We start from the raw sequence: 72,089 nt of genomic DNA, 5'->3' as shown, positions 1-72,089 counted from the left end.
CGGTCAAAAATGCCAAAATACGCATGTCATGGTAATTAAACCGTAATTCGATCATTAAAAGAAATCCAAAAATATATCTGCATCTTTTATGCTGGTTTGTGATATGTGGGTGATAATTAGGCCAAGTAATTAAATTAATGTTGATTTTAATTTCATTTTTTTAGGAAAAAAAACAAAAAAAAAGAAAAGAGTAATGAAGTGGTTTGGGCCCAAAATGAATCAGGCCCAAAACCAGGACACAAGTCCAGTCCAAACATGAGCTGCCCAGGCACGGACCCAAAACGACGCCGCATAGGGCGTCTGATCTGAGCCGTTCAACCACACCCATCCAACGGTCCACATCCGCACCCGTAACCCGACCTGTTTAGCCGGTCCAACCCAACCCCTCACTTAAATCCAAACGACCCCGTTTTAATGCCAAACGACCTCGTCTCACCCCTCACCATCAGATCCAAGCCGTTGAGATCATCTGATCTAACGGCCCGGATCCAATCCTCTACTCCGTATATAAACCTTCCCTTATACCCCAAGCCCCCTATCCGAACCCCCCCTTCACTCATCTCTTTCACCAAGCCCTGAACCCCCGAAACCCTAGCAGCCGCCCTAGTTTCCCTTTCACCAGAACCCGGCGGCATGAACGCCGGTGACCACCTCCTGAACACCCTAGGACCACCTCACTGTCCTGAACATGGATCTGTTACTCCCTAGCCTCGAATCACCTTCCTTCGTCTCGAATCTTCATTTGAAGATTCGAGTCGAACTCTGACTTATACCAAACCTCACCATCCTCGTACAAGACACTCCCCTGACCTCCCTCGTGACCAAACCAGGCTTGGTTTGGTCCGAATCTACCCACAACTCCTAAAAAACCAGATCTGAAGATCCAAACCCTAGAACACGAATAGCCTTGGAATCCGGCCAGTCCTAACAGGGGTTTGAGGTCTAATAGACCTTAATCAAGGTGTTCTCGTTTGAGAACACCCTGATTAAAGTTTGTTCGGCCTCAAATGGTCAAAGCTGAGTCCGACTTGGGTCGATTTTGTTTGGACATTTTTCAGTAAGTTTTTATTTGCCTTTCTGTTTTATTTGAATGATAATTAAGTTGTTAGCATGCTTTGTTGTGATTGTTTGTTATTGTCTGGTATTTTTCTTAATTTCTTCCATCTCTGTCAAAGACCTTTTATTTGGTCGATTGTTTTCTGTGTATGTTTGAACGTATCCTGTGATATACATGCTCGTCAATTAGATTAATCGTCAAATAAGTTAACTCATATAGGTTCCCAGTAGTTGAACAAAAGATGTTTGAAGTCATTCGGGACCCTGTACGTGTTGTTTATATGAACGACTGGTTATTACCTGTTATATTTAGTATAGTCGACTCGATAAACATCGTCGATTAGTTTTCTACAACTAATTGATCAAATGAGCTGATAATTTCACATGACTAATTGAACCATGTCACTGTTTGAATGCCCGGCATTGTTTGAAATGGGTTTGTTTGCATTGCAAAACGACTGAAGAGATTCAGTCCAGGGCAGTTCTGAAACTGAACTTTCAGAAGTTCAAAAGGCCCTGATGCTGCAATGGGTTTAGGGCAGTAATAATCAAGGATTAGCAAGGGTAGTCTGGGGTTCGAAAAGATCAGAAAAAGCTTGGTTTAAGTGTGCTGACAAGTAGGGTATTGAATTAGGATTAAATTAATGTCAATGGGGAACAAGACATAAGAGCATGGGAATTAAAATGAATACTTAAATGAGCCCATAACTCTTGAACAAAGGGAATAAGCCAGGCGTGGGGAACAAGATGGCTGGCATCAAAAGATGCTTAGGCATAGGGTTTTATAGGTAGGGGCAGTCTGCAATTGGCAGAATCCAGGCAGCTTAGCTGCACTGGGTTGTTTGGCTTATAAATAGGCTATTTTTAGAATTTAAAGGGGCTGGACTTTTAGTCTTCAGAAAAGAGAAAACAAAGAGAAATTTTCAGATCATTTTTACAAAACATTGTCCAAAAATGCAAAAAATAACTAAGTTGGTTAAGCTGTTCTGGCCAAGTCAGTTGTTCTAAGTGGGGCTGTTATTGTTCCATTAAGAGAAGTCTGTGTATCTTCCGCTGTGATTGTTACTACATTGAGTTTCTGTGTGCTGTGGATTGAGTTTTTTAGTCTCCCTGATTGTCGAAACTGTGCTGGTTAATTGCTGAGCTTTGATGGTTATTGAATTTCTGTGGCTATAGCACAAAATATTCTGGTTCCTTTCCCGACTGGTTTTGTTTTCCTATCCTGTTTCCTGGGATTATTTGTCTGTTGCTTGACCAACGTGTGAACTTCATCTTTGTGGCTGTTTGGTTTTGCTGTGTTGTGTTGTTTTATCTGCTGCTGCTGTGCTTGCTGTGTACCACTCAGCTGATCATCTTTCTTCTTCTTTTGCTCCTCTATACCAGGTACACAACTAATACTGTCCATGTAACTTGAAAGTTGAGCATGAATACGAAAGAGAAGATTTGAAGACATCTATGTCCACATGTAGTTGTTATATAGAGTATCATGTAGTGTGTAATGGTTTACAATCTTGTTTGGGTATTGGAGTTGGTCCTTTCATATAGTGAATGCAAAAATGTAGTATGATTTAATATCATATGGTGGTTAGGTTGACAGACAAAAGGATTGGCAGTATAATAGGCTATGTCTTGGAAATTAGTTGTGTTTTTGTAATTAGCATTCTTTTTTTAATGCATGTCAAAGAATAAAACTATCTGACTCAGTTAGTTTCATTCTCTTTTGATAAACTACCTCGTTATAATTATCAAACCACACCCTTATAACAAATAGCACAAGTCCGCGCTCCTCAACCTTATGAAGGTCGAGCCCAGGTCAAAACAGACCAAGCAGACCCGCCTCGGATAAACAGTGGCCCAGGTCTGGCCCATTCCGCATGAGCTGGATTTGGGCCCATAATGTTCGATCAGCTGTCCGTATGCATGGTCACGTTTCCTTATTCTGTAAAAGCATTTCGAATCCTGCTATAAATAATCTGCAAGCATGTAATTAACTAGGACTATTTCTGTTTTCAATTAGTAGAGACAAACGCGACAAGAAACGTAGTTGCTATAGGATATCCTTTTAAAATAAGAATGAGACGAGCCTCGACAAACAAAATGTATAAAGCTGCGGGGCCCTCACAAAATGTATGGTTTAATTAGAATTCGGAAGGACTGTTTAGCGAATTTCACGGTCTTCCCAAAACAATAACGCGATAGTCTCTTTAGGCCCGTGTTTAATATTTTACTTTCTTAAGCCTGGGTGTGCATTTCATGCGACCCAAATCCAAATCTCAAAACATCAAATAAAACGCATTCCGGATTGTGGGTGCATTTCATGTGACGCAGTCCAAAGACGTGTTTTAAGCGATGTTCAAATTCTTGTAAAACAATAATAATAAAGCAGTTAAAAGTTAAAATTGGCACATTGGTTCATAATTGTATTTAAAATCAGATAAATAAGCCGAATATAATAGTTGAGCGACCGTGCTAGAACCACGGAACTCGGGAATGCCTAACACCTTCTCCCGGGTTAACAGAATTCCTTATCCGGATTTCTGGTACGCAGACTGTAATATGGAGTCATTCTTTTCCTCGATTCGGGATTAAAATTGGTGACTTGGGACACCCTAAATCTCCCAATTGGCGACTCTGAAATAAATAAACCAATCCCGTTTCGATTGTCCTTTAATTGGAAAAAACTCCCTTGTACCCTCGCGGGTGCGGAAAAAGGAGGTGTGACAGCTCTGGCGACTCTGCTGGGGAATTGGAGACCCAGAACCACTGGTTCAGGGTTAGAAATTCGAGCTTAGAATAAATTGTTATGTTCAGCTTTGTCTGATTTTGTTACATGATCTGTGCTTAATGTGCTAATTGGTTGCCTTTTACCGCTTTGATATTACGTGAGCTGTATATAAACTGTGCCGAAACCTATATCCTTTCTGAGTCTTCTAAATCATGAAGAAGGGTGTACTTCGTACGACTTCTTTTCTGTATAGTGTCAAATCCTAATTTAGAACGAGGTTCGGACAAGTTGCTAAGCCGGTGAAGCTTCTGTATTCCCGGTACGCTGCCCCCCCTCGGCTTGAGCTGTCCGCTCGGGTAAGCCAGGTCTAGAACAAACACCCAGGTTCTGAACCTAGAATAACTCAACTTTATGTCGGATCCCTAGTAGGAACGCTTATTTGCATCATGTGCATTTTTGACTTAGAGGACTCAACACAGGGGTTGGGTCCGTCTAGGAATAGCAACTTGAAACAGAAAAGGCCATCCTGATGCATCCTGCTCACTGCTTGTGCATTTATTTGCTTCAAACATGCATGATGACCGGTTTTGAATGTTGGGACAAAGTTCAGATAGAAGAGAAAATGGGTATATTTATTTTAATAGTTTGTTTTACTAAAAATAAAGGAAAAGAGAAAAGAGAAAAATAGCAAGCTGAGAATGAGGAATGAGTTTTATTTTAGTTTACTTTATTTTTTTTAAAAAATAAAAAAATAAAATAAAAATAATAATAATAAATAAATAAGCTAGTTGGTTTATTACCCGAACTACGTCGGTTTGATTCTCACTGGATGTGGGATACGTAGTCAACCCTCATCGGGTCCAACTCCCTTTTTCATTTTACCAATAATGATATACCATAAAGTATATATATATATATATACATATGTATATAAATACATATATTGTTTTCTTGATTGTTTTCAAAGATTTTTGTTTAGAGTCAAAATAAAGGTTTTGTTTTCGCCTAAAAAGTCACCTTAATAAATGTGCAGGATGAGCACAGAGCAAAATGAACCATTCTCGGCCCTCAGCGAGGTCCCTCTACAACTCCACATGTGGTGGAATGACTTGGAAACCGATAACAAAGGGATAGTAGGAAGAATATTGGGAGGTTTTGTCAATTTGTTGGGTGTTAGGCCGAGAACAGATATTCTTGAAGCTCTAATACCATTTTGGGACCCAACCCGCAATGTATTCCGCTTTGTTGACTTTGAACTTTCACCAACACTTGAGGAAGTCGCCGGATATGCGGGATTGAATGAGAGGTTAAGAGGGCAATATTTACTTTCGCCAAGGCAAGTGTCTCCGCATGCGTTTCTGGATCTACTAAGCATCAGTCGGAAGATACAACATGACGATTTATCGAGAGGATGTTGTGATCTCCATTTCTTGTATCAGCGGTACGGAGCTCCGCAGGGTTTCGAGGAACCAAACCTTGGACTGACTCATGGCGGGAACAGAAACAAATGGGAAGCAAGACGTACTTTGGCTTTCATCACAGCGTTCTTGGGAGTCGTGTTCTGTCCAAGGAAGGATAAAAAGATAGAGATAAGCCTGGTAGGGATGGCCGACGTTGCAATCAAAAGAACCAATAGTACTGTGGTTCCTTTGATTTTGTCCGAAATCTACCGAGCTCTGACTATATGCCGAGAAGGAGGCAAGTTCTTCCAAGGTTGCAATTTGTTACTTCAGCTATGGATGCAAGAACACCTCCATCACCGAGTAGGATACATGAACCACGGGTTGACCGAGAGGAATTGTATCAGCGGATTCGAGAAGCGCATAGCAGGAGCCAGATTTCCTGAAGGTGTCGAAGCATGGTTTACACGGTTAAGGTCAACAACAGCTGACCAAATTGAATGGGCATTTGGTTGGTTGATTGATACTGAGGTGATCTACATGTCGGCTGAAGAATGTCATGTTCTCTTAATGGGACTTCGCAGCATCCAGCCATATGCCCCTCATCGGGTATTACGACAGCTGGCCAGGTTTCAAGTAATCCCTACTAATGAAGATCTGAGCAAGCACGCTTTGGAGCTGAGCCCGGGAGTCATATTTCCCGAGGGGAAGATTAGAAAGCTGTGGCACGAATGTAGATTCTTGGAACCCAAGACCATGGTGCGAGAACTAGCTAAAGGTGAGGTAGACCCAAAGTACGATGCTTGGTTCGAAAGAAGGTTTCAGATTCGGCAAAGACCTGCTAAAAGAGCCCACGTCCAACACTTCATAGATGATTCACAGGAGCAATGGGGATGGTTAAAAAGGGAGGAAGGTTACCGGTTTGAAATCGGGAAACTAAAGCAACAAGTTGAAAGGCTTGTATTTGAGAACAATGTGCAAGACGCCTCGGAGCAGGCTGAAAGAAACAAGCTAGCCCAAGAAAACTAAACCCTGAAGGCCCGCCTTCGCCAAGCCAGTAAGAATAACGTTGACCGACAGAAGCGTCGCTCTGACGAAAGATTGATAGCAAGTTTGAGAAATCAGGTCGTCCAAAGCCAAGAAGAATTAGAACAATCAGAAGCTTGCATAGCAAGGATGAAGGTCAGATGGGCAAAGTACACAATGGCCCGAAAGCAGCGTCTGCAACAAGTCATAAGGGATTATGAAATGAGCATCGGGATATTAAGGAAGACGAACTCCACTCTACATGATCGGATCGTCAAACAAACACGAGATGCTCAGGCCGACAGAAGACATTGTTACGATGCAATGGCCTGCATGGAAAGACAAATGGAGTTGTTCCAGGATCGACTTGCCGACAATGCTCAGGCACTGGGATTGAAGAACCGACAAATCAGGCAATTGTTCATTGAAAGGGACAACATTCAAGGAAGAATTGACGAAATTGGGCATTACATCTACATGAAATGCTTAGCATGTGAGCGAGCACCTCGGAAGACCCTCCTTGTTTCCATCATGGGCTGCGTCCACCGGATTATGAACGAGCTGAAGAGCTTGCAGAGGGACCTCACACCAAGGGCCGCAAAAAGGCCGAGTGATGCCTCGCGGGCCCTTAAGTTGGAAAATTAATCTTTGGTCGATGTCTTGTTTATTTAGCTTTGTCGCTTTCCCATATGTTGTTCTCTTTTCTTTTAATTAGATAGGAATCTGTACTATTGCTATTATTTGTTTGAAGTAATTTGTAATAGCAAAATTTTGAGAATGAATTTTCCAAAAAGAATTTTGTGTTTCTTTGCTTTAAGGCAGAACTACGCCTGGTCTGATTCGCGCGGGGACGTGATACGTAGGCAATCCCCATAAGATTCGACCGCTTTTAATAAAGAAAGAAAAGAAAATACAAATAAAAAGGACAAATGAGCAAGCCGGGATGACGCATGTTGTTTGAAGCAAAGCATGTAGAAACGGTTAACTGCCTAGGAGCATTGCATCCTTTACGTGTTGTGATCAAATCTGTTAAACTCTAACGCTAACAAAGTTTGTTGTTGTCTGATTCCAGACAAGTTAGTTGTTAAAGAACTCTGGCAACACACTCCTACCAAACTAGATCCAAAGGACCGGTAGCAACAAGCATGACTACTTCAGAAAATAGTAATGAGGAAGAAAGGCCGATGAGCCAGTTATTAAAAGAAGCGATGGAAAAGATTGAAAGGATGGGACTAGAGATGAATGCAATGCAGCTAGCCCTAGCCAAAGCACAAAAGAGCCCTGAGCCACTGGGGCACATACCGGAATACCCTCACTCTGGCCCTTCCACAAGCCTCCCAAATCCCCGCTATCATCAAGAAAGAAGCCCTCATGATTCCCAAGCTCCACCACCCCATCAGCCTCTCCCAACACCCAGTATTCCCACTTTTGTGGGACCCACATCAGCCCCTTTGCAAAGACCGACCAGTGAGCCATTGTTTCAGGCTCACGATGCGCAATACTATCCCCCTGAGCCTACATTTCATGCCCCCGAGCCACAGGCTTACAATCCACACTTGGAAGTGCCGGCAGAGATTGAAAAGCCGGTTAAAGCCCCTGAACAGGATGAGGTATTGAGAAAGTTCAAAAGCCTGGAGCAGTCCTTCAGGAACTTGCACGGACTGGGCAACCAAGTCAGCGTAGCATACAAAGATCTATGCCCTTTCCCAGATGTCCAACTCCCGGCTGGATTCAAGATGCCTAAGTTTGATCTATATGAAGGGCACGGTGATCCCATGGCACATTTGAGGGGATTCTGTAGCAAAATGAGAGGGGCAGACGGCAAGGATGAGCTGCTAATAGCTTATTTCGGCCAGAGTTTGAGCGGATCTACACTAGAATGGTATACCAGGCAGGATTCCAGCAGGTGGTATACTTGGGATGATCTGGCGCAGGCTTTTGCAGGTCATTTCCAGTACAATCTCGAGATAGTCCCTGACCGTCTCACATTATTAAGAACTGGGAAGAAACCCGGGGAAAGTTTTCGCGAGTTCGGGTTCCGCTGGAGAGAACAAGCAGCTAGAGTCGATCCTCCCATAAGAGAGGGAGAGATGGTGGACTATTTCTTGCAAACATTGGATCCAACCTACTTTGGTCACTTGGTGACAACGGTTGGAAAATCCTTCAACGAGGTGGTCAAGATAGGGGTCATGATAGAAAAGGGTCTGAGGTCTGACAAAATCTTGAACTACTCGGCACTCAAGGCCACAACCCAGGCTATTCAGAGTGGCACGGGAGGTGCGCTGAGAAGAAAGAAAGAAGAAGTTGACACGATCGAGGCAGGCAGTTGGTCCAGGGCTGGCAAGACACACTACAACCAACCCAGACCTCACAGGTCAAACTACCCATACAACCCACCCCAAAATTTCTATCCACCTCGAGAACCATATTATTCCGTACACCAGGCCCAGACATACACTCCGCCTCCGGTTCGCCCGCAATGGCGCGCGCCGGCTCCCCAGAACATATATGCACCACCACAAAACACCTATCCTCCACCGAGGGCGTATAGACACCCTTCAGGGGCAGGCTTTCGGGGAAATCCAGATGCTAGGAATGACAGGTTGCGGAAACAGAGAACTTTCACGGAGTTGGGAGAAACCTACACCGCTTTGTTCCACAAACTGAGGCAATTGGGTTTGGTTAGTCCTGTCCAGACTCGAGAACCAAATCCCCCACCTCAGAATTTGGATCGATCAATAAGTTGTGAATACTGCTCAGGGATGCTCGGGCATGATACCGAGAAGTGTTGGAAATTGAGGCATGCCATACAGGATCTTATTGACACCAATAAGATCGAGGTCCAGACACCGGAGGCTCCTAACATCAACCAGAACCCACTGCCAGCGCACCACGAGACTCACATGATTGAGTTGGTGTATGAGGGAGGAGAGTTGAGAAAACCCTCACAAACAGTGATGATGATCCAAGCCGCCCCGAAAGAAGTCTCAACCAGTGGAGGAACGAGGGTACAGTCGCAGGGAGAAGGCATCAAGCCAGTAGTGATATTGGGAAAGAGCCCGTCCGCCATAACAAGCAAACCCGAGCCAAACAAGTTGGTAATATCAGGGATTCCGCCCGCACCTACAATTGTGTTGAAAGGGGCATATAGAGAATTGGTCACCATAAAGCCTGTAGTCCAGCTGCCGATGATTGATAGCAAGGTTGTGCCTTGGAAATATGAAAAGGCGGTGGTGATGTACAAAGGAAAACAGGTGGAAGAAGTTAGTTGTAAAGCGCAAGGGCTGACTCGATCAGGTCGATGTTTTGCTCCGGTAGAACTAAGGAGAACCAACCCAGTTGCAACCAAGAAACCTGTGTCCGAGGAAGAGGCTGAGGAGTTCCTGATGAAGATGAAAGTGCAGGACTACTCCGTGGTCGAACAGCTGAGAAAAACACCAGCCCAGATCTCACTGCTATCATTGCTGATCCATTCTGAGGAGCATCGGCGGGCCCTGATGAAGATATTGAACGAAGCTCATGTGCCCAACGAGATTTCTGTAAACCACTTGGAAACCATTGCCAACAAGATTTTTGAGGTGAACAGGGTAACATTCTCAGATGGTGACCTGCCGATGGAAGGTACAGAGCATAATAAAGCTCTCTACCTAACCATCAAATGTGAAAACTCGGTAGTGACTCGGGTATTGGTGGATAACGGTTCAAGTGCCAATATTTGCCCATTATCCACTCTGGACCAGTTAAAGATCGACCGCGGAAGAATCCACAAGAATAGCATCTGTGTTCGAGGGTTCGACGGAAACGGAACAGCCACTATGGGGGATTTTGTACTTGAATTGACCATCGGTCCAGTCCTGTTACCATGGAGTTTCAGGTGTTAGATGACACAGTATCTTATAACCTTCTGTTAGGACGACCGTGGATTCATGCAGCCAAAGCAGTGCCCTCCACCCTACATCAGATGGTGAAGTTCGAGTGGGAAAGACAAGAGGTCGTGTTACACGGCGAGGACACAGCGTGCACCATGGGCGGGGCCATTGTACCTTTCATAGAGACCGATAATGACAAAGGTCCTTGGGTCTACCAGATTTTCGATACAGGGTCGGCAAACAAAATTTCTGAAGGAGAAATCATCCCACACCCTAGGGTCGCTGCCGCAACGGTCATGATGGTCTCGGAAATGCTAGGTAATGGATTCATACCGGGAAAGGGCCTGGGAGTCGAGCTGCAGGGGATTGTCCAACCTGTCACCTTGCCTAAAAATCTGGAAACTTTCGGATTGGGGTTCAAACCAACCGCAGCAGATAGGAAGCAAGCACGAAAAATGAGGAAGAAGGTGTGGTTTCTGCCTAAACCGGTGCCACGTCTCTCAAGGTCTTTTGTCAAAGCAAGTGCCAAGGGGTCACCGGTCCCAAAGATTCTAGGACCATTGATCGGTATAAATGAGGACCTGAATCAGAGTTTTGAGAGGCTATTCGCTGATGTCAGTGTGGTAGAAGCTGGAGAAGGTTCCAGCAAAACAGAGATACAGTTTGTGGGGCCTAAGGCCAAGACCAACAATTGGACAGTTACTCCTCTTCCTGTCCGAGGGGAGTCTTGGTAGTAGGTTTTGATTTATGTTTTGTGTATTTTGTTTTGTTCGGATTATTCCAGGGTGTAATCCAAATTTTACTTTCGTTTTTGTAAAAGTATGAACCCTTTTATCCAGCAAGTTTAATAAAGTTCTCTTCTTTTGTCCCATTTTAATTTTGTTTTATTCTTTTTTTTTTCTTTCTGAACAGTTCTCTTTTTACTGGTTCTAATGACATGGCATGCACAGCGGATCTTTGACCTAGTCTAATAAATCAATCTGAATCCGACTCAATGATGCAAGAGGTCGTTTGCGACGATGAATTTGAATATGACGAAGATAAGGCCTTCGAAGAGATAAACCGAGAACTATGCCAATTTGAAGAAAAACCCAAGCCTAACCTAAATGACATTGAGGCTGTAAATATAGGAGACGCTGATAACGTCCAAGAAACCAAAATCAGCATCCACATTGAGCCGAATGTCAGGGAAGAATTGATCAAAACCCTCATGGAATTCAAGGATGTTTTTGCATGGTCATATGACGATATGCCTGGATTAAGCACCAATTTAGTGGTTCACAAATTGCCCACTGACCCGGCATACCCTTCGGTCAAGCAAAAGCTAAGGAAGTTTAACACAGAAATGAGTGTAAAGATCAAAGAAGAGGTGATTAAGCAGTTGCAGGCGAAGGTCATCCGGGTCACTCGATATCCTGAGTGGTTGGCCAATGTGGTACCAGTCCCAAAGAAGGACGGAAAAATCAGGGTGTGCGTCGACTACCACAATCTCAACAAAGCAAGTCCCAAGGACAATTTTCCATTACCCAACATCCATATCTTGATCGATAATTGCGCTGGGCGCGAGATCAGATCCTTTGTAGATTGTTATGCGGGTTATCATCAGATCCTAATGGACGAGGAGGATGCGGAAAAGATAGCATTTATTACGCCATGGGGAACTTACTGCTATCGGGTAATGCCGTTCGGATTGAAGAACGCCGGGGCAACATACATGCGAGCAATGACTGTTGTGTTTCACGATATGATACACAAAGAAATTGAGGTGTACGTAGATGATGTGATCATAAAATCTTGGCGTCAGGAAGACCATGTAGCAGACCTAAGGAGATTTTTCCAAAGACTCCGAAGGTATGACATCAAGCTCAACCCGGCCAAATGCGCATTCGGGGTTCCATCAGGAAAGCTGCTAGGATTCATCGTCAGTCGACGGGGGATTGAGTTAGACCTATCCAAAATTGAATCCATCCGAGATTTGCCATCGCCAAGGAACAAAACAGAGGTAATGAGTTTGCTGGGTAGACTCAATTACATCAGCAGGTTCATCGCTCAACTCACGCAACTTGTGAGCCCATATTTCGGCTGCTGAGAAAGGATGCTGCGGTAGGCTAGACGGCAGAGTGTCAAGAGGCTTTCGACCATATCAAGGGGTATTTGTCTAATCCACCCGTATTGGTCCCGCCTAAGCCTGGGAAGCCCTTAATTCTTTACCTGACGGTCATGGAAAATTCATTTGGTTGTGTACTGGGGCAACATGATGACACAGGAAGGAAGGAGCAGGCCATCTACTATCTTAGCAAGAAATTCACAGTACATGAGGTCAAGTACACTCAACTCGAGAAAACATGCTGCGCCCTAACTTGGGTAGCTCAAAAGTTGAAGCATTACTTGTCCTCGTATACTACTTATCTCATATCCCGTTTGGACCCATTGAAGTATATCTTTCAGAAACCTATGCCCATGGGAAGGTTGGCAAAATGGCAAATTCTGCTCACAGAGTTTGATATCGTCTATGTGACGAGGACAGCCATGAAAGCCCAGGCGCTGGCCGATCATTTGGCAGAGAATCCCGTTGATGAAAAATACGAGCCCTTAAGAACATATTTCCCCGACGAAGAGGTAATGCATACAAATGAGCTGGAGTTATCCGAGGAACCGGGTTGGAAGCTTTTCTTCGATGGAGCTGCAAACGCGAAAGGGGTTGGAATAGGAGCAGTACTCATTTCTGAAACAGGACGCCATTATCCTGTTTCGGCTCAACTACGCTTCTATTGCACCAATAATATGGCCGAGTATGAAGCTTGCATTCTGGGTCTGCGCTTAGCTGCAGACATGGATGTCCAAGACGTCTTGGTCTTGGGAGACTCGGACCTCTTGGTACATCAGATTCAGGGTGAATGGGAAACGCGAGATCTAAAGCTCATACCATATCGACAATGCTTGCATGATCTGAGCAAGCGATTTCGATCGGTGAAGTTCAAACATATCCCGAGAGTTCACAATGAGGTTGCGGATGCCTTGGACACCTTAGCATCAATGCTGCACCACCCTGACAAAATGTATGTTGATCCCCTGCACATCCAGGTCCGTGATCAGCACGCTTACTGCAACGCCATAGAAGAAGAAGCAGATGGCGAACCCTGGTTTCACGATATCAAGGAATACCTCAGAATGGGGATATATCCAGAACATGCCTCTGGAGACCAAAAAAGAGCCCTTCGGCATTTGTCGAATGGTTTCTTCCTCAGCGGAGGAGTATTGTACAAAAGAACCCCGGATTTGGGATTGTTGAGATGCATAGATGCCGGTCAAGCCACGACGGTTATGGCAGAGGTACATGCTGGAGTTTGTGGGCCACACATGAGCGGATATGTATTGGCAAGGAAGATCCTTCGAACAGGGTGTTATTGGCTCACCATGGAACACGACTATATCACTTTCGTGAGGAAATGCCATCAGTGCCAGATACATGGAGATCTGATTCATTCTCCGCCAACAGAGTTACATACGATGTCAGCACCCTGGCCGTTTGTGGCATGGGGCATGGATGTCATTGGACCTATTGAGCCGGCAGCATACAACGGTCATAGGTTCATCCTAGTGACCATTGATTACTTTACCAAATAGGTTGAGGCTAAAACCTTCAAATCGGTAACCAAAAAGGCAGTGGTGGATTTTGTGCACTCCCATATCATCTGCAGGTTTGGGATCCCAAAAGTAATCATCACGGATAACGGTGCGAATCTTAATAGCAGCCTGATGAGAGAGGTATGCCAACAATTCAAGATTACACACCGCAATTCCACCCCATATCGTCCCAAGGGGAATGGAGCGGTCGAAGCAGCCAATAAGAATATCAAGAAGATACTGCGAAAGATGGTGGAAGGATCCAGACAATGGGACGAGAGATTACCCTTTGCTTTGTTGGGTTACCGCACTACCGTCCGAACCTCCATAGGCACAACTCCTTATTTGTTGGTGTACGGAACTGAGGCCGTAATACCAGCGGAAGTCGAAATTCCATCCCTCCGGATTGTCGCTGAAGCCGAGATTGATGATGATGAATGGGTCAAAGCTCGATTAGAACAGTTGAGCTTGATAGACGAGAAAAGATTGGCAGCAGTGTGCCACGGTCATCTATACCAGAAGAGAATGGAGAGAACATATAATAAGAAGGTACGCCCCAGGAAGTTCGAAGTAGGGCAGCAAGTATTAAAGAAGATCCTCCCACATCAGGTCGAGGCAAAAGGCAAATTCGCCCCAAATTGGCAAGGGCCTTATATTGTAACCAGAGTGTTGTCCAACGGTGCTTTGTGTTTGACAGATATCGAGGGGAGATGTGTCGACATGGCTATCAATTCTGATGCAGTCAAGAGATATTATGCGTAATTTCTTTAATTATGGCAATTTTTGGTTCGTTTGTTTGTATCTGGTATTTATTGGATAATGAGATGACGGAGGCAATTCTTTCTTCTATTCAAACACTTTAACCCTTGTTTCCCCCTTTTGAGCCTTAAGTTATTCTTTCATACCCCTCTTTTGGAATCACTAACGGAAAAGATATGAAAAAGGAAAGAAGAAAAGAAATTTTTAAGGAAAGAAAAAAAAAGAAGAAGAGGAAAGAAATACAAAACCGTGGGAACTACGTTTGACCTGATTCCTCAAAGAGGATACGTAGGCGCCTCACGGCTCGGTCATAGTGTGCATCATAGTATATATAGGATGCATAATGTACATAGTGTGCATAATAGGCACAGTGTGCGTAACGCACGTAGCTCAACATAAGTGTAAAAAATAAAATTCCCCAAGCAAGAAAACTGGGGCAGAGGTTATGTTTTAAGTTCCAACAAAGGTTTGATTCCAAAAGTTGTAGCAGATCACCCATCAAATTTATTTCATTTTTTGATAGCCTTTCTTTAACCCCACACCAAAACCAACATCGATGTCCAAAAGACCTCCCAATCAATATCCAAGAGATACCAAGTCAGGCAAATAGAGCCAGGAGTAATACGCCGATCCCCAGCAAAGAAGAGGATCATAAGACTGGGAATGAATTGATGGTCAAAGGAACCTCAAGAAGAGAGGGTCGTATTGACAACACCCCGATTCCTTGATGAAAGAAATAAAATGAGAGAGTCTTATCGGTGAAAACCTTCACAGGCACCGAAAGGCGACGTAAGATGAGAAATATAAGAAAATGAGAGAGTCTTATTGGTGAAAACCTTCCCAGGCACCATAAGGCGCCAGGAGCTGAGAGAAAAGAGAGAGTCTCATTAGTGAAAACCCCTCGAAGGGCACTATGAGGCGACAAGACAGATAAACAAAAAGCGACCACATTCACAACGAAATGGACACTCATTTATCATCCCCAGCAAGTCAGACCATCGGGCAAATCGATTGATACAAATAGACTGGGTCAGGAATCTATGGTGCACGTCATGATCACGGGGACCAGTCATGTCCTCCAGATAAGTTCTTCTGAATTTCTTCTCCCACCAAATATCGGTTCAGAAAGATTTTCTCCCTTTTCTATCTTTTATTTTTCTTCCTAAAAATTTGTCTTGAAAAGGATTTTTCAAAGCTTACTACCAGAGACCGAAGGGGGATTCATCCAATGGGGGATAACCCCAACAGTCCTAAAGGCTGGCCCCAGGCAATGCAATGTTGTGCCCTGCGGTTTTGGAAGAAGTAAAACTCCTAAAGGGAGTGGTTTCGGGAGTAAAAGCAGACTCCCACAGCATGTACTGTAAAGAGAAAGCAGAAAAGGGGATAAATTGAAAACCAACCCCCAGCAGGCCGGAAACCCTCAGCAAGCAATTTTGTCCACCAACCAATTATGGGGGCATAGAAAAGAAAAGGGGAAGAGAGGAAAAATCATCCGCCGGAAAGGCACCTCCTCCCACCACGATTAAAACTAACTAAATCCTTTTGTCTGCTACAGGAAAACAAAGGATTGATGATGGCAGCAAAACGCAACGCCAGGGAAATCACCAAAAACCGGGGCAGAAAATTTTCTGCCGATTGTCAAAAATTTTCTCGGAAGAACGGGGAAACAATTTCAATACATTTTAAGTTCTAGGTCACCCACCAGTAAAATACGGGAATACTTTTAAGTTCTAGGTCGCCCACCAGTAAAATACGGGAATACTTTTAAGTTATAGGTCGCCCACCAGTAAAATGCGGGAATACTTTTAAGTTCTAGGTCGCCCACCAGTAAAATGCGGGAATACTTTTAAGTTCTAGGTCGCCCACCAGTAAAATGCGGGAATACTTTTAAGTTCTAGGTCACCCACCAGTAAAATGCGGGAATACATTTAAGTTCTAGGTCGCCCACCAGTAAAATGCGGGAATACATTTAAGTTCTAGGTCGCCCACCAGTAAAATGCGGGAATACTTTTAAGTTCTAGGTCGCCCACCAGTAAAATGCGGGAATACATTTAAGTTCTAGGTCGCCCACCAGTAAAATGCGGGAATACATTTAAGTTCTAGGTCGCCCACCAGTAAAATGCGGGAATACATTTAAGTTCTAGGTCGCCCACCAGTAAAATGCGGGAATACTTTTAAGTTCTAGGTCGCCCACCAGTAAAATGCGGGAATACATTTAAGTTCTAGGTCGCCCACCAGTAAAATACGGGAATACTTTTAAGTTCTAGGTCGCCCACCAGTAAAATGCGGGAATACCTTTAAGCTCTAGGTCGCCCACCAGTAAAATGCGGGAATGCATTTCATAATTTTGCATTTTAAGCAACTTTTGGTCTTATATTACAGATTTTGGAATCAGTAACCCCACCTGAAGGCGGAAGGTTACAACAGAGATCCCCAAGCAGGAAACAATAAAATCCCCAGCGCCAAGAAGCGGAAGGCTGCAAAGGCAAGCGCGCGACTCAAAAGGAAGAAGGAACGCGTCTTGAAAGAAGCAGCTTGGGAACGTTATAGCATGCCCAGCATAACTATTCTGATGAAGAAAGCCATAACCACTGAAGAAACCATTGAAAGGCTTAAAGAAGAGGGCCAGGTTCCCAGCAGATCAAGCGAAGTGATGAAAACTGGCATTCAGAAAAGGCGAAGGACCAGTACCATCCCCCAAGTTCACAAAATAAAGGCATCAGAGGAAAGCGCTAGCCGACAAGAAAGCAAGGAAACAAGAACAAGTTGAAGATAGATGAGACCTCATGATCCACAGTCTAGATTAGCTTCTTGTTTTTCCTTTCAGAACAATGTAACAAGGAGATCGGCGAGCGGTAGCATCCTACAGTAGCATGCAACAGCGCACAACAACAGCGAGCACTACAGTCACACGGTAGTCCCAGCTACCAAAATTTCCCGAACTACATTGACCTGATTCCTGTTCAGCCCATGATATGTAGGAAACCTCTGAAGCAAATGTTCGGTCAAATCTTTTTCAAAAAATGCTTCACACGGAGTACTTAGACGAGCAAAAATCGCCCGCTTTATCTTTGCGCGAAAACCCTTCGTGTCTTCGGGCAAAGAGGGGCAGCTGTAAGCACGTGATTTTTGCTTTACGGACAAACGCTCCAAAAAGAAAACAAAAATAGTGACCAGTGACCTCGCTGTACAAATTTCCAATTTTTCATGACATGTGTTGTTAGTCATTCGTGGTTCGGCCCATTTTGTATTTAATCTTACCGGTCAAAATGCCAAAGTACGCATGTCATGGTAATTAAACCGTAATTCGATCATTAAAAGAAATCCAAAAATATATCTGCATCTTTTATGCTGGTTTGTGGTATGTGGGTGATAATTAGGTCAAGTAATTAAATTAATGTTGATTTTAATTTCATTTTTTTAGGAAAAAAAACAAAAAAAAAAGAAAAGAGTAATGAAGTTGTTTGGGCCCAAAATGAATCAGGCCCAAAACCAGGACACAAGTCTAGTCCAAACATGAGCTGCCCAGGCACGGACCCAAAACGACGCCGCATAGGGCGTCTGATCTGAGCCGTTCAAACACACCCATCCAACGGTCCACATCCGCACCCGTAACCCGACCTGTTTAGCCGGTCCAACCCAACCCCTCACTTAAATCCAAACGACCCCGTTTTAATGCCAAACGACCTCGTCTCACCCCTTACCATCAGATCCAAGCCGTTGAGATCATCTGATCTAACGGCCCGGATCCAATCCTCTACTCCGTATATAAACCTTCCCTCACACCCCACGCCCCCTATCCGAACTCCCCCTTCACTCATCTCCTTCACCAAGCCCTGAACCCCCGAAACCCTAGCAGCCGCCCTAGTTTCCCTTTCACCAGAACCCGGCGGCATGAACGCCGGTGACCACCTCCTGAACACCCTAGGACCACCTCACTGTCCTGAACATGGATCTGTTACTCCCTAGCCTCGAATCACCTTCCTTCGTCTCGAATCTTCATTTGAAGATTCGAGTCGAACTCTGACTTATACCAAACCTCACCATCCTCGTACTAGACACTCCCCTGACCTCTCTCGTGACCAAACCAGGCTTGGTTTGGTCCGAATCTACCCACAACTCCTAAAAAACCAGATCTGAAGATCCAAACCCTAGAACACGAATAGCCTTGGAATCCAGCCAGTCCTAACAGGGGTTTGAGGTCTAATAGACCTTAATCAAGGTGTTCTCGTTTGAGAACACCCTGATTAAAGTTTGTTCGGCCTCAAATGGTCAAAGCTGAGTCCGACTTGGGTCGATTTTGTTTGGACATTTTTCAGTAAGTTTTTATTTGCCTTTCTGTTTTATTCGAATGATAATTAAGTTGTTAGCATGCTTTGTTGTGATTGTTTGTTATTGTCTGGTATTTTTCTTAATTTCTTCCATCTCTATCAAAGACCTTTTATTTGGTCGATTGTTTTCTGTGTATGTTTGAACGTATCCTGTGATATACATGCTCGTCAATTAGATTAATCGTCAAATAAGTTAACTCATATAGGTTCCCAGTAGTTGAACAAAAGATGTTTGAAGTCATTCGGGACCCTGTACGTGTTGTTTATATGAGCGACTGGTTATTACCTGTTATATTTAGTATAGTCGACTCGATAAACGTCGTCGATTAGTTTTCTACAACTAATTGATCAAATGAGCTGATAATTTCACATGACTAATTGAACCATGTCACTGTTTGAATGCCCGACATTGTTTGAAATGGGTTTGTTTGCATTGCAAAATGACTGAAGAGATTCAGTCCAGGGCAGTTCTGAAACTGAACTTTCAGAAGTTCAAAAGGCCCTGATGCTGCAATGGTTTTAGGGCAGTAATAATCAAGGATTAGCAATGGTAGTCTGGGGTTCGAAAAGATCAGAAAAAGCTTGGTTTAAGTGTGCTGACAAGTAGGGTATTGAATTAGGATTAAATTAATGTCAATGGGGAACAAGACATAAGAGCATGGGAATTAAAATGAATACTTAAATGAGCCCATAACTCTTGAACAAAGGGAATAAGCCAGGCGTGGGGAACAAGATGGCTGGCATCAAAAGATGCTTAGGCATGGGGTTTTATAGGTAGGGGCAGTCTGCAATTGGCAGAATCCAGGCAGCTTAGCTGCACTGGGTTGTTTGGCTTATAAATAGGCTATTTTTAGAACTTAAAGGGGCTGGACTTTTAGTCTTCAGAAAAGAGAAAACAAAGAGAAATTTTCAGATCATTTTTACAAAACATTGTCCAAAACTGCAAAAAAGAACTAAGTTGGTTAAGCTGTTCTGGCCAAGTCAGTTGTTCTAAGTGGGGCTGTTATTGTTCCATTAAGAGAAGTCTGTGTATCTTCCGCTGTGATTGTTACTACATTGAGTTTCTGTGTGCTGTGGATTGAGTTTTTTAGTCTCCCTGATTGTCGAAACTGTGCTGGTTAATTGCTGAGCTTTGATGGTTATTGAATTTCTGTGGCTATAGCACAAAATATTCTGGTTCCTTTCCCGACTGGTTTTGTTTTCCTATCCTGTTTCCTGGGATTATTTGTCTGTTGCTCGACCAACGTGTGAACTTCATCTTTGTGGCTGTTTGGTTTTGCTGTGTTGTGCTGTTTTATCTGCTGCTGCTGCGCTTGCTGTGTACCACTCAGCTGATCATCTTTCTTCTTCTTTTGCTCCTCTATACCAGGTACACAACTAATACTGTCCATGTAACTTGAAAGTTGAGCATGAATACGAAAGAGAAGATTTGAAGACATCTATGTCCACATGTAGTTGTTATATAGAGTATCATGTAGTGTGTAATGGTTTACAATCTTGTTTGGGTATTGGAGTTGGTCCTTTCATATAGTGAATGCAAAAATGTAGTATGATTTAATATCATATGGTGGTTAGGTTGACAGACAAAAGGATTGGCAGTATAATAGGCTATGTCTTGGAAATTAGTTGTGTTTTTGTAATTAGCATTCTTTTTTTAATGCATGTCAAAGAATAAAACTATCCGACTCAGTTAGTTTCATTCTCTTTTGATAAACTACCTCGTTATAATTATCAAACCACACCCTTATAACAAATAGCACAAGTCCGCGCTCCTCAACCTTATGAAGGTCGAGCCCAGGTCAAAACAGACCAAGCAGACCCGCCTCGGATAAACAGTGGCCCAGGTCTGGCCCATTCCGCATGAGCTGGATTTGGGCCCATAATGTTCGATCAGCTGTCCGTATGCATGGTCACGTTTCCTTATTCTGTAAAAGCATTTCGAATCCTGCTATAAATAATCTGCAAGCATGTAATTAACTAGAACTATTTCTGTTTTCAATTAGTAGAGACAAACGCGACAAGAAACGTAGTTGCTATAGGATATCCTTTTAAAATAAGAATGAGACGAGCCTCGACAAACAAAATGTATAAAGCTGCGGGGCCCTCACAAAATGTATGGTTTAATTAGAATTCGTAAGGACCGTTTAGCGAATTTCACGGTCTTCCTAAAATAATAACGCGATAGTCTCTTTAGGCCCGTGTTTAATATTTTACTTTCTTAAGCCTGAGTGTGCATTTCATGCGACCCAAATCCAAATCTCAAAACATCAAATAAAACGCGTTCCGGATTGTGGGTGCATTTCATGTGACGCAGTCCAAAGACGTGTTTTAAGCGATGTTCACATTCTTGTAAAACAATAATAATAAAGCGGTTAAAAGTTAAAATTGGCACATTGGTTCATAATTGTATTTAAAATCAGATAAATAAGCCGAATATAATAGTTGAGCGACCGTGCTAGAACCACGGAACTCGGGAATGCCTAACACCTTCTCCCGGGTTAACAGAATTCCTTATCCGGATTTCTGGTACGCAGACTGTAATATGGAGTCATTCTTTTCCTCGATTCAGGATTAAAATTGGTGACTTGGGACACCCTAAATCTCCCAAGTGGCGACTCTGAAATAAATAAACCAATCCCGTTTCGATTGTCCTTTAATTGGAAAAAACTCCCTTGTACCCTCGCGGGTGCGGAAAAAGGAGGTGTGACAAGCATGATAATGCCAAAGATGTGACTATAGGTGATGATGGCGTATTGAGGATGCAGGGCCGTATTTGTGTGCCCGATGTTGATGGGCCCGCGTGAACAGTACCGAAAATTTCTAGACAGATTTAATGTCCAGCAGTCCGAGTTTGGTCATTTTTTTTTGACTTCCAAGCTCGGATTTTGGGCGATTTTTAGCAAGAAATCTTGGAAAATCTTGAGGTAAGTCACTTGTGATTATTTCTACTCCATAATATTGAATTATCATCGAATAATCCGACTAGATTACATGTTTTTGAGGAGTAAATTGAAGATTTAGGCCTAGGGATTTGAAAATAAGATTTGAAGATTTGAGGGGTCATTTGAACTCCGATTTTGGTAAATTTTATATGTACGGACTCGTGGCGAGACGAAGAATCCGGTGATGTGACTTTAGTAATTTTTCGAGAAGTAGGCCCGGGGCTCGGGTTTTGCGAATTTCGTGAATTTCGATATTTTTCGAGTCTTTTTGATTGGGTTATATTCCCTTAGCCTATTGTAATGTATTCGTTGTGGTTTTGACCAGATTCGACGTGCGAAGAGGTAAATTCGAGAGGCAAGGGCATAGCGGAGTAGATATTGGACCGTCTTGAGGTGAGTAATGATTTTAAATGATGCACTGAGGGTTTGAAACCCCTGATTGCACAACATTATGTTGAGATGAGACACGCGTTGTATGACGAGCGCGGGGTCATTTACTATTGGGGATTGTGACTTGGTCCATCCCAGTTGATATTTTACCGCATAATTGATAAAGATTTATTGTTTTTCACTATGATTGGACTTATTGCCATATTTGGGCTTCGTGCCAATTATCTGAAATCTTTTGTGAATTTACATCACTATTTTCCTCACGAATTGAAATATTATTTGAACTCAGTTCAATTGAATCATATTATTTTGTGAACTCAGCTACATTTATACTCAACTCGAGATTTAATGATATTTATAATGCTGTTGAGCTGAGCACTATTGTTTTGCTGATGCCCAAGAGGCTTATGATTATTTTCTGGACTGATTGAGGCCGAGGGCCATACATGAGGATATGTTGAGTGATGTGAGGAGGCTTTCAGGCCTCGAGTGTTATATGAGGAGGCTTTCAGGCCTCGTGTGTGATGTGTGAAGGCTTTCAGGCCTATTGATATTGCGCTTGGGCTGTAGGAGCCCCTACGGAGTCTGTACACACCCCCAGTGAGCGCAGGGTACCCAGGTGAGTTGGGAGTGGGCCCGAGAGGCCGTTGCTTGTGTGTGGTGAGTTGGGAGTGAGCCCGAGGGGCTGATGTTGTGTGCTGGTGAGTTGGGAGTGAGCCCGAGGGGCTGATACTATACTGAGATTTACATATTGAGCCCGAGGGGCAAGCTTTTGATTTATCCTTTCTGTGGAAATTATTTGTCTTTACTGTTTTAAAAGAAGAATTATCTGATACTTACTATTTTACTGTATAACTGATTTTACTGCTTGGGATAGCGCTATATTGTGCCGTTATGAGATTTCATGTTTTCAGTCGTTATTTATTTTTATTACTCACTGGGTCGGAGTACTCACATTACTCCCTGCACCATGTGTACAGATACAGGCAGCGCTGAGTTCGCTCCTGAGCGCTGATTCTTTCCAGACCAGGCGGTGACTAGGAGTAACAAGGTAGCTGTTGACATCCGCATCCCCGTTTTCTCCCTTATCTTTGTTATTTATGATAATTCCAGACTTTGTAAAATATTAGTAAACTCTGTAGTAGCTCATGACTTGTGACACCCCGATTTCGGGCTGAGTTGGGAGGGTTTTCCTTGTTCTATCACGTTTATTTTGCATTTAAGATTATATTGCCATGACTTAGACTTATTCCTGCTAAGTAATTATAAAGAGATGTACTGTTTTGTTGATTGGTTGGCCTTGTCCTCACGAGAGGTGCCATCACGACCGGGTTGGGATTTTGGGTCGTGACAGAAAGTCATGAACAAGTTATGAAGCTAGAGAATAGAAGTTCTACAACTATTCAAGGAACTAAGCTAAACTCTATTGTTGAAGCAATTAGTAACGTCGTAAAAGAAACGTAGTGTAGGGAGAATCATTAACGTTCCCAAACATATAGAGTTAGTCTCACATACCTTAACTTCCTGCTCTTGAGCGTAATACAACATTCGCCAACCCATTCAACTTTAATCTATATCAATACAAGTCAAAGGGATTCCATATTAGCAATAATTCTCATGTTTTGGTTACTTAGGCATTTTATCAAACACTTGGTGAGAATAAAGCTCCATATTCCTTATTAATGGTGTCTCTATACCCAATAACCCATTCTCTTGCTCCTAGATAAATTCTAAAGTCTCAAATGGTTATAATCAACATTATTCTTTATCACCCATAAGGTAAACAACACCCTTAACCAATAATCAATAATCAACAACCCAAACCTATAACCGTTCATGCTTTTCTATCAAATCCATCAACTCATATCTCATGAACTAGAGTCTATAATCATTAATTCAATGATAAAATCAATTAGAGGGTGAAGATATTACCTTTTTGATGTTCAATCTTCTTGAATTCGAGTTCTAGGGTTTCTTCTCTCAACAATGATGTCCCAACCGAATATCTAATGATATGGAGGGTTTACCCATGTTAATAAGATGTTGGAAAATTGAACTTAACTTAGAATCACCATTAGAACTTATCTTGGATGGTGGAGAGACCTTTAAGGAGTTAGGTTTTTGAGAGCTTCCCTTTCTAGAGCAAGTTTTTATGTTTTGGGGCTGTAGGGGACGAAATAAGGCTAAAAAATGACTTCCTAAGTTCGCCACCGCGCCCCTGTAGGCCCGAACGCGACCTGACCGCGGTAAATAGCAGGAACACTGCCTCACAATCGCGGCCGCGGTCCGGGCGTGGTGGTTGCCCACTGTTCTGTAAAACGGGCATAACTTTTTGCATAAAGCTCCGTTTGGGCTCCATAATATATCGTTGGAAAGTTATTTCAAAGGCCTACAACTTTCGTGTTTTCCCAAATACCTTACACCTTTTTCACTAAACCTTCTGCAAAACTGACCTTTTGTAAACTTCGTAGATTTTATCGAATCTTATGCACCTCATTTTCCATCTTGATTCTAAAACAACTATTTTCACCCATACTCATCCCGCTAGGACTTTATATGTCTAAAATATCAGATTAATACCCATTTAACATATCCACACCTAGTCCGAATGTACGGGGTGTTACATTATGGTACATGTTAATCATTTACACTTTTAGTCTAGTTTTTTGCCTTCACGTTGTAGTTGTAGTTTTCTTTTGCTAAGTACGAGAATCTATTTTTAGTTGAGTCCTTAATTATTCATCACTATTTAATTCAATTACCATCAATATATCTTGATAATGATAGATTTCTCAAAGAGCAATTGGTTTGATAGTGTTACGGTGAAAATGTAGTTGTCGGAATATGTGTTTGGTAGTGTATATTTCATCTCTAAGAAAAAAAAGATAAAAATCCAAAAAAATTGAAAAACTGACAAAACCGACATAAACCGAATCGCTAAAAAAACGACTTACTTAATTTAATTTGGTTTGGTTTCAATATTTAAAAAATTGACATACTTGATTTGATTTCTTTTTAGGGAAAAACCATCTAAATCGAACAATGAATTCACAGTAAAATGCAAATTTAAATTGTATTAGGATTGCTCTATTTATCTTCAACGTTTAATACGAGCCATTGGTGCTCTTATTCATTAATCAGAGTTAAATTAACATTTCATCAACATCTCTAGCTGTAATATGAAAATTTCTGCAAACCAACTTTAGAATATAAATAAAGAAAAGAGGATAACAAGCTTTTATAAGGATAGAGACACAAGAGGTAGGCATTTACCACTTTCTTCCTTTTCTTCTTTTGGATATATAGATAGGCATTTGTCACTATGTCTAACTAATGTATTTTGGCAAGACTTTCCCTTTATATGAAGTCATTCAAAAAATTTAATCACATTAATGGAAAGACGAGAAGTCATTAATAACTTGATTATTTTAGATATAGTAGATAGAAACAACACAAACCAACTTTCGCACAGGTTCATTCATCTGATTGTAAACTAAGGTTATCTCTAGCAAAAGATAGCATAACTTTCCTATGGAATGAAAGCATCTCTTCTTAATGCAGATTAATTTGTATTCGATCACAAAGTACAATAACAATAAAAAACAAAAGAAGGTAAATAGTGCACTTGGTTGAGTGCCGAGTTATTTACTTGCATTAATAACTTTCTGGAGGGTCTATCGAATATCGCCTTTCTACCTTCCCAAGGTAAAGGTAAGATCTGCATATACACTACCCTCCCTAGATCCCACTTGTGGGACAACATTGGGTTGTTGTAGATCATAAAGTATCACATTATTGTAAACAAGCGCCTAATGATATTGCGAGGTATTCAACTTCTTAAGAGTTCATCAAATGACAAACACATGGAAACTGATTAGGTTCTCAGTAATTGAACTTTGTGTGTCTCAAAACTCTAGCAGTACATTGCATTACAATCCAAACCAAATTTCTTGTTGAATTGGCAGCCTATTCCTCTGTATAGGACTATACTATCTACCTCAGCGTTCGCGCTCTATAGGACCAATCTAATCTAAGTTAAAATAATCATACAAAAATACAGGAACAAGGAACTGCTATAGTAGATTTTTCTTAACAAGTTTACATTGGAAACTATACATGTAACATGTTGCTATACTTGAAGTAGCTATTGAGAGATAGTGATTGAACAATCAGAGGGTCTCTAACAGCTGCGTTGTGGAATTCTGCTCCGAAAAATCTAGTGAAAAATTCATGTTCACCTTTATCCTGCAAAGAGTAAGTTCACAACAAGTGATGTACAAGTGAATGGTGGCTCGAAATAGAATGAAAGAGTATGAAGCTAGTACTGCCAAATCAAACCTGTTGTGAATGTTAACATATTCGTCGGTTTCATCCAATATCTCCTCCTGGCATAAAGAATAAAATTAAGAAATTTGTTAACATGAGAAAGTAATATACACACAGGTAGCATCAAAATCTTTAAAACTTGTGAAAGCGTATAACCATGTGATGTGAAGTGCAATATTTTAGAGAAAACCTTCACAAATTCACGTCTCTGGGGTGAACCGATGAATACAACAGCACGAAAAGGACAAAATTACTAATGAATGTCAGAATCTTGTGCACCTGAAGAAGCTCCTCAATGACATCTTCCATGGTAATAACACCGACCACTTCTTGATTGGGAGGGATCTCGGGTATTGGAGTGTTTTCCAAATCCAAGATACAAAATGAGCAACCTCTGTGTCTCTTCTTGAAAGCAGGAGTAGGGGGAGGAGATTTCTTTGTGACTTGGTCATCGTCAGCCTTATGAAATGCGGCCTTTGTATCATGCAAGTTATATTTTGATGCTGCATTATCAGCATCTGCAATCAGATGCAACATGACAGGTTATCAGTTTATACAACACTTAAAGTGACTGAATCGAATCAACATCAGCATTTTAATGGGATATTTAACAGAAAAACTAGGATAAGCAGCTACAGAGTAGAAAAAAGATTTGTTCAAATACCTTTATCATTCACTGGCGTATCTTTCGTCTCGTTCAGATCTTTATATACAACAGCAATGTGGCTATGGCCCTTCTGAAATTCATTCAGAATGTCATAAAGAGGCATGTTTTCAGAAACCCTGAAAATATCAACGCTGCACAATTAGCTTAAGAAAAAACATTGCGTGTTAAATATTATTTGCTTGAGCTGTAACCTTTTCCCTCCTCAAATATGAACTCATATTACACTTTGCAGAATCCAAACTGCAGATCTATGAAAAGGTTGTGGATTAATCTAGGAAACACTTTACAATAAGTAAATCCTTAGAAATTCACTAGAGGATAGCTATGCAAAGTTTTCTTGTGTAGAGAAAACACAGTAGGATATCAGATCAGTCAGAAGGGTATAATTAAGTCCAATAGAATTTAACAAGGTATTGGACATAAGAAATAAATTGTAAAAGAGGGTTGAACATAAGAAATAAATTGTAAAAGAGGGTTGAACATTTTTAAATATAAAACCACGATGCATGAACTATATAAGTCGAACGTCAACTGCTTCCCTTACTCTGGCTATCTGTAGGTGAATTCTACAAGTGCAAGGGCCATCATGGAATTCTGCTAAACAAATTGCTAACCCATGGCACCCTCAGTAAGTTTATTTCAGTAAACTTCAAATTACTGTATTTGGACGAACGAATTCCATGATTATATCAGACGACTAGAGCTGGATGACTTAAAGAATACAAGAAGCATAATCATTGCAACTGAAGAACAAGGATGTCAACCATCAAAAGTATAAGCTTATATAAGGAAGAAACCAAGGGACATTACAATGGAATTCGGATAACATAGATGCAATTATATTTCAGAAAGCATTGTTTTATTTGGCTTTACTTTTTTCTGAGTGTCTCCCATTTCCTTTGAAACGGATAAATATTGTTTTGATAAATAGCTGGAGGCATAGTTGATTGATTGATTACAAACATATACATTGAGGAAACTCTAGAATTGCTGCACTTATCCTTGCCTTGGGATTTTTCTTATCATCATTTTCCTCAGAGGAACTGATTCTCCTGGGTGAACTGCCAAAAGATTTTTAACCTGCCCATGAAATATTTGAAGACGTACAAAGAGCAAGCACAATATCAGTTAGTTAAAAACGACACACTTGTGCAAAAGTAACACAGAAAAGAAATGAGAACTCTTGATAAATGATCTTGAGAATTAAACCTCAACTAATAAGTGAAATCCACAAGGTAAAGTTTGCATGCAAGAGACATAATTACCAAAATTAGTCCAATAATATTTGTTGGTTTTCTGTAGTAAACAGGAACTCTACTATGCCCCATTGTCATTATAGCATTTAGTGTTTCCCTGCATGAGATCATAGGAGAGAGAGCGGGGGGTATTAGAACATAACAAGTTTGTGAAAGCTTGAAATCAGATCAAACAGCAAGTTATAAACCCACAAGTTAAGTGTTCCATCCAGATCAAGAGAAAAAGCCTTTGATATTGGAGTCATAGCATCGTTTGCAGTTTTTTCGGTCAACTCAAGTGCTCCAGCAATTATTGTTGTTTCATCATGTGTCAAATCCCCTCCTTTTCCGGCCTGTCATAGCAATAGGAAGCAAACAAGCTGAGGCATACAATAACAAAAGGAACAAAGAGAATTTGAAAAACAGGTTCAGCTCTAGCACCTAATCTTGGTGAGCTGAACTTGTTCATTTAAGCAGCGACAGTATTCATGCATATATATGAATATTGCATATATATCCAAAAATTGAGAAGTAGAGACTACTAATTACCTCATTGCCATGGAAATCCATAAATGTTTTTAGCTCAGCTCTTCGCAGAAGGGCAGCGTGACCCTTACCTAACATCCAATCCAAGACCTAGAAACAAAACCAAGGATGTATCTATAAGATCCTTAACTAGAGAAAGCAGCATGAAGAAATTTTGTCAATTTTATGCATTGATGTCTTGGCGTTGGTTTCGTTTATATTAACAAATAAAGCAATAGATATTCTATATATCCAATTATTAGCATGAGAAGTTTCTCTTTTATGGTAAAGATTAAAAAGAGATAGACAGAGAGGGGATGCAGTTAACTCTGATATTATTACTATAACCAAGTAGAGCAGAATAGCAAATATATTAAACTCCTCTCTTTAAATTTATGTTGCATTCTTTCCATTTTACTGCAAAAGCTACAGAAAAGGAACAGCTCATACACTTAATTTGAGTCCAGAACTATCTGATGGCTGGAGAAAACTTTACTATATTAGTGGATTCAAGAAGTTTTATTTCTTAACCCTGTTATTTAATCTGTATTATGAGTACACATCGGCAACCAAAACATACGACTGGTGAAGCATTTCTTGCAGCAAATAATACCACATTAAAAGTGACATGGAAACTTAACAACTCTACATGAGTCGATTATGGAATGTGATTGCGCTTTATACCTTACTAATTGGATAAGCAATGGGAAAGAATAACCAGAGAAGAAGTTGAACAAAGGGTGCTACTGTGGCTCCAACTGTCAATCCGTAGCGAGTACAGATTGCTTGAGGAATTATCTGCAATCATAAAAAAGCAACGACGGCTAGTTACAGAACAAGAGACGAGCATAGGCCATAGCTAACAAGCTGAAAGATTAAGTTGATGAATAGAATCGAGCACCTCTCCAAACATGAGAATTAGCGTCACAGACACCAGTATTGCTGCCCATGAAGGTACAAGCTTGTCCAAGAATATAGGAAGAGACTATAAAGAGAAAGGAGAAAAGTAATCAAATAAGTCAGGACGCGCAATAAAAGGAGAACTACAACCAAATAAGTAAATGTTACACAAACCTCCATTGCTAAAGAATTGCCGATCAAGAGTGTGCAAAGCAAAAGGTGTTGATTTTTTACCACTGGAAGTATTTTAGCTGTCAAAGAAAGGATGAAATCTTAAAAAAAGAACTGATCAAAGCAGACATACATACAACTCATATATTGGTTCAATTACAGAATCATGATACAACAAGTGGCTTGACTTTCTTATTTGTCCATTTAGTAAAAGTAGCATATACCTTTTCTCCTACTCTTTTAAGTATTCAGTTACCTTTGTTCAAGTACATAGTCGATACTGGATTTCCTTACTGGTTGCCTTACGGACACAGGCTACCAAATTAAAGGTTACTGCTAGACAATTTATTCAGTTTCTTAGGCCAAATTCACTCTCTTTTGCTTAATTGTGAATTTGTGATATATAGATGCTTTGCATAAGTCAAGATTCAAACTTTTTCACAGTTTGTTTAGAAAATTTAGTTCTGGGATAGCCAATTCTATACCTTTACTAACCCAGCTGAACAATTGAAACAAGAAGAAAAAAAAGAAGCTTGAATACAGCATAAAATTAGTAAGAGAAAAGAGAACTCTAAGAAATGATCATATATACTAGTAAAAGATTACAACTTTATACTACAGCGACAAAGATAGCAGGTAAAGATTTGCCAATCAAAACTACTGACCATCAATATAGCTGACAAATAGATAAATAAAAACCCAAATCAGCAAACTTTAGCACTTTCTAATAAAAACCCAAATCAGCAAACTTAAACATATTCTTCATAATAATATATAGAGAGAGCAAAGAGAGTAAATTTACAAGCATGAAGACGATCTTGGGGACGGCCAGATTTGCTAAGAACTTCAAGGTCGACAAGTCCAAGAGACATAAGACCAAGTGTAAGACCTGCCATTAAACCAGCAAACAACACCAATCCTATCACTGCTAAAATATACAGAGAAAATTTTGTTCCACAACACGCCACATCAGCTGCCATATTTTACAGATACTCTTTCCCAAGTTCGAAGAAAGTCTTGAAATTTGCTAAGGTTTTGATTTTGTCTGCTTTTTTGTAATTAAACCTCGATTTTATCAGACCCCAAATCGTCTGTTACCTAACTTAGAAAGTATTTATACTGATTTTTCTTTCTGTGTATCTTTGTTGTGTGAGCTGTTTTTTCCCATTCAAGAACTTTGTCTTTTTCCTTCCCCCCCCCCCCCTCCCCCCCCAAAAAAAAACCGTCCCCTTTAAATAACTTATCAAATCAAGCTGTTGTGTTTGATAATGAAAAAGGTCATAAGGAAGAGGAATGGTCAAAAAAAATAATTTGGCATAGGTGTATGTCCAATGTGATGGAAGGCACTTATTCCCAGAATATTACTTTGCTAATGAGTGTCACATTGTTTCTTCCGATGCCAAAAAGTTTTTGTATGTGTTATTTTTGTAACGGCAGAATTACGGGTATAACTGTATTTTTTTAGTTTACTAGGTATAGATTCTTGAGGCACATGTTCTTTGCGAAGATGAGTGTGACCTGAGCATAAGTATATACTTCACACATTCTCACGCTAATTTATCAGTTAATCATAAATTTAAAAAGGTCAAGATGTGTCAATATATATATATATATATTAAAAAAATTGTATCTAATTACACTGTGTAATTTTTATATTTGAATATAATGTCACATCTTATATACATGTGACTCTACCACCGCCATCAACTCAAACTTTCGTCCATTCTGAGAGAAAATTACCTACTCCCATATTTTGATTTATTCAATATTTAACTATACGGTACTATTTCTTAAAATCTATGAGAAAACTTAATCACTTTACACAATTTAGCCAAAATAAGAAATAAAAAGTTGTTCTTGTTTATTACATGTAATTCTATATGTAATTGAAGCACATTCCTTCTCAACATTTGGGCCTAAATAAATATAAAATTATTTTCGTTAGTTAATCCACGAAAAACCCGCTAATAAATCCGCCCACCTACAATTATTCCAGAAGCAATTCTTGTAAATATAAACGTGCAAGAGAAAAGAATCTTTTCGTTCAAGTATGATTCGATATTACTGGAAGTCATTTTGAAAGTAAAAATTTATTACATAATTAATAAACTTGATTAAGTAAAATTGATTTCTTCCCCCACCCCCCTCCTTCTTTCCCATTATATGTATGAAATCTTATAATATAAGCTTATAACATAGAAGTTTCTAGAACAACAGTAAGACCAACAAGGTTACACAGAAGTGGATGTTGGACTGCTGGAGTACAACATATTCACAAAATGAGTGTCACTAAGTCGCAAAAATAGACGTCTAGAGAGAACTCTAGTACCTTTCTATCTATATTTTCTATAATGTGGCTTGAGATGAATTTACAAGGGGAAATGCTCAGTGAAGATTCATATGTAGTCATCCCAACTAGTTTGGAACTGAGTCATTAATGTTTTTGTAATATTTATTTACTTATTTCTGATTGTCTATCATGTGCAGTGCAAAATTCAAGAAAAAGAAAATCAGCAGATAAGTGTTGTAGTTTCGAGTTTCTTCATCCTTTCTTCTTAATGAAGTTTGTTTATTCATTTTGATTTAGTTTCTAGTGTGTTTAATCTGCTGATATTTGCAACAGTAAACTCCTACTACCGCTAAGTAGCTTCAGTTTCGTTGATTTGTCACGTTTTAGATCACAAATTAAAGACAAATTCAGGAAGCTGCTTTTGTTCGTTTAATTTTTTTCCCCAGAAAAATGCAGGCAGCTGTTGCCTGTTGGTTCTTTCAAATTTTACATTACCAACTAATTCTTTTTTTTTTTTGGTTTGAAAAGTAACTTTGAATTAATTAAAGCGTGTGGGTACAAAGATGGTGGTGCTCAGGTTGCACCATACTACAAACTAAACTATTACTAATAGTAGCTGCATTGTTTGTGGTGTCCCTAGTGAGATTATCACCACAACACCAAAAGTTTTGACTATGTGACTTTGGGACGCCACTGTTTCCAGAGGTCGATTCCACAGGAGTGTCATGATCTGCCAAGTTACTTCCCAAGACTGGTACTGCAGCATGGCCTTCTGCTGCCTGTCTTGTTGTGGATGTGATTGATCGTGTTATAGTTATCCCTTGTTTGTCTCCTTCAAGTTGTTAGATCACAAAAAGTGGTGGTAATTCAAAAAGTTGTAGAGTAATAATGTTACTTTCCAAACTGCTGCCTTCTTTGGCTAGTTGATCCGTTACCCTATTTTGTTCTCCGTATGCATGGTGGACTATTGAATTATGTAGCAGCTGTAGAAGGTGCCTGCAATCAAGAAGCATGTTAGTGTATATAATATTGTCACTATCTAGTAGGGTGATTACTTCCTTGGCATCTATTTCCACTTGAAGTGGTTTTAGACTTAGTTGAGTAGCTATTTTAAGGCCTTGGATCAAGGCCTTGTTGAAGAACAGAAGAAGCAGAATGAAGAACAGAAGAAGCAGAAACATCAAAGAGATAGAGAGACAAAAGAACAGACGAAGCATCAAAGCAAAGAAGAAGAAGACAAAGTGAAAACAAATTGATGCTGATAAGTGAAGTGTGACGTGGCAACATTATAGCTGTTGATGTTCAGATCAGAAGATCTAATCCTGACTGTTGGATTAGAATACATAAAACATATCTGGGCCATTCATTTATTAGTGCCATACACATGAGTGAGCACATGCTCACATTTGTATTAGTGTTGATGCACTAAAGTGAATATGGACTCACATAGTAAACAATACTTTTGTCTAGGAATATTATATGTACATTTGTTGTATCTATAGGATGTAATGTATATAGAAGCTACAGTGTGTGAATATACAATACACAGAGATTTTCTGCATCATCAGCCCTCTCAATCTTTCATGGTATCAGAGCAGAAATCTGCTTGAACTTCATCTTCTAATCTTCTTCCTTGAACTTAACTTGTTCTATCACCATGACTGGAACAGATTCTTCAGTAACTCCTCTTTCTGGATCAACAAGTCAAGCAGTCAATCATGATGTCAACCATCCCTATTTTCTTCACTCTTCAGATGCCCTTGGGATGACTCTTGTGACCTCACCTTTTGATGGAAGAGGATTCCCAGGATGGAGAAGGTCAATGCTGATTGCATTGTCAGCCAAGAACAAGCTGGGGTTCATCAATGGGATTTGTGATGAACCTGCCTTGGATTCAAAGGATCATGCACAATGGAGTAGGTGCAATGACATGGTAACCTCATGGTTCTTAAATTCTCTAACTAAAGAGATAAGAGATAGTGTAATCTATTCCAAATCTGCAAAAGAGCTTTGGAATAGTCTTGAACATAGATTTGGACAATCCAATGGAGCCAAACTCTACCACCTACAAAAGGAAGTTGCTAAGACAGTTCAGGGAAACAGCAGTATTGCAGGATATTTCACAACTCTGAAAAAGTAATGGGATGAGTTAGATTCCCTGAACTCACATCTAGGGTGCACTTGTACCTATGTGTGTGAAGGGAAGAAGAAGGTAGCCAAGTTCCTAGAGGATCAGAGAGATTCAATTCCTAATGGGACTGAATGATGTGTATACACATGCAAGAGGCAACATCCTCATGATGAGCCCACTTCCAAATATGGATCATGCCTATTCCATCCTCCTGCAAGATGAAAGTCAGAGGGAAATATTTGTTAGCCCACAATATCCAACAGATGCTGCATCTTTTATGGTAGGACCTCAAGGGAAGTTTAATCAAAGGAACAATATTCAGAAATCATGGGGAACTCCTTAGAAACAGGGGAACTTTCAGAACATGCAACAAAAGTTCAAAAAGAAGGCAAAGTACAATCCTAATGTGAGTTGTAGTCATTGTATGAGAACAGGACGTGTAAGGGAAGAATGCTACAGACTAATAGGATTCCCAGATGATTTTCAATTCACAAAATCAACAAGTTATCAGCCTGCCATAAAGGGAAATGCAGTGGTGACAGGACAAGAAGTTCAAGAGAAGAACAACACATCTAGTAAAGGAAATATCAGCAGTCAGAACCAGGTTTTCAGTAAGGAGCAAGTATCAGAATTGGTGAACATAATCAGGCAAGTGCAAATTGGAAGTGCAGCAGCCACAACATCAGAAATCAATGCTAATGCTGTAGCTGGTACCATACTCCAATACACAGGAACTTGTCTTGCTGTTTTCAACACTAAAACATGGATAATTGACTCAGGGGCCTCTGAACATATGTGTTTTGATGCTAATTCTTTCCTATCTCTTACTCCTCTTCCTGCACCTTTGCACATTAGCTTACCTAATTCATTCCAGTTGTGTGTTACACATATAGGAAGTGTGTCTATTCAGCCTGATATGGTTCTTCATAGGGTGCTTCATGTACCTTCTTTCAAATATAACTTATTATCTGTTCATACGTTATGTCTTCAATTCAGTTGTTCTTTGAATCTAACTTCTAATGGATGTCTATTGCAGGTCCCTTTAGTGGGGAAGGGACAAGTTTTTGGTGAAGTTAGAGATGGATTGTACCTGTTTCAGCCAACTAGAATAGAGTCTATCTCTCCCAGAAGAAAGAAAAAATATGTAGTTTCCATTCCAAAAGGAAGAAATTCCAGTGTTATTTCTACTTCTGTTTCCTTTTCAGTACCTTTAGCTGCTGCTGCTACACCTACTGTAAAGCAATGGCATGTTAGGCTAGGGCATTTGCCCTTTTCAGTAATGAGAAAACTACATTTCATTAAGTTTCCCTCTAAGTTTGATTGTGTGTGCCACATCTGTCCTCAAGCTAGGCAAACCAGACTGCCTTTCCCTTTGAGTCATATTAAAAGTTCTGCTATCTTTGATTTGATTCATATTGACACATGGGGGCCATTCAAGACTGTGACTTACAATGGTTATAAGTATTTCTTGACTATTGTGGATGACTATAGTAGGGCCACTTGGACTTTTCTCTTAAGTTCCAAAGGGAATGCTTTCTCAGTTTTGAAATCATTTCTGTGCATGACAGAGAGACAGTTTAACTTGAAAGTTAAGAAGATCAGATCTGATAATGCCATGGAACTAGGAAAAGGTTCACTAGAGGCAAGTTTTCTTGAATCAGAAGGGATTATACATGAAACCTCTTGTGTTTCTACCCCTCAACAGAATGGAGTAGTTGAGAGGAAGCATAGGCATCTTTTGGAAGTAGCAAGGGCACTTTTATTTCACTCTAAGGTGCCTCTCCAATACTGGGGAGAATGTGTACTGACAGCTACATATCTGATCAATAGAATCCCTTCTAAGGTTCTGAATGGATCAACACCCTATGAGGTATTGCTTGGTAAACAGCCTAGCTATGAATCCCTCAAAAGTTTTGGTTGTTTGTGCTATGTCTCAACTTTGTCTCACAACAGAGGGAAGTTTGAACCAAGGGCAAAAGGTTAGAAAGGTTACAAGGTTCTGGATCTTGACACTAAAAGGGTGTTTGTATCTAGAGATGTTAGGTTTCATGAAGATCAATTCCCTTTTTTCCACTCACCTCTCACATCTGATTTTCCTTTTTTTCCCCAGGATACAATTCCACCAGATACCTTAACCCATAACTCAACAGAACACTCTTCTAGGACATCTCTACCACCCTTTTCACCTGCATCTACCCACTCCCCTCCTAGCAGTTCCTCTACATGTCCTGGTCCCTCTACTTCAACCAACATCAACCTAACACCTTCAGACTCTACTTCAGACTCTGCTTCTACTCCATGTCCTTCTCACTCACCCATCCTTTCCAGATCATTTTCTCCTTCATCAATCAGCACACCTATTCCAATTCCACCTCCACTAGTCAGAAAATCTGACAGGGTAACTCAGAGGCCAGCCTACTTAAAGGATTACATTTGCAATAGCATCTACCTATCCGACCTCAGTTCCTATCTATCTAAACCTCTCCAGCCAAATGTCTTTTCCTTCCATGCTCTTTCTATAGACAACCAACATCTCCTTCAATCTATTTCTACCACATCAGAACCTAGCAGTTATCTACAAGCTTCTATGCATCCTGGTTGGCAAAAGGCTATGGATGCTGAAATTTCAGCACTTGAGCTAAATAACACCTGGGATGTTGTATCCTTACCACCAGGGAAGAAAGCTTTACCCTGTAAATGGGTGTACAAGGTGAAGCATAACTCAGATGGTACAATTGAAAGGCTAAAGGCTAGGTTGGTGGTGAGGGGGGACATTCAGAGAGCAGGGATAGATTATTCAGAAACTTTTTCACCTGTGGTAAAAATGACTACTATTAGGTGTCTTTTGGCTGTAGATGTTAAGAAGGGGTGGAATGTGTCACAACTCGATGTTAATAATGCCTTCTTGCATGGGGATTTGCAAGAAGAGGTCTATATGAAATTCCCAGCAGGTTTGACTCCTTCTCAACCTAATCTTGTCTGTCGACTAAGGAAGTCACTCTATGGTTTGAAGCAAGCGTCGAGGCAATGGTATGCTAGGTTAGCTGGGGCTCTGAACTACAAAGGTTACTCCAGCTCTCTAAATGACTATTCATTATTTTTCAAGCAATCAGGTGATTTAATCTCCATATTAGTTGTATATGTGGACGATATACTACTCACAGGTAATGATGCCACAGAAATTGCACAACTTACAGCTTTTCTACACTCAGAATTCAAAGTAAAACATCTTGGTCCCATTCATCATTTTTTGGGTATGGAAATTCTCAGAGAAAAGCATGGCTTTATAATAGGGCAAAGGCAATTTACCTTGGAACTTTTGGCTGAATTTGACTGCACAGGTCCTGCTGTGTCTTCACCTCTCGACCCTTACTCTAAATTGCAAGCTGATATGGGAGAGCCTATGCCTGATCCTACCATTTATCGCCATCTTGTTGGAAAGCTCAACTACTTAACAAATACTAGGTCGGACCTCTGTTTTGCTGTCCTTTGTTTGAGCCAGTATATGCAATGCCCTTGCATGTCTCACTATTCTGCAGCTTTGCGTGTTCTCCGCTACTTGCGCACTGACCCTTCTCAAGGGATCTTTCTTACTACACATCCCTCCTTTGATCTTCTCGCTTTTTGTGATGCAGACTGGGCGGCTTGTAAAGATTCTCGCCGGTTTGTTAGTGGTTTCTTCATCACCCTTGGTGGAGCCCCAATCTCTTGGAAATCGAAGAAACAAATCTCCGTCTCTATGTCCTCCGCAGAAGCGGAATATAGATCTATGCGAAGGGTGACCGCAGAAATCACCTGGTTAGTCCGATTGCTTGCAGATCTATCAGCACCACCCACTTTACCAGTGCCTGTTCACTCGGATAGCCAAGCCTCCATTCACATAGCTCGTAACCCAGTTTTTCATGAACGAACCAAACATGTGGAGTTGGATTGTCACTTTGTTCGTCAACAATTTCTGTCCGGATTGATCTCTCTCTCTTTTGTTCTGTCGGAATCTCAACTCGCCGATCTTTTCACCAAACCCTTATCTGGGGGTTCTCATCGGAGCATTTTGTCCAAGATGGGGGTCCATTCTCTCCCCTCCACCTTGAGGGGGGATGTTGAAGAACAGAAGAAGCAGAATGAAGAACAGAAGAAGCAGAAGCATCAAAGAGACAGAGAGACAGAAGAACAGACGAAGCATCAAAGCAAAGAAGAAGAAGACAAAGTGAAAACAAATTGATGCTGATAAGTGAAATGTGACGTGGCAGCATTATAACTGTTGATGTTCAGATCAAAAGATCTAATCCTGACTGTTGGATTAGAATACATAAAACACATCTGGGCCATTCATTTATTAGTGCCATACACATGAGCGAGCACATGCTCACATTTGTATTAGTGCTGATGCACTAAAGTGAGTATGGACTCACATAGTAAACAATACTTTTGTCTAGGAATATTATATGTACATTTGTTGTATCTATAGGATGTAATGTATATAGAAGCTACAGTGTGTGAATATACAATACACAGAGATTTTCTGCATCATCAGCCCTCTCAATCTTTCATGGCTGGAGTTCTGCTGCAATACAAGTTGAATTTGGTGTGTTGCCCGAGAAACCCACGAATCGGTCGCCATGCCATCTGTATTCGATGTAGAAGAATGGGCTCCATCCGTATTTCATTTGTAAATATTTGGTTTAGGAGGTATCCACCTAAGTGCAATCTTAACTCGCGTAAGTTTTTTGTGATGTGAAGCAACCAAGTAAGAAAATTCGATTGCTTGATGTATTGTATAATTTGTGCTAACAGTGGCATATGTTCGTTCGTAAAGATTGCGATTACGAGTTAGCCAAATGTTCCAAAGGCTTAGTGGTAGAAACGTACGAGGATTAATCATATAAGGTAACCGGAAAGATTTTGAATTGATTAGAGAACGCAGCCATTGTTGTGGGCGATCCATATGTGTGAGTGCAGTGGTATTGCCCTGGAGTCCTAGTGAGTCCCAGTATGTTGGGACACTGACACATGTTAAAAAGATATGGGTTAGGATCCCATCTGCTTCTTGATAGTAGTGATATGTTGCATATGGTATAATACCAATAAAGCGGAGAAAGTGACGCGTGGGCAATCTGTTATGGTTAAGGAGTCAAATAAAAGTTCTAACCTTCGTATGGATTGGCAAGGGCCAGATCCATTTAAAATTTTGAGAGGGAAAAAATGTTTGGGTGTTGCTTTTTGCTAATGCATTATACATGGAATGGACAGAAAAATGTCCAGATGGTGTTAGGGCCCAAAATGTGTGGTCTGCTTCTTTCTTGTACTAAGAGATGTAAGGTGTTTGAATGATGTTTTGTATATCTAAGGTAACTCGAGCGGGATATTAGCCCAATCCCACCCCTGTGAAGTTATAAGGGATGATATTTTTCGTTGTTGGTGTTGTTTTGGTAACAACCCTTGAATAAGAGAACGGAGGGGTGTGCCTGCTTTAACCTATGGGTCATACCAGAAACTAATATGTGTGCCCGTCTCTATTTTTCATTGTAGACCGAGCTGACAGTGTTGCTAGTCTTTGATAATATTACGCAAAATTGGAGAGTGATTTACTGTGGAAGACATAGTTAAGTACTTACTAATTAATGTCCCAGCCCAAGAGTATGAGGAGATTGAAAAATTCTTCACGATAGGCTTGTAAGTAATGCATTATTCTTTGGGCAAAGTTGTTGAATACCTAAGCCTCCTATTTCTTTTGGTAATGTAATCTTCCCCATTTGAGGAGATGTAGCTTTTCCTCGTTGCAGTGGTGCCCCAGAGAAAGTTCCGCTGGTATTGTTCTATTTTCTTAATAATGGATTGCGGGATAAGGATATATTGCATGACATGGTTCAGAAGAGCATTAATAGTGAATTTGATGAGAGTAGTGCGTCTTGCCATGGTCATGAAACTAGTTTTCCATCCGGCTAGTCGATGTTTAAAGTTATTGAGAAGGAATTTAAAGTTACTCTTTTTTGGACGGGAAGTGAATATAGAAAATGCGAGGTACTTACCAAAAATAGTTCTTTCTGACATTTGGAAAGTGCTAAGAACAAAATTCTTGTTTGCTTGGGAGCAATTTTTGGAAAAAAAAGATTTTTGATTCCTGGAAGTATATTTTGCCCTGAGTGTTTGATAAAGTGATTTAGAGTATCTATAATGGTATGGCAACTTTTTGTGCTAACTTTGGCTAATAAAATGAGGTCGTCTGCGAATAATAGATGTGATAGAGCCGGTCCTGATTTGGACAGTCTTATTGGTTGCCAATTAAGATAATTCACAAACAGAAATATACTGCGCGAAAGTATTTCCATACACATTATGAATAAATAGGGTAACAAAGAATCCCTTGGCGAATGTCTCTAGATGGGTAGAAATAGGATATGCGGGTACCGTTGATTAAATAGAGGTTGAAGAAGTGGTAATACATGACATAATTAGCTTAATTAAAGGAGTAGGGGAATTAAAAAAAGAGTAAGGTCTTCCTGACAAGGGACCATTCGAGTCGATCAAAAGCCTTTTCAAGGTCCAGTTTTAGAAGCATGTTACTGATTTTACCTTTCTTTTTTTGGAAGTAAGTTGGAGTTTCTTGAATAATGATTGCATTGTCCGAAGCTCGCTTACCTTGTTGGAAACTAGTTTGAGTGCTGGAGATGATGAGCTTAATCCTATTAGCAAAGATCTTTATGATGAGTTTATAAATAGTATTACATAGGCTTATGGGCCTGTATTGATGAAGTGCGTGCGCACTTTTCACCTTGGGAGTTAGGCAAAGATAAGTTGTGTTAATTTCTAGGGTGATGATCATATCCCTAAAAACTTGATGACAAAAGGTTTTAACCTTGGGGCCACCTCCCAATAAGTTTAGTAGAAATAGGGGTGTAGACCATCCGACCCTGATGCTTTAAGCGGTTTAAAAGTATAAAGGGCTTTAAAAATTTCGGAGTCATGTAGGGGCTCCGCTAAGGATTGAAAATCATCATTGCCAAGGATGTGTGTGTTAGAGTCTTGGTGTAGGTACACTGAATGAATGTGTTCTATGGTGAACAAATGCTGATAATAGGCTTGAATAGTATTATGTATGTCAGTAAGGTTAAAACACCAATTACCAACCGTATCTTTCAGGGCAGTTATCCTATTCCTTCGTCTTTGCTGAAGAGTTGACATATGAAAGAATTTGGTGTTAGCATCACTTTCATTAAACCATGTCATATGTGATTTTAGTTTTCAAAAATCTTCTTCAATATGTATGTATAATTTAATGCTCAAACTTTAATTTTTGAAATACTATGTCTATATAGTTATATGAATTTTTGTACAATATGGACACAACTACAATTGTGCATTTGTCTCAATAACTTGAACTGTAGTTTTTTTCTACTTTTTTTGCGTGTGTGTTTATAAGCGAGTACAGTTATAAATTATAATTTATAAATATGAGGTCATGGAAGGAGTGCATATCATGCTAATGCAAAAGTGTTAACTTTTCATAAAAGACACATGATATTGAGAAAAAGACTACTGAATTCATAGGCTAAATATGTATACAACGTTCCAAGAACCTTATCCAAGTCAAACATCTAACACCAAACAATGGAGCTATCTGACCGTGCACAAAAACAGATAACCTATCAAAGACACAAAAAAGGTTTGCATCTAGCAACCAAAGGCAACAAATGAGTACTTGATCATACGCCAGAAAAAGATAGGACCACCCTTCTTTCTTAATAGACCACATGTGGTGGATAACGGCAAGCGGATAATTGCGCCTACTTTTTTTTTTAATAGGTAAATACTTACTCACACCGGGTGTTTACACCAAACTATATTAACTCACTATGGTTAATTAATTTAATTAGATGAGAATGCATGTAATTTACTATGGTTAAATAATTGGAGTTCATATGCAAGACACATATAATATATCTATTGGTTTGGTGTAAACACCCGGTGCGAATAAGTTTTTACCCGTATTATATAGTACCGAAGCTAGAAAGTAGAAATTCTACCAAAGGGTTCGGAAAAAATGCAAAAACTCTATCTAGAAACTTCCCTTATTTAAAGGGAATTCAATACTTTATATATACCAAAAATATATAATGTTACCTTAATAGCACAGAACAATTTTTGGATAAAGAGGATTCAATTGAACTTCCTTACTTTAGCTCCACCACTAGGTGTATGGTTATATACACATAATTCTCTATTCGAAATAAATATATAATTTGGCCCTAAGCTAGTGGATGTGCTTGCTCCTGTTGCTAAAAAGTTACATTCACCCTTGATGACAGATGACAGTTTTGACTTTTGAGTATGCGAAGAAAGTCCCACATTGAAAGTTGATAAGAGAATATGACACTATGTTATGAGACTTTTCGGGGAAACAGTACGAGTTTAGTCCAAAACTGACAATATTATATTATGTCAAGAGTATCTTCGGGTTGTCTTAGCCAACAACTGGTATTAGCTAATGGATTGATGAGACGGGTATAGAGATGGTTGAGTGACGGTGTAAAACAGACCGCTTACTGCCTTGGAAAGATTGTTGGATATGCGACCAAGTTTTACATTATAAGGTGATACTAAAAAGAAATTACATATACTTATTAATGTGAAGCTTTTTGGAGAAAACTATACGAGCTTAGTAACATATTAAAAGTATTCTTGTACTTGTTTAGACCAACATGTTGGATCCATTTTATGCTGCTTTTTGAATTAAAAAAATTGCTAACTCATTAAATATACTGTTAAGAGGGGGAAAGAATCAAAGTAGGCAAAGGGATGAAAAATGATGGTAGTCGTGGCCTGCTTCATTACCTTCATTTACTTAACACAGAGAATCGCTGGACACGATTGAGCTATTTTTCTCAGACGTTGGTTCTGTGTGGCTGTCTTTCCTTATCCCTAATAACAACTTTTTTCCTCTCAAAAGTACTCTTTGTTTTATTATATATATTACATGGCTTATCTCTTTAGTTCTTCCCTTCTATCAGTCACTAAAAATCAGCATAACAATGTCTAATCAAGAAAATGGTAGCTTGCCAAATTTTATACTACCTGATTCTTTGTACACTGAAACCATCAGAGAAATTCATTCAAAAATAGAACAAAATTGGGACTCTTTGAGACAATCGGCACGTCAAACTGCAGCAGGAAGGGCACTATGGAAACATGTGATCAATGATCCATTAGCAGAGTTACTTGCAGGAGAGACATACCTGAAGAAGTTGTATGAGAAGATTAAGAAAGACATCCTCAACAGTGCTAGAGAGGTTTCTGGAGTTATCATTGCTGTTAGGACACTATGGTTTGATAAAAGAATTGAAGCAGCTCTTAATTCCTTTGATGGTGGAGGAGCACAAGTTGTCATTCTAGGAGCAGGTAAGTGATGTTTCAACATGATCTCTTGTGCTGTATATACCTTGTGACATTTTAGATATAGAGACGGATACTTCTGCAACTCAATGCCAATTGACTAGTTTTCATTTAGTAATTAGTAGCCAGTGGCAGGGACAAGAGATGTCATCCCATCACAGGAAATTAATATGTCAGTGATTCATATACCAACTAAACATTAACAAGATGCAACAGATTCCAGCTATGAATCCCAAAAATACTAGCCATCAACTGGCAATATGCTAATCTTATCCGATGATAAGAAATATAGTCTCTCATTTAATACAGTCCTTTCACTTAGGAGCAACTATGACTATGTTTAGATATAATCTAAAAAAACAAATAACAACTAGGTAATTTGATACATCCATTTAAAATTTGATAAACAGAATGTTATTTAATTCCTTTGAGTTATGGCCTCAATCTGGAGATTGAACACTGAATGGACATATATTATCCACCACAAGAGGATATGCATATTTCACCTAGTATTTTCGTTGCTCACCCCTCGAAAGCTATTCGATTTCATTTAGAGAAAATGTTATAGAGCAAACCAGTGTTGTCTGTTCTTCTTCTGCAGGTATGGATACAAGGGCATATCGCTTGAGTTGCTTGAAAGACAGTAACATTTTTGAAGTTGATTTTCCCGAAGTTCTGCAAATGAAAACCACTATTTTAGAGGCAGCAGCAGAGGCAACAAACGAGCAGAACATGATGGTAAAATCATTGAACAGAGTGGCAGCTGACTTGAGAGAAAAGGACTGGCTTGAAAAGCTTCAAGAATCAGGCCTAAAGCTAAATAAGAATACAGTGTGGGTATTAGAGGGCATTCTCTACTATCTCTCGCACTCAAATGCAATGGAAGTACTGAAGATTATCGCGAATAACTGTACCTTTGCACATACAGTACTCTTAGCGGACTTCATGAACAAGCAATCAACCACAATGTCCAGCTCAAATTTCCATTTCTATAGCGACTATCCTGATCAGTTATTGCCATCACTAGGATTTTCTGATGTTAAACTTTCTCAAATTGGTGATCCAGATGCCCATTTTGGGCTGTTGCATGACCCACTAAATTTGTTCAACAAGTTGCGCAACTTGCCCAGGTCACTTCAAACTCACCCAGATGATGGAACACCATGTTGTAGGTTGTATTTGCTTCAGGCTTCTGGAGAGCCACCAAATCAATCTATTTTGTGAATATTATAAGAATAGTTCACCAATAAAGTCTAACTTGCTGTTAAGATTAGAAGCATTCCTCATTGATTGTAACTGTCGTATTACCAATTAGTTATACGTGTGACTATGTCATTTAACCTGTGATTAGTACACTATTTATGCTTTCAAGATCTAGGTAATTCTTAAAAAAGGTTCATGTTGTCATGTTTCAAGCACCTTATTTCCCCTCCAGCTTCTAACTCTTGCAAGAGTTTAAAAAGAGACAACAGCGCACTATTTTGCCCAATCTCAGAAAAAGTTTGTTCTATTTCCCGAGCAACATAGGATCCTTGAAAGAAGCAACTGACTACATTGAAACATTATGTACAAAACATAAAATGGAAACATCCTTTGTGCAGTATGACCAAAGGGCAATTAAGGAACAGAGAAGCTTCACAACAGTGCTATTTACTACCTGAAGAACACCTTATTTGTGCAGCATTGAACTTAGCAACTATTGCCATACTTGCAATTAGCAGTTCCAATTCTTTGTGCTATTGCTAGAAGTTTTATGTTTCATCCTGTCAGTGGCTGCAAGTTACATACTATTTGCAAATACAGTTGAGGAACAGTTAGTCAGCCCTTATAAAGCAAATAAGCATGAGAAGTGTATATCATACAAATCATAATTCGGTTGGAAAAGTTGACAGCCTATGAGGAAAATGGATATAGTTCCATCAATGCAGTTAAGAGATTCAAATTATAGCTAATCACTTATATGTATAGAGTAAATCTCAAGAGTGGCTATTGTCAACTATGACAAAAACTCAGCATAACTCATAGAGTTCACTCCAAGTACAAATAGCCAATTTCTACAGATTTTACTTCTGAAATTGTCGAGCTGACTGACATTGAAATGTCCAAGGGACATGGACAATTCATTAGCTTTATAAATTGTTGAGGATGAAACTCTCATATATAACAATTCTCTTATCTTACCCTATGTACTCAATTCTTTCAGTTCTGTTTGGTGCGCTTAAAAAACGCATAATCCAATCCTCATGATACATATTCTTATCCTGTTTACTCAAGTCTCTCAGTTCTGTTTGGTGCATAAATAAGCATAATCCAATCCCTCAGTACATACTGCTTGTCAGGTATAGACATTACTGAAGTTTTGCTTGCATATCAATTCCTGGACTTCACAAGAATCATCTTTACTATATCACGTTGGATATCTACTCACTAAGAGATCAATGCAGCTTAGATAACTATCATATCACTATATTGCAGATTAGAACAAGTTTGGCGAGAAATTTAATAGACTAATGCAATGGTACCACTAACAAATGTTGGACAGTTTTGCCGACACAACCAAGAAACAAATATATCTATTATTACTGTTTTTAATAATTATGAATATAGTGCTCATGGAAAGGGAGAAACTGTAGAGGTATACAATGACAGGCAGTTTTGGACATAAATATGGCTTTCTGCAGGGAGCACTATGTGCTCCAAGAAAGTAGAGAAAAAGTTGGAAAACATTGTGAGAAAAAGTTATTAATCCCATTAAATACCAAGATTTCTTTCCTTCCATACAATACACACAAGCTTCAAGAGAACAACCTTCCAAGCTCTGTTATTTAGTCTTTTACTTCCATTATATAGAAAAGGAATACCACAAAGCCATTATCAAATAGACTACCTAATTGTATCATGAGGCAAGAACTAATATGAACTTAGTCCACTATATCAAGTGAGAAGAATATCTAGTAAAGTTGATGCAGGTTATGTAACTTGTAGAGCAAAGAGCATCAAACCTCTAAATTCTAATACCATCAATTCTTCACATAGAAAAACAATAGCAAAAGAGTCGATTTTATGCATCATAATTCGCTTGTTCGTAATTTCAATGAAAGTGAAGATATGCCTGCTCACTACTGAGGTAACATGCATTTAACTGGAGAAAATCATTACAATGAAAGAATAAACTTGAACATTAAATGGATGTACAACCTGTTTTACAATTTTTCTTTTTGCCCTTCCAAACCTAAAGGAAAAGCATCTCCAAATTGGCAAATGCAGAATTCATACTGTTCCTTCTTTGACTAGAATAGGGATTCATCAAACTTCTAGGCATTCCTTGACGCCTTGCTCAAGCTTGTCTAGACAAGTGACTGTATCCATGAGAGCATTTGCGACCTTTTGCCTGTAAAAAAATAAAGCAGGTCCATGTCATAAGACAGGGACAAAGCAAGCATGAAATATTTAACTTTGTTATCATGTTTGTCAGCCATATATAAATGGAAAATTTTACTTAAAAGAAACCAACACAAGTTTTGAGAAGAAAATAAAAAGGATTGTCGCAAATCAGTAGCCATACCTATTAGAAGCAACTTGCACATCAATTTCATTCGCCATGTCACTGAGAGAAGCAAAAGACCTGCAACCATGAAATACAGAAATATTGTGTCACAAAATTTCTGTCAAATCTCTCCAGTCTAAACAAAACGTGCATATATGTCTCATCGTAATAACTCAAGACTGGCTTTTACGTCTTCAGAACACGTTAAATATGACAAACAGGCAGTAAATGTACACATCCTCCATATCCTTATAGAAGCTAAATAATGACTAATAAGGATAGTTCCAACTTTCATGGAAACACATAATATGAAAACTCCCCAGCAAGATTTTTTAGCCGCCAGCAGGTACTGAGAGTAAGATAAGCTGCCAAGCTACTATAACAAAAACATATTCTAGAACATCGCTAATAAACAGCTAATACAACTTCCAACTTGAAATACACACAGATCAACCCACTTCTTGAAGACAAAATACGTTTTACAGGATACCTTATGAGATCAATAAGCTTAGTCTCGGCTGCTAACTTTACCGGGTCCTTGTCAGCAAGCAAAGAAGAAGCATTTTTCACAACCAAACGGAAAGTGCAGACCTGAGAATTAGGAATCCTCCATATCAGCCACGAAGAACATACAATACAACACAGGTCAAAAAGGTATATTAACTTCAAAAAAAGTGTGAGCAATATCACTCGTTGCTTGCATTATTATTTGCTTTGTTTCCATGGTTTTCGTCTCCCTATCTTCCACCTCACTCTTAAAAGTTGCATTACAACAAAACACAATCTAGAAGAGAGACTTATTGTTTCACGTAACTGAAATTATTAACATGTCCACACCACTAATGCACTTCAATCAATCAACCATAGCTCAACCTCAAACTAGTTGAGATCAGCCATATGAATCATCTGTAGGGACAGATGCAACTTATTAGCTATTGGTTTGATCGAATCCATTATTTTCGACATGGAACATGGATATATGTGTGTGTGTGTGAGAAAAACACTAGTAATATTTTAACAAGTATTATATTTTGAGCTCATAGTTTTAGAAGTATAATAAATTTAATGCTAAAACTTCTAAAGGTTGAACCCATCAAGTTCAAATCATGCATCTGCCTCATATCATCTGTATACATGCAACTCAATTCAATTTCATATTTAGAGGATTTTTAGTTGGATCATTTCTACATTATCCATCAACCTACTACATCCTTTTTAATTAATAACTCGGGACCGGCTATGCTTAAACTCTCAATACGCAAAGTGAAACCACTTGGTTTAGAACTAAGTACCTTAGCAATTTTAAAAATAAAATATGCAGTCGCGAGTTAGTTGTGATTAATAAGTCCATCAAAATCAGCAAGAAGCCGGTAAAATATTTTTAAATCAAAGTCAAAGCAGAGGTCAAACCTCAACTCCAGTGTTTGATTGAAACTGAACAAAAGAATTCCTCTCTTGAGGTACACAATCCCTTGCAGCAGATCTCAACAAGCTCTGAACTTCTTCAAGTTCTTTTTCACCAAAATCAGATTCAGTTCTCGCTGTCAAATACAAAGCAACTAATCCAGCTCATGAACTGCAGAAATATTAAGAAAAAAAAGCAATTTCCAAATAAACAGTATGTTAGTATGTACTGAGTAAGAGATAAGCAGAGCCGAGGATGTTTCTAGAAGCATCGATTGGAGCCAAAAGGTACTTGGCAGTCTTCTTCTTTTGATCTCTTAACCATTCTTTTGGTCCTGCTGAGAACATTTCGCACAAAGAAAAAAGTATTCAGTTAAAATTTAGGCTAAATTTCATTGTTTTCAGATAAATTATTCTTAACTTTAGGTTGAAGAAAGCTAGTGATAAGTACATATGCCGAAGGAGAGAGCAGAGGCAGGATAAGTGAGAGGAGCAATGAGTGAGAGCCAAACGACGGCGTTCCTGCGACTGAAAAGCTTGGTTTCGAGCGACGGCAGTTGTGGCTGTACAACCGGCGGCGGTTTTAGTGGTTTCGGAGAGACTATGGTGGTGGAGGAGGACGGGATAACGGAGATACTCGGCGGCGTCATGGTGGCGATGACTCTGGAAAAGCTAGGATGAGCTGACGGTTGGGCGTAACGGTAATGATTGTTTACTGTACATTCACGAGCAACTGACAAAAAAGGATCTTTATGTTTAAGGATAGGTATAAAATGGTCCCTTAAAATATACTTCTGATCATTTTTTATCCTTTAGGTTTATCAAAGTGAACCTTACAACTTAGTTTGTTTCATGACGTTCCATAATGTATCGTATTATATTGTTCTGCATTGTATTGTATTGTTTGATAAATATAATGTTTGAATAAATTGTATTGTTTGTCGTCGCTTCATGATGTTTCGTACCAATAATATAAAGAATAAACTTGCAACATTACTAAGAAAAAATAGGGTACAAAGAAGAATTATTCTATTAAAAGCAAGGTAAAGGATAAAATTTGACTATTTAATAATAAGAAAAGGCAAGATGAGAGAAAAAAGCAAGAAAACGACGCCGCAACCCCAACTTTCGTCGTTATGTAATGATGGATTTAACGATACAATATAATAAAATTCAAGTGACAATCAAAACAAATATTGTATTAAGCGGACACTCTAACCAATTAAGCTACGAGAGTTTGTTGCTCTCTTATTTCAGTTCAAAATAATTAATGTCTTATTTTATGGATATCCTATAAAATTCAAATATAGCTACGAATAGTAAATTTGCTGAAAGTATAACTACAAATGGTAAATACATTATAAATGTTTGATGTGTAGTCTAATTTTTCCTTAAAAATTTCACAATTCCCGTTAGATCGAACAATAGGAGTTTATTAAAGAGAAATTTTCACAAAACACTATTGTTTAGTGGTTATTAGCTAGCTATAACTACCATTTACTATATTACTTCCTATAACTATGTTTTCAGTTTTTTTAGAGTGTATTTCATGTATTTAAGCTACTGTATTCATGAATACAGTAGCAAAACTCGGCGTGAAACAGGGGAGTACAACAATTATTGTATTCGACTGTATTCACGATATGTATTTGTGAATACAATAACATAAATAGCGTAAATTGTGGTCTATTCAGCTGTTTTTAAACGGAAGTGAATCAATAAACACAATAGACTCCTAATATAACTCAACTAACTCAATTATATCACCCTGAATCTGTATTTGACGCCGAATCTGCTGAATATTTTTTCCAGCCGAAAAATAACAAAATAGAGCAATCGCCGAGTTTATAATCCTTCCTTTTTCTGTTGCTATCAGGATTCATACAATTATATACAGAAATCGGTATAATTAGATTTTACATATGACAAGTTTAACCGTGCTACTGCATCATTCTGGCAAGTGGAACAGTGAGAGTAACTATGTCGATTATTCGATTGAGGGGATACTAATAAAGGAGTATGCGTCGTACAATGATTTGGTTCCCTCAATTTCGAAACAACTCGACATAGATTTGTGCTCAAAGTCAATTAAAATTGAATACAAAGTAAATGGAAATTGTACGCCAATGGAAATACATAACGACATAGGTTACATGGTGTATGTGGAGTTAAAAAAAGTGAACAGAGAATTCGAGATGTATCCTTTATGCATAACAACAATTGACAAAGAAGTTATAGCTGGAGGTAGTTTAATTCACGGCGACCTTGTGCAAATTGACGAAGCAAATCAAAGGTGTAATTTTGATACAGATGATACACTTGCTATTGAGTCTGTCAATTCAGGCGAACTAATTGAGGTGTTCGAACTGGACACGAATTTGATTATCTCAAAACCTAATCAAAAAGAGGTTATGGCTGGACAAATATATAAAGATAAGGCTACATTGAAACATGTGATGGAGCATTATGCAATATCTGAAAGGTTTCAATTCCGGGTTGATAGGTCTAATGCTATCAGGTTTGAGTGTTCTTAATTACAACTTGTTAAACATCATGTTATATTTAAATCTATGGTTATGTATTTTGAATGTGAAATTGTATATTGTTTCCATGGTAGAATTTTTAAATTGTATTTAAATGTATTTAGAATTTTAAATTATATTTAGATATATTCATCTGTATTTTACTGATGAATATTTATTACGGTGACTTTTACTGGTTGTTCTTAGATGTATTTATACGTATTTAGATGTATATATATATATATATATATATATATATATATATATATATATATATATATAGTCGTCTCACATGTACATGTGTGTATTTTGAATTTTTTATATATTGCATTCATGGTAGAGTTTTTAAATTGTATTTAAATGTATTTAGATATGTTTGGATATATTTACATGACTTTCATTGTTGTACCTATGAATAATTATGTATTTCGAACACATGTACTAAATAATAATAAATGGCACTAAATATAAATAAAGAGAATGATTCACCTAATATTGAATGAGGTGAATGATTCCTCTTTCTAACAATGATGTGAGACAAATAACTATAGGAATGTTGGAGACTTTCTCAGATCTGATGTGAAAAGTATAGAATAAACAATGAATCGAATCTCTTTAGAAAGGTGGTGTTTGTATTTATCTAGAGACTCAACTTTTTAATAGAGTTCTTATCAGAATACATAATACATACGCTTTACCTTCTCTCTCCCTTTTTATTTATAAAGGACATGCTCCTAATCAAACCTAAAAATACAAGTACAGAGAATATTCAATGGAATATTCTCCCAAATATCCAATTACAAAACTAGTCGTTACTGTTGCTTTAAACGTTTGACCTCGGCCATAACCAACTGCTCGGTAGTAAGTTCCATTAATTATTATTCGATCTCGGCCTAATCGCTTCTAATAATATCTCCATGTGGCGAATTCCCTTAGTCAAATTTTGACCCATACACTTAGTCCCTCCGCTTATCGAGGTTGTTTTTTGGACGATCTCGATGGGCGGACTTCGCTAGTCGTAGTTTGAGAGATTTAAGCGGGCAGGTTGAGTAATAATGCTCACATCGAGGTGATGACATAGCGTTTTGGGAGCCACAAATGACCGTTATGTCGATTTAGAATGACGTCATGACATCATGCTTCATTATTATGCATTTTCTCGATATGTTATGTCGTTTCCCGCGCCCTTGACGTTTCGATATTTGTGCAGCGGCACTTTGTATCCTCGATTAGGGTGCCTGGATTTCTTATAAATAGGGATGGGAACCTCCTATTTGATTTGTTGCATTTTCAAGCATTCGAATCTCCGGGCTTTTATTTCTTCTTCTCAGTGCTCTTGCATCCCTATTTTTCCTGCTTTCAACAACTTTTGCCATTATAACCTCCTATGTACTTGTAATTCCTTCCCATATACATAACCAAATGTGGCTAGTGCATCTTCCAACCCTGAGGGGACCTCTGACCCAGTTCCATTGTCAGTGAGCATGCCCGCTCATGATGATAGGGCTACCATTGTTGTAGAGGATAAAAGCTTCCCTACAGTGGATGAAATAATCCCTCGCACTGAAAAGGCTACATCGGACTTCTCGAAACGGCCTGAGAATGATCTTGAACTCGTTGAATCTGAAATGGACGCGGCGGACCTTGCTGAATTTAGGGCCAAGTTCATAATCCCGGCCCATATCGACCTTATCTCGGCCGGTCTGATGTAGTACAGGTTCACTGCCCTGGATATTGCGTATTCTACGCGTATCCGTTCCTTGTGGGCTATTCACTTCCCCTTCTCTCATTGGCGGAGGACTTCTTTCGTTATTACGGCGTCTGCCCGACCCAGCTTTCCCCTTACATTTATAAACTTATTCTCATATTGATGAAGTACGCGGAACTGGCCAGCCGCGGTATGTCTATCCGCCATTTAATGCGCCTCTATGTGTGCAATTTTCATAAGGGGACGATGTTACACCTTCGTCATCATGGAGGCAAGAGTTTGGTGGTGAAGATGGATGATAAGGCCAATCGTCGGTTCTGGTTCAACTTTTTCTACGTCAAGACCGAGGACGTAGTGAGGAATACTAATGATTTTCCTGAGGCGTGGAACTATACTCGTAAGTAGCTCCTCCGAGCGTTCATTTCTCTTATTTCGGTAGTAGCGTAATCGCTCTATTTATATATATATATTTTTTTCAGCCAAGAAAGATCCCTCTCTATTGGTTGCGGACATTCATGACTAGGTTAGCTAGGTTTTGCCTCATACTATGGGGATCCGTGATTGACTAGCCTTTTACAAGAAGTTCGGGCCCAAGCCTTCGGCGACTAGTGAGTTTTTAGCCGCTTCGACCTTTGGGTCATCATATCCTTTTCTTTTTGAATTGTGGAGAGTTGACCTAACCTTTTGTTTTTCGATGTTAGGTCGGAGAGCTTCGAGAAGGGTGAGGGCTCTTACTCCAGCATTCCGCCAATCGTGTGCTGCTATGGGTTCTATTCTCATTGCGGTTGCAGATAAACCTGCCCAGTCGACTAGGGCTGGGCATATATCGGGTAAAACCGATAACCCGAACCATTAATTATTTATTGAATTTTCGGTATCGGGTTATTGGGTTAACAGTTTAGAATTTTTTCACTATTGCATTATCAGTTTGGGCTTCGGTTTGCCAATTTTGATAATGGATTAACCGATAACCCAATAAGAATTAATAAAATTATGATTTTACCCTTAACTATATACATATGCTAGGGCTTCAGTTTGTTCTCTCCTATTCTTTCTCAGTCGCACTCTTCAGTTGCTTCATCTTCATTCTTCATAGACCTTACTAGTTACTCCTAGCGTAAGTCTTCGGTCTTATACATTAGGCTTTTAATTTCTATAACAAAATTCATCTTCATATTGGTATTTTTGACTGTTAATGATTCTTTATTTTTTTATTTTTGTTTCTTAATTTTGTGAGCTCACATTGTGCAGCCTTTACCTACTACTAATTTCTCTTCGTACTTATCAATTCTCAATCAACAATCTTTGTCAGTTTCGGGTATATTTTTGAACATTATTCTTCTGTATAGTACGCTGAGCTTTGGCAACAGGACAACATTTTCTTGCCTTCTAGGTGTTTTTTATTTCTGTGTTAGTATTGCCCATGCATAGATCAAGGTTTTGCTCTATGTTTTCTTTTTTCAGGTTAGGCATTTGACAAACAGCTTCCAATTTATCTTGGACTGTTAGTACTATATGTTTGGACTTATTAATTTTAAGGTGAAATTGTTACTACTTTATATTATTATTAATGTATTTGGACAACTTTATTTGAAGAATTAGTACTATTCTAGTTATGGCCACTAGATAGAATGCAGAAATGGGTAGTATACTATATGTGAATTCTTCTCTTTTTTTGCTTAACTCCAGTAAATTGTTTTCTCTTTTTTGCTTAACTCTAGATTGAGTTATCTTATCGGGTAAACCGATAACCGAACCAAATAATCGATAACCGATTAACCGATAACCGATATCTTATCGGTTCGGTTTTTGGTTTATCAAATTTGTAAACTAATAACCGATATGCTAAACCGATAATATTCATAACCGAAACGAACCGACCGATGCCCACCCCTACAGCCGAAAACTTCTTCTCAACCCCCGATGTTTAGTTCAAGACAACCATCAGCGGCTCCAGCAACAGAGACTTCAACTTCTCCCGTGCTGCATTTGATAGACGAGTCGTTGCCAAGTTATGAAGACTTGGTTCCCCGCAAAAAGAAAGTAGTGGATGTAGACGACGGGACCACCCAAGTAGTGGACTCTTCGAGGGTTGACTATGGGTTGATTACTGTTATACTGGAGAGTGACGTCGTTCCCCCACCCGAGATGCCATTGTCCACGGGGGTCGCGTAAAGGTCGCCACTACCTGAGGTTGGGGATAGAATTGGAGGTCCATCCGAGGCTGTTGATGCCGTGCTAGCGGACGAACCGTCGTCCTCGAGGCCGGTCGATGTTTCTTCATCGGCCAAGGAGAGAGCAAAGGGCGTCATCGAGGATGGTTATGAAACTGGTTCTGACATTGACCCCAAGGAGGTACGGGGGTATAACGAAGGCTTTACTTGGTTGGAGGTGAGGTTGGAAGGGTCTTCTCGCACCATCGCGATCCCCATGGACCTTGACCTTTTGGTAAACACGGAGGATGTAGTCCCCTCCTTAGGTCCCCTCTGTTTTAATGCAGAAGGTAGGCCCTTGGCGATGTTCAATGATGCCACCATGTCGACGAGCTTGGCTGGCCTCGCTTTGAGGGTAAGCTTTCCGATCTTCCTAGTTTCTATGTCTTGCATATTTTCCTCCTCTCCTTTTTTTTTTCTTTTTAGACTGACTCTTTTCTGTTCTTTTTACAAACCATTATCTTAGAGATTGAGAGTGCTTGCCGAAAGGAGAGCTGCATAGCTACCTTCAATAAAATGGAGATAAAGTACCACGAGTATCGCAACAAGCACCGCGAGATCTGCAGGCGGTTCAGTACGAGTGGGAATTTCCAAGATGTCAGAGACGAGCTAAAGCAAAAAGATGATGAGCTTATGAAGGCCATTAGTAAATGCAGCGAGCTCGAGGGGGCTCTTAGGGAGAAAGAAGAAGAGCTCGAAGTGAGCAAGGGAGTTGAAGCTGAGTGCACGGATCTTCAGACCTAAGTGGTATATTTGCGGGCCGAGCTCGAGTAGTGTACAATAAGGGCTGATCTTTAAGTGATGAAGTCATCAAGAAGATGATGGAATTAGAGAAGGCCGAGTCGGCTCGGTTGGTGGCTGCGGCAAAGGTGGTGGCATTGGAGGATTCAATTCGCATCGTCCGGCCTGGACGGGCGAATGATATGGAGACGGACACGCTCAGGGAGGCACGACTTGATGAGTGGATTGGGGGGCTGGAGAAAGAGGTCTCCAACCTTAGTGATCAGATTGCTAGTCTTGAGGCCGAGATGGCACAGTTGTTGGCTCAGTCGTCCTCTTCTCACACTTCTGCTTACCCCGATGTTCTGCGGAAATTGTATAAGATGTGGATCCACGCCGAGGCTCAGTTGGACATATTTAAGAATTTGATGACGGTAGGGAAAGTTCCTAAGGCTAATTTTGAGGATGCTCGTCCTAAGGCACGTACAACTAAGATTGCCTATGGTTATGACCCAGCTAATCCAGGGACCGGCGATGGTGAGGAGGAGGAGGAGGAGGAATTGGACAAGCTCGAGTAGGACGCTTGGTATGAAGATGAATATCCTCAAGGCGATGGTGGAGATGGCGTTGCTGGGCCGGATGGTGAATAGATTTTCCTTTGTAATTTTGTCCATATTTTGTGGGCGTATACTTAGCCCTTGTAAAGGATATGTTTTTTTGTGAAGTATGAAAATATTATTTTGCTTGTTCGTCTTTAAATCTTCTTTGTTTGGTTGTGTGCTTCTATCGTTTGGTTGCCTTAGTCATTTCAATTTTGGCCGTAGCCGAGGCAAATGAGTGTTAATTTGAACGAGGTTGAATGTGAGTTAACTTGAACGAGGTCGAATGTCACTTTAATTAATTTGAATGAGGTTGAATGTGAGTTCATTCGAACGAGGTCGAATATCACTTTAATTAATTCAAACGAGGTCGAATGTCACTTTAATTAATTTGAACGAGATCTAATGTGAGGTAATTCAAACGAGGTCGAATGCCACTTTAATTAATTCGAACGAGGTCGAATGCGAGTTAATTCAAATGAAGTCGAATGTCAATTTAATTAATTCGAACGAGGTCGAATGTGACTTTAATTAATTCAAACAAGGCCGAATGTGATGCAGTGTTGTTTCAGAGAAAATGTGGGTGAACTTCTTGTACGTGTGCTTTTCTTTTAAAAATTTAGAGAAATTTACATGTTTTCTAGCTCGACATTCCAGTCCCAGTCTAATTTTTCGGGCTGGCACTCCAGTCCAAGTCTATCTAGTCCCTTTATTGGTCGACCTTGAGCAGTATTGAGTGGTTGAGCAATGAACTGATCGGTCTGTGCCTTCACCTATTCGTACTTTAACTTGAAACGTCCTCCTTGTCGTCTCATTAAAAACCTTCCCGAGAAAACCCAATTGGGACAAAACTCGAGTGAGGGAAACAGAGTACGGCTTGGAGAACATTTTTCCTTAGAAGTTAAAGTACTTGAGGTGGGAGATGTTCAAGTTGTTTGGTAGTAGTTTTCCTTCCATCATTTCAAGTTGGAATAACCCTTTGTTTTCTGTTACCGTGATTTTGTATGGACCGTCCCAATTCATTCCCAGTTTTCCTTCCCGAGGGTCCTTGCTTGCCTGTGTTTTGGCCTTGAGTACGTAGTCCCTGACTTTGAGTGGTCTGACTTTAGCTTTTCTTTTGTAGTAGTGTTCTGCCTGTTGTTTTTGGCATTGTGCGGTATGCCCATAACACTTCCGTCAGTAGTTCTGGCCACAACCCCTTGGCGTTCTCGAGCTTTTTCTTCATGATGTTTAGTATTGATTTGTTGGAGGATTTTGCTTGTCCATCGCCTACGGGGTGGTACAAAGTGGAGAGTATTCTTTTGATATGCCATTTCTCGAAAAACTCGACTATCTTTTCCTGATGAATTGGGGTCCGTTGTCACAACTGATTTCTTTGGGGAGGCCAAAGTGCCACACAATATTCTTCCATATGAAGGCGAAGTAGCGAATGCTACTTCTTCTACCCACTTAGAGAAGTAGTCAGTTACAACCAAAAGAAATCGCATATTACCTCGCCCTACTGGAAGGGGGTCGATGATGTCCATCCCCCACTTGATGAAAGGCCATAGTGAGGTGACTTAGTGGAGGTGCTCACCCTCTTGGTGGATTATAGGGGCATATTTTTGGCATTGCTCGCAATTTCTCATGAAGTCAACTTCCTCTTTTTTCATGGTGGGCTAGTAATAGCCTTCTCGTATAAGACATCTGACCAGAGCTCAATTGCCGGAATGAGCGTCGTAGTGGCCTTCATGGACTTCTTCTAGAATGCAACGTGTCTGGTTCGGGCCCAAGCATTTTGCTAGGGGTCCGCCTTACGTCCTTTTATGAAGGTCATTGTCAATGACGCTATACCTGGCCGCTTGCATTCGAAGCTTCTTGGCTTTTTTTTATCATCAGGGAGCACGCCATCCTGTAAGTATGCCACAATACAATCGTGCCAGTCCCAAGATAGGTTTATAGTCCTTACCTCGATTTGGTTGATTGATTAGTGGAGGAGGGTGACCATGTTTCCTTTTCTGATTATGCTTTTAGTGGCCGCTGCTAGCTTGGCAAGGCCGTCTGTTTCAATATTTTGTGCTCGAGGGATCTGGTTGAGCTGTAATTCATCAAATTTAGGTAGCAGTCTACAGATCTCAGCCTAATACTTCTGTAACCTTTGCTCTTTCATTTGGAAAGTCCTTGTGACTTGGTTGGATACAAGCTGAGAGTCGCATCTAAGATGACTCGTCTTGCTCCGTACTCGAGTGCCAGTCTTAATCCTGCAATCACGGCCTCGTACTCGACCTCATTGTTAGTCATGTCCGGACATCTGATGGACTGGAGAATTACTTCACCTGTCGGGACCTCGAGCACGAGTCCCAATCCGGACCCTGATACATTAGAGGTGCCATCACCGTACAAAATCCATGGACCTTGTTTTTGGGGAGAGGTGTTGGTAGGTTCTCTTTCGACTTCAGGCATTATTTTTGCGCTAATGTCGGTGACGAAGTCGACAAGTACTAGCGACTTTATCATCGTTCACAATTGATACGTGATATCATGTTCACTTAACTCTATGGCCCATTTGTCCAGTCTACCCGATAGTTCGAGCTTATGCAAAATACTTCTTAAGGGGAAAGTCATGACTACCAAGATGGGATGGCATTAAAAGTAAGGTCCAAGCTTCCGTGAAGCTACGACCAAGTCAGGACCAACTTTTCGAGGTGGGGGTACCTCGTCTCGGCGTCAACTAAAGTTTTGCTAATGTAATAGATGGGAGATTACGTACCTTTATTTTCTCGGACCAGGACTGCGCTTACCGCACTTTGGGCACTGCCAGGTAGACGAGAATGCATTCTCCAGGTTATACTTTGGAGAGCAATGAGGGAAATGATAGGTAGGCCTTTAATTCCTTCAGGGCGTCGGCTCATTCGACGGTCCATTGGAGGCCGTTTTCTTTTTTGAGTACGCCGAAGAACTTATGGCACCTGTCGGAAGACCGCGAGATGAATCTCGACAGGGCGGCTATATGGTCGGTCAACCTTTGAACCTATTTTTTATTGGTTAAGTTCTCCGGTATCCCCTCTATAGCTTTGATTTGGTTGGGGTTGACCTCGATACCTTGTTGTAATACTAGGAAGCCCAAGAATTTCCTCGAGGTCATGATGAATGCACACTTTTCAGGATTCAATTTCATTTTGTATCGCCTGCGTATGTCGAAAGCTTCCTTCAGGTGATCAATGTGATCTTATTTCCTTTTGGACTTGACCAACATATCGTCTATTTAGACCTTCATGGTTTTGCCGAGTTGATCTTTGAACATCCTTGTCACCAACCTTTGATACGTCGCTCGCATTTTTCAGTCTGAAAGGCATCACCCTGTAGCAATATGTTCCTTGGTGGGTGATGAAGGTGGTATTCTCCTGGTCCTCCTCCTCTATGAGGATCTAGTTATAGCCCGAGTATGCGTCTAGGAAGCTTAGCAGCTCATGCCCGGCCGTTGCGTCAATGAGCTGGTCGATGTGAGGAAGCGAAAATGAGTCTTTTGGACAGGTTTTATTTAGATCTGTGAAGACCACGCACATTCACCATTTTCCGTTCTTCTTTTTCACCATGACCACGTTAGTGACCCATTGGGAGTATTTTGACTCCTGATGGAGCCGTTTTCCAACAGCTTTTCAACCTCTTTATGGATTGTATTAGTTATTGCGGAATTGAACTTCCTCCTAATTTGTCTTACCGGGGGGTAGAATGGATCGACGTTCAGCTTGTGTGTCGCTATCTCATTTGGGATACCTAGTATGTCTGCATCAGAAAAGGCAAATAAGTCTATGTTATTATTTAAGAATTGATAGAATTTACCTAATTCTTGAAGCTTGTGGCTGATGTAGGCTTTCTTGCTGTAGTCGTTATCATCAAGTTGGACGGGGTTGAGGTCTTTTACGATTGATCCTGTGGCTTCAATGATTTCGGGGTCTTTGATCATGTCCTTCTTTTCATCACCGCTCGACCTCGACTCTATGATTGCTATGCTTCTTTAGCTTTGCCCTTCATCTGCTGGGTGTATGTACAATCCTGGGTGATGCGATTTCATTCTTGGGAAGTGTATTATTCTCCTTGAATGTTGTATACTCCTCATGGGGTGGGAAATTTGATTATTTGGTACAAGCTGTAGGGAATGTCCTTCATAGCGTGTATTCAAGGCTAACCTATTATGGTGTTGTACGCCGTGTCCTGGTCCATGATGTGGAATGTGGTTTCCAGGGTGACACCACCAGCCAGGACGAGGAGCGTGATTTCTCTAGAGGTTTGTTCAACTGCATTGTTAAAACCGACTAGTGTGATGCAGCGTGGCACTATCTTATCCTCGAGTTTCATCTGTGCAAGTACTCGAGGGTGGATAATGCACACGCTGCTCCCATCGTCCACCATGATTCATCTCACATCTATATCTCATATGTACAAAGTGATAACAAGAGCATCATAGTGAGGAAAGACCAAACCATTAGTATTGGACTTATCGAAAATGATACTTTCTTCGAGCTCGTTGTACCGTTCATGAGTGATCGACCGTTTGAGTTTGTGGGTGGTGGTAAACTTCAAGTTGTTGATTGAAGCATCGTTTCTCCCTCCGATGTTCATTCGAATGGTTCAAGTTGTGGAAGGTGGTTTGGGTGGGTACTGGCGCTGTTCACATCCTCAAGCGAAGTTGGCTCTTCCTCAGTTGCTCATCAGCTCTTTCAAGTGCCCCTGGTGAAGCATGTTTACGACCTCTTGTCTTAGGGCAATGCAGTCCTCGATCTTATGACCTCGTTCTTGGCGAAACTCGCAGAGGGCATTTGACTTCCTGGTTCTTGGGTCGGACCTCATCTTCTGTGGCCGCTTCACTTTTGGGTCGAGCTTCTCCAATGCGTATTCTATTTCGGAAGGCGAAACACAAAAGTTGTTAGCATATAATAAGGGGGAATACCTCTCTCATTTGGTGAGTCCTTGTTCTTGGCTTGGATGGGCCTTCGTCATGGCAGGATGGCGGCATGAAGGCACCTCTAACGTATGGTTGATGTCTTTCCGGGTTGGGTCGGGGACCTGCTAGATCTCTTCTGTTGTCGTTTCTCCAATCCTTTATGGACCCAGCTTATATTGAGGTCAGTTGTTGGGTTGGTCCATTTAGGTCGTCTTCGTCAGCTCGAACTTCGGTACAATAGGCATTATGTATTTCGTCCCAAGTGGTTGGGGGATATTTCATGAGCCGACTCAGTAGCTTTCTGGTCACCCTTGAACCGCTTCTGTTGAACTCGCTCTGGAAAGCTGCCACGGCCATTCCTTCCGATACGTTTGGAAAGTTCATCCTTATGCGATTAAATTGAGCAAGGAAGTCCCTCAGTCCCTCTCCGGGTGATTGTTTAATGGCAAATATATCATTTACTCTTGCCTTTGCCTTTATGGCTCGAGCACGGGCCATTAAAAATTTGCCTTCCATCTCCTCAAATGTTTAAATTAAGCGCACAGGTAGTGGTAAATACCAAGTTAACGTGCCCCCGGTGAGGGTTTCACCAAACATTTTCAATAAGATGGAGGGTACTTGCTCTTTGACGAGGTCATTGCCTTTTACTGCAGTGACATTGTAAGTTACACGATCCTCAGGGTCTATCGTGTCGTCGTATATTTTTAGGTACAGATGCATTTTGAAGGTCTTAGGTATTGTATGCGGTGTGGCTTCATCACTGTACGGTTGCTCGACGAACCGGCCAACATCTCTTTTTGGCAGGAGTTTTGGGGCGCCCCGTATTTTGTCTACCCTTTCTTGATGTTCTTTCATTTGATCTCGGAGCATTTTATTTTCGTTTTCCATCTCTTCTATTTTCCTTAGGATGGCTGTGAGGGCATCATTTCCTACATCATTAACATTGTGAGTGATACCTGCTACGAGTGGAGGGGGTCGTGCTGTTCGACTACTGTTGGTGCAATGCAGGTCCTTGCGCCCTCTCCGGTTGCTTTTTGAGTGGGACCTCGACTTTGTTGATTGCTATGCTTCTTTAGCTTTGCCCTTCATCTGCTGGGTGTATGTACAATCCTGGGTGATGCGATTTCATTCTCGGGAAGTGCGTTGTTCTCCTTGAATGTTGTATACTCCTCATGTGGGAAATTTGATGATTTTCTACAAGCTGGAGGGAATGTCCTTCATGGCGTATATTCAAGGCCAACCTATTATGGTGTTGTACGCCATGTCCTGGTCTATAATGTGGAATGTGGTCTCTAGCGTCACCCCACCAGCGAGGATGGGAAGTGTGATCTTGCCCAAAATTCAGTCAATTGCATTGTTAAAACTGGCTAGTGTGATGCAGCGTGGCACTATCTTATCCTCGAGTTTCATCTGTGCAAGTATTCGAGGGTGGATAATGCATACGCCACTCCCATTGTCTACCATAATTTGTCTCACATCTGTATCTAATATGCGTAAAGTGATAATAAGAGCATCATAGTGAGGAAAAACCAAACCGTTGGTATCAGACTTATCGAAGATGATACTTTCTTCGAGTTCGTCATATCGTTCGTAAGTTATCGACCATTTGAGATTGTGGGTGGTGGTGAACTTCACGTTGTTGATCGAAGTGTCGTCACCCCCTCTGATGATCATTTGAATGGTTCGAGTCGGGTAAGGTGGTTTTGGTGGGCCCTGGTTCTATTCATGTCCTCGAGCGGAGTTGGCTCTTCCTCAGTCGCTCATTAGCTCTTTCAAGTGCCCCTGGTGAAGCATGTTTACGACATCTTGCCTTAGGGCAATGCAGTCCTCGGTCTTATGACCTCGTTCCTGACAGAACTCACAGAGGGCGTTTGACTTCCTGGTGCTTGGGTCGGACCTCATCTTCTGTGGCCGCTTCACTTTTGGACCGAGCTTCTCCAATACATATTCTATTTCGGAAGGCAAATTACAAAAGTTGTTAGCATATAATAAGGGGAAATACCTCTCTCGTTTGGTGAGTCCTTGTTCTTGGCTTGGATGGGCTTTCGTCATGGCAGGATGGCGGTATGAAGGCGCCTCTGACGTATGGTTGATGTCTTTCTCAGTTGGGTCGGGGACCTGCTAGATCTCTTTTGTTGTCATTTTTATGATCCTTTATGGACTCGGCTTGTATTGAGGTAAGTCGTTAGGTTGGTCCATTTAGGTCGTCTTTGTCAGCTCAAACTTTGGCGCAACAGGCATTGTGTATTTCGTCCCAAGTAGTTGGGGGATATTTCATGAGCCGACTCAGTAGCTTTCTGGTCGCCCTTGAACCGCTTCTATTCAACCTATTCTGGAAAGTTGCCACGCCCATTCCTTCCGATACATTTGTTAAGGTCATCCTTACGCGATTAAATTGAGCAAGGAAGTCCCTCAGTCCCTCTCCGGGTGATTGTTTGATGGCAAATATATCATTTACTCTTGCCTCTGCCTTCATGGCTCGGGCATGGGCCATTACAAACTTGTCATCCATCTCCTCGAATGTTTCAATTGAGCGCGCAGGTAGTTGTGAATACCAAGTTAACGTGCCTCCGGTGAGGGTTTCACCAAACATTTTCAATAAGATGGAGGGTACTTGCTCTTTGGCGAGGTCGTTGCCTTTTACTGCAGTGACATAGTGAGTTACACGATCCTCAGGGTCTGTCGTGACGTCGTATATTTTTAGGTATAGAGGCATTTTGAAGGTCTTAGGTATGGTATGCAGTGTAGCTTCATCACTGTACGATTGCTCGACAAACCGGCCGGTGTCACTTTTTGGTAAGAGTTTTGGGGCGCCCGGTATTTTGTCTACCCTTTCTTGATGTTCTTTCATTTGATCTCGGAGCATTTTGTTTTCATTTTCCATCTCTTCCATTTTCCTTAAGATGGCTGTGAGGGCATCGTTACCACATCATTAACATTGTGAGTGATACCTACTGCGAGTGGAGGGGCCATGCTGTTCGACTGCTGTTGGTGCGACGCAGGTCCTTGCGCCCTCTTCGGTTTCTTTTTGAGTGGGGTTTTCAAGGATGTCGGTCAACGTATTTGTTAGCCAAGCCTCGAGCAGTTTTTTCACCGCTGGTGACACCTTTTATTGTGGACTAGGAGGCTCCTTTACCGTGAGACGCTGTGATGCTACCATGAGGAGGGGGTGAGTCGTTCCGCCTGGGAGAGGTATTTGGTGTTATATCTTCACCCTCCGTTTAGGAGACCTCGTTGATGGTGTTAAGGAGGTTGGTAGTATGGTCGGCTACTGCCTTCCTCCTTTCTTCTCTGTTACCTGCCATGTTAGATCTGTGTGCACAAGAAAGTGTAAGGTTTTGCGTTTTTTTGGTTGGTTATAGATCTAGAAGAAATGAAAATTTTAACTAGAAAATTCCCACAGACGGCGCCAAATTGTTTGACCAAAAAATATGGATCTTTGGTTAAACTAATTAAATAAAAAGATAAGAGGTTAATCCTAGTTAAATATAATGACTTTAGATCTAAAATTGGTCTCTGTGGATAACGTGGGACAACTTTAGAATGGATTTTATGCAATATGTATTAAATGTTCAAGGTTAATGATGGAATGAGAATTACAAGCATTAAATAACAATAAATATCACTAAATGTAAATAAAAAGAATGATTCACCCAATATTGAATGAGGCGGATGATTCCTCTTTCTGACAATGATGTGAGACAAATAACTATAGGAATGTTGGAGACTTTCTCGGATCTAATGTGAAAAGTATAGAAAAAATAATGAATCAAATCTCTTTAGAAAGACAGTGTTTGTATTTATCTAGAGACTCAACTTTTTAAGAGAGTTCTTATCAGAATACATAATACATACACTTTACCTTCTCTCTCCCTTTCTATTTATATGGGCATGCTCCTAATCAAACCTAAAAGTACAAGTACAGAATATTCTCCCAAATATCCAATTACAAAACTAGTCGTTACTGTTGCTTTAAACGTTTGACCTCGGCCATAACCGACTGCTCGGCAGTAAGTTCCATTAATCATTATTCGACCTCGGCCTAATCACTTCTAATAATATCTCCTCGTGCCGAATTTCATTAGTCATATTTTGACCCATACAACTTTCTAACAAGGTAAAATGTTCTTATGAACAAGGCTAGTTTAGGCATTAAATAAAAAAATTAGGTAAGTTTATGTGACAGTTTATGTATTTAACCTATATTTAACATATACAAAGACATACATGGACATGATATACATGCAACATACAATGATATGTTGTTATCGCGTATATATCACTGTATAGTGATACCTGTGATATATGATAACATACACCCGACATACATATATACCCACCAGACATAAAAAGAGACGCCAGATATGCATTCATTTCCAGTTCAAATAGCCACCACAAAACTACCAAAAACCACCGTCCATTCTACCATAAGAATGCAAAACCCATTTCCATATAGAAGATTGTGTATCGAGTTGAAACACTATTTAGGATTTTTTTATACATGTAGGGTTTAGGGATTATATATATATATATATATATATATATATATATATTAGGGGTTTCTAATTCTCTTGAAATTAATATTTGGTGTAGTTTAGGATTTATATGCAAGTATATTAGTGTCACAACCCAAAACTCAACCTGTCGTGATGGCGCCTATCATGATACTAGGCAAGATGATAACTCATACATACTGATACTCTCAAATTCAAAATATACTAAAACATGTTTAAATAAGTGAAAATCTCATAAAGCCGGATAAAACCGTCACAACTCGATACAGAAGTTTCCCAAAACCAGGGTGTCATTGAGTACATGAACATCTATACAAAGATAAAGTCTGATACACTGTCTAAGAAAACAGAATCTGAATAAGTAAAGACTGAGAGATAAGGGAGGAGAGTCAAATTATACAGACGCCAGGGAAGCTACCTTGATAATCTCCGAATGATTGAAAACTCTGAGAATCATCAACCATTGTGCCGGTATGCACCTGGATCTGCACACGAAGTACAGAATGTAGCATGAGTACAACCAACTCAATAAGTAACAGATCTAACCTTTGGACTGAAAGTAGTAACGAGTCTCACAGGTACAGTCCAATTACAGAGCTACAGTACAGAAAATGTAGACATGCTTTCAATCTAACAGTTAAACTCAGAACAAATAAAATATATCAAGTTTTCATGATACGAGGAATAAGACATCACTATATCTACATGCCAATATACATATCGTATGTGATGCAACACAACATGAGCCTCCGTCCCCCCCCCCCTCTCGGAGTACTCAACCTGACCGTCTCAATTCTCACTTATCACACTCAATCACCTAGAATTGTACAAGGCATATCCAACCCAAATGAAAATATTAATCCAGGGTAGATCCTGTAGCACCCCGGAAAATTTCGAAGTACTTAAGCGCTATTAAGAAAGTTGATGTGTGCTAGTTATATTACTTTACATGCCAACGAGGGCTATTAATATGATGGATATCAATTGGATACGATAATAAGTGTACGAGGCATATTATAAGTGATGTGGAGTCTAAAGAGAGGCCTAAGTCCAAGGCAAGTTGGAAAATTTCATGATAGACTAAATTTCCAAATGAGTATGCACAAGACCAAGCTTTGGACGCTAATATATACATATAAATAAGGATTTATGTGATGAACAACCTATAAAATAAAATATCTTTGAGTCTAGTTTCTAACTCTTCAAACCGTTCATCATTTGGACACTCCTACAAGAAGTTATGACCAAATTACCAAAGGCTCGCAGAATTTTACACTATCATGCCGCCCGATGCTACGTGCCTGTGGGGGATTTTCAGAACACTTCAAAATTTTATTTCTAGGCACATTTTTCATTATCGCGCTACCCCATGTGCCGCGGCTATGCTAATTTAGTTTTTTTATAACCCCACCCCCATTTCGTTAAATAGAAGCAATGGACCATTTCTTGAGCTAAAACCTAATACTTTTAGAGTGAGAGAGTTCCATAGAGTGGGAAAGTATTCCACAACAATTTTTCTTTAATTCTTGCTCAAATATTGGAAGACCAACAAGGAAAACTCACAATGTCTTCAACCTAAAGGTGAGATTCTACACCCTAACTCAATTTCAAATTTTATCTAGAATTGGGTAATTAGAAAGATATTTTTTGGGCATGAGAGTTGTTCGCCTTGCATGCATGTGTTATCAAAGGGTGTAAGAAGATTGTTGAGCTATGAATTGAAGATAATGGGTTTGGGATGATGGAATCCACCATAGGAGGACCTTGGAACTATAATGCACACCTAATGTTAGATAAAATGCTCAAATGAGCTAGAACCATGATCATCTTCCTAATTTTGGTTCAATTTGTTATATTTCTAAAATAGATTGAAGTTGCTAAGAAATTACGGAATATTTTAGAGTTTGAGGAAGCTTAATTAAGATATGTATGGCTAAATTCTTCTCTTAGAATTGAATGCCACAATATCCATGTAAGTCCCGAGATGCCCATTGGAGAGTTGAACATTCCGAATAAGCTTGTGCCAAAAGATATCCATGTTCAATATGCAATTTAAATGCTCTTGTTATGTTATACTCTTGTTTGAAAAATGTGTTCAAAGTATGGGTTGCATGTTTAAATGCCTTGACATGAATTTGTGTTTCAAACGAAAGCTAGTGACAATTCTGTAAGAAATCTCAATGTACCTAAAACTCTCAGTTGCTCACATGTGTGCTTAAATATTATGAAAAGAAATGCCTTGTTGTTGGATATCTGTGATGATTGTTGAAAGCAAAATACGAAATATGAGATAAAAAGCGAGAAATACTAAAAGTGAAATATGAAATGTGAAATATGAAATACGACCAACATGCCAAGTGAAATAATATAATTATGGTTGATGTCTCTTATGAGATGGCCTAGCCGATCGGGTCGTGATCGGACGCCAAGGCATACACATGATGGTGACTCTATTGGAAATTGTAATTAAAATTGCAACTATGGTTGATGTCTCTTATGAGATGGCCTAGCCGATCGGGTCGTGATCGGACGCCATGTCGTATACATGGTTGTGACTTTATTGGAAAATTGTAACTGAAACCGTGATTGTGGTTGATGTCTCATATGAGATGGCCTAGCCGATCGAGTCATGATCGGATGCCATGCGGTACACATAGTGGTGACTGTATTAGGAATTGAATCGATATGGTGAATAGTGGCATATTGGTACTAAAGACTTCCCCGACTTAAAATATGGAAATTTAATTGGAAACTTATTTTATCCCTTGTTTGATGTTTGGTAAATGTTTAATGCTTTAACTGATATTATGATTGTTCTTACTTGCATTATTGTTTATCTATTGAGGTGGTGTTTAGTTATACATACTAGTACTATTCCACGGTACAAACGTCCTTTTTGCCAGAGGCGCTGCATCTTTAAATAGATGCAGGTAGCTCCATAGCAGGTAGCATTGATCAGTGATAGCGGTACATCCCCCTCCCAGCAGTCTTGATGAGCTCCATTTAATTTGGGGGTTATGTATCTTTTGTTCCTTATATATTGTACTTGAGGTATAGCTGAGGCCTTGTTGCCGACACTTTTATTGTACTCTTTTATATCTATTGTAGGCACCGTAGACATAGTGTGGGTTGTATATGGTTGCAGGAAAATCCAAACAAAATATTATTGTGTTTGAATCATTTATTCCACTTCCAACTATGAAAATATGTATATTTTGAGATTTTAAGATAAAATAACTAATAAAATGATGTAGTATTGTATTCATGACCTCCCTATTATCTAATTAATGAAAATATGTCCTCTCTTTGTCCATGAGTGAGTTTGGGCAGAAGGAATCTAATAGGCTTGCTCAGTCGGGTTCACTCGGTTGAGCGCCGGTCGCGCTCTCTATGTTTGGGGAGTGACAGATCCAGCCCAATGCAAATAAATCCAGGGAAGATGTAGCAAATACAAATGAATCAATGGCAATTGAGCTTATTGTGGGTGTGCAGGCTCCGAAGGGGCAGATCCAGCCCAAGCTCTATAATAAGCCAAATCCTGGCATGGATAAATAAAGCCTATTGCAGTGTGCAACCTGATCCCATAAATATCACTCACAACAGGCCCTCGACCTCACTTAGCCATCAATCTCTCCAGTCTTTCGGGCTCACAAAACTCATGCTAAGTAGCCCAAATCAATGATACAAGATGTGATAATATACGACAACAGAGACTGATATATGATACGTAATGATGAATGCGGCTGAGTACATAACTGCAATTAAGCAAATAATTCAACAACAAAGAACGACCATTGTGGGTCCCAATAGTACCAGCATATAGCCTAAACATGATTTCTAGCATAAATCACAACTCAAGTGCTCTAACACACAGGCACAATAATAATATACAAATAAGATAGCTACACAGTTCCATGGAACCGACTAAATCACAATTTCTATGGTGCACGCCCACACACCTATCACCTAGCATGCGTGTCACCTCAACACCAATCACATAACACATAATTCGGGGTTTCATACTCCCAGAACCAATTTTAGAAGTGTTTCTTACCTCAAACCGTGCAGATCTCTACTCCAACAAGTCCTTGCCTCGTGAAATGGCCTACGAATGCCTCGAATCTAGGCACAAACAATTCGATGCAATCAACTCAAGCTATAGGAATCAATTCCATATGAAAATGCTAAGTTCTTAATCAAAAGTAAAAAAGTCAACTCAAAAGTCAACCTAGGGACCATGTCTCAAAATCCGATAAAAGTTACAAAATCCGAACACCTATTCAATCACGAGTCCAACCATTCCAAAGTTACTCAAATCCGACACCAAAATCCTGCCCAAATCCCCAAAAATCGGCCTAAGAAGTTTTCTTCATTTTCCCCAAATGTTTGACCCCAAATTACTAACTAAATGATGAAATCAAAGATATAATCATGGAATTTAACCAAAACTAAGTAAAAATCACTTACCCTAATCACTGCCTTGAAAATCTCTCCAAGAATCGCCTCCAACCGAGCTCCCAAAATTAAATTGTGAAATAACCTCAAACCCTCATTTTGAGACTTTATATTCTACCCAGTTATCCCTTATTCGTGATCGCGGAAAAAGTTTCGCAATCACGAAGCACAAACTCAACTACCCCCAGAACTTACTCTACGCGATCGTATAAAATCTCACGCGAATGTGATACATAAGCTTTCCAGGCCTACGCGGTCGCGGACAGAACCACGCGATCGCATAGAACAACACACGTGGCCAGCCCTACCTCATTTCCTTTTCACGAACGCGGCTTAGCCCACGCGTTCGCGATGCACTGCCTCCTCTATCTTACGCGATCACATCCCAAAACTTGCGATCGCATGGAACAAAACCTCAGCTGCCCAAAAAAATATCTTACGCAATCACGGCCTTTCCCACACGATCGCGTATAAGGGAATCAGACCTGAACACCGACAAACTTCAGCCATTTCTCCAAGTCAAATTCCATTTCGATACCCTATCCGAAATCCACCCGAGGCTCCCGGGACCTCAACCAAATATAACAGCAAGTCCTATGAAATTAGTCAAGGCCTCAAATCACATCAAACAATATAAAAAACACGAATAGCACCCAATTCAAGCCTAACGAAAACTAAGAAATTCCAACTTCTACAATTGATGCCAAAACCTATCAAATCATGTCCGATTGACCTCAAATTTTGCACAAGAGTCATAAATTACACAACGGACCTATTCCAACTCCCGGAACTAAAATCCGAGCCCGGTAACCACAACGTGAACTCTCAGTCAAACTTTTAAATTTTCAAAACTTCTAATTTTCCAACTTTTGCCATTTCAAGCCTAAATCAACTACGGACCACCAAATCACTATCCGAACACACTCTAAAGTCCAAAATCACCCAACGGAGTTATCAGAACCATTGAAACTCCATTTCGGAGTCATTTACATATAAGTTAACATCGGATCAATCTTTTCAACTTAAGCATCCAACATTGAGACTAAGTGTCTCATCTCATTCTGAAACACCCCCGATGTAGACATGTAATTTTTGACCCTCCCTAAGATTTTACACATTTTAGCGTAAAATATTTAGTTTAGGTTTAGTATCGCTATTCTAAGTAGTTTTGACTCTTTTACTTTATTTTATCATAAAAATAAAAATTACAAAAATATTTTATTTATTTAGCTTATTAATATTTTATCTAGTTACTTTTAATTTATATACCTTACATAAAATTCAAAAATACAAAAATAGTTCCACTTTATTTTTAGGAACATTATTTTATTTTTACAATGATTTTTCCATTTTTATCTTTTAGTAGGATATTTGAAAAATACCAAAAAAATAGGTTTGTTTTAACGATTAGTTTTATTTTAATAGTTATTTTACTTAAGTAGGATTAATTAGTAAATGGTATAGTATTTTTAGTCTTGTTTTAGAAGAAAAAGTATGAAATTTGAGGCTAATTTTGTTTGGTCTTAATTGAAGAGGTCTAAAGAGATGGCCCAATTTTAAAGTCCAAACCCTAAGACCCACTTCACCTTCTTCGTATACACCCTAACACACATTCTAGACCTAGACATTAAAAATAAACCTATAGAACCCTAGCGAAAAAACAGAAGGAGCAGCCGTTTCTGATCGTGAATACACACACCCTAAGAACCCTTCTTCTTCCTTC

General features: G+C 40.0%; 4 protein-coding genes across 6 annotated transcripts; 2 read left to right on the top strand and 2 right to left on the bottom strand.

The window, feature by feature from the left end:
• Nucleotides 1–25,979: 25,979 nt before the first annotated feature.
• Nucleotides 25,980–31,332, bottom strand: LOC107762233 (DUF21 domain-containing protein At1g47330-like). Its single transcript, XM_016580578.2, has 12 exons — nt 30,752–31,332; nt 29,953–30,029; nt 29,780–29,863; nt 29,563–29,676; nt 28,903–28,989; nt 28,567–28,706; nt 28,384–28,471; nt 28,125–28,198; nt 27,116–27,234; nt 26,731–26,969; nt 26,464–26,510; nt 25,980–26,370 (listed from the first exon to the last, which is right to left on the bottom strand). The coding sequence occupies exons 1-12, from the start codon at nt 30,927–30,929 to the stop codon at nt 26,295–26,297; spliced, it is 1,323 nt and encodes a 440-aa protein (XP_016436064.1). The 5' UTR covers nt 30,930–31,332; the 3' UTR covers nt 25,980–26,294.
• Nucleotides 31,333–33,896: 2,564 nt separating this feature from the next.
• LOC142170625 (uncharacterized) lies at nt 33,897–34,379 on the top strand. The gene has a single exon (XM_075232515.1). The coding sequence runs from the start codon at nt 33,897–33,899 to the stop codon at nt 34,377–34,379; it is 483 nt and encodes a 160-aa protein (XP_075088616.1).
• Nucleotides 34,380–43,260: 8,881 nt separating this feature from the next.
• On the top strand, nt 43,261–45,100 carry LOC107762230 (uncharacterized). The gene is made up of 2 exons (XM_016580574.2): nt 43,261–43,766; nt 44,362–45,100. Exons 1-2 carry the CDS (start codon nt 43,400–43,402, stop codon nt 44,982–44,984), a joined length of 990 nt encoding a protein of 329 aa, XP_016436060.1. The 5' UTR covers nt 43,261–43,399; the 3' UTR covers nt 44,985–45,100.
• LOC107762231 (uncharacterized) lies at nt 43,924–49,468 on the bottom strand. 3 transcript variants are annotated; one of them, XR_012699900.1, is made up of 8 exons: nt 49,163–49,468; nt 48,942–49,049; nt 48,718–48,848; nt 47,798–47,898; nt 47,326–47,385; nt 46,959–47,151; nt 45,418–45,547; nt 43,924–44,435 (listed from the first exon to the last, which is right to left on the bottom strand). XR_012699900.1 is itself a non-coding variant. In XM_075232557.1 (6 exons), the coding sequence occupies exons 1-6, from the start codon at nt 49,359–49,361 to the stop codon at nt 47,067–47,069; spliced, it is 684 nt and encodes a 227-aa protein (XP_075088658.1). In that variant the 5' UTR covers nt 49,362–49,468; the 3' UTR covers nt 46,899–47,066. The 3 variants fall into 3 exon arrangements, 1 of the variants encoding a protein (XP_075088658.1); XR_012699901.1 differs by lacking the exon at nt 45,418–45,547 and having other exon boundaries at nt 44,039–44,435; XM_075232557.1 differs by lacking the exons at nt 43,924–44,435; nt 45,418–45,547 and having other exon boundaries at nt 46,899–47,151.
• Between the last annotated feature and the right edge of the window lie 22,621 nt (nt 49,469–72,089).

Source organism: Nicotiana tabacum, chromosome 16, assembly GCF_000715075.1.
Source record: "Nicotiana tabacum cultivar K326 chromosome 16, ASM71507v2, whole genome shotgun sequence".
Classification (NCBI taxonomy): Eukaryota; Viridiplantae; Streptophyta; class Magnoliopsida; order Solanales; family Solanaceae; genus Nicotiana; species Nicotiana tabacum.
The sequence above is the reverse complement of the archived record's forward strand: the minus strand, read 5'-3'. Positions and strand labels throughout refer to the sequence as shown.

What these genes read in the sequence shown, in the direction of transcription:
- LOC142170625 (XM_075232515.1), top strand. Translation starts at nt 33,897, where the DNA reads ATGACTGGAACAGATTCTTCAGTAACTCCTCTTTCTGGATCAACAAGT.
- LOC107762230 (XM_016580574.2), top strand. Translation starts at nt 43,400, where the DNA reads ATGTCTAATCAAGAAAATGGTAGCTTGCCAAATTTTATACTACCTGAT. An exon ending in AGTTGTCATTCTAGGAGCAG is followed by an intron (nt 43,767 to 44,361) that starts GTAAGTGATGTT and finishes CTTCTTCTGCAG; the next exon opens with GTATGGATACAAGGGCATAT.
- LOC107762231 (XM_075232557.1), bottom strand. Translation starts at nt 49,361, where the DNA reads ATGACGCCGCCGAGTATCTCCGTTATCCCGTCCTCCTCCACCACCATA. An exon ending in CTCTGCTTATCTCTTACTCA is followed by an intron (nt 48,849 to 48,941) that starts GTACATACTAAC and finishes TGTATTTGACAG; the next exon opens with CGAGAACTGAATCTGATTTT. An exon ending in AAGCTTATTGATCTCATAAG is followed by an intron (nt 47,386 to 47,797) that starts GTATCCTGTAAA and finishes TCATGGTTGCAG; the next exon opens with GTCTTTTGCTTCTCTCAGTG.
- LOC107762233 (XM_016580578.2), bottom strand. Translation starts at nt 30,929, where the DNA reads ATGGCAGCTGATGTGGCGTGTTGTGGAACAAAATTTTCTCTGTATATT. An exon ending in TTGCTTATCCAATTAGTAAG is followed by an intron (nt 28,990 to 29,562) that starts GTATAAAGCGCA and finishes TTTTGTTTCTAG; the next exon opens with GTCTTGGATTGGATGTTAGG. An exon ending in TGGATTTCCATGGCAATGAG is followed by an intron (nt 28,707 to 28,902) that starts GTAATTAGTAGT and finishes TTGCTATGACAG; the next exon opens with GCCGGAAAAGGAGGGGATTT.